The 72089-nt window shown below is 38.8% G+C and overlaps 2 protein-coding genes across 2 annotated transcripts; both read right to left on the reverse strand.

Moving 5' to 3' along the window:
- Positions 1-28900: 28900 nt before the first annotated feature.
- On the reverse strand, positions 28901-44395 carry LIPI (lipase I). The gene is made up of 10 exons (XM_062511546.1): positions 44338-44395; positions 40901-41277; positions 39237-39345; positions 38473-38574; positions 37353-37442; positions 36673-36840; positions 35184-35276; positions 33469-33580; positions 32938-33111; positions 28901-29417 (listed from the first exon to the last, which is right to left on the reverse strand). The coding sequence occupies exons 1-10, from the start codon at positions 44384-44386 to the stop codon at positions 29330-29332; spliced, it is 1362 nt and encodes a 453-aa protein (XP_062367530.1). The 5' UTR covers positions 44387-44395; the 3' UTR covers positions 28901-29329.
- Positions 44396-61212: 16817 nt separating this feature from the next.
- On the reverse strand, positions 61213-69815 carry HSPA13 (heat shock protein family A (Hsp70) member 13). Its single transcript, XM_062511558.1, has 5 exons — positions 69769-69815; positions 67972-68312; positions 66177-66390; positions 65428-65595; positions 61213-64535 (listed from the first exon to the last, which is right to left on the reverse strand). The coding sequence occupies exons 1-5, from the start codon at positions 69791-69793 to the stop codon at positions 63865-63867; spliced, it is 1419 nt and encodes a 472-aa protein (XP_062367542.1). The 5' UTR covers positions 69794-69815; the 3' UTR covers positions 61213-63864.
- Between the last annotated feature and the right edge of the window lie 2274 nt (positions 69816-72089).

A 72089-nucleotide genomic window follows, 5' to 3' on the forward strand; every position in this document is an offset into this window, starting at 1 on the left:
TTTTTTTTGTGTTTGGGATTTTGAAGATATTAATATTACTGATAGGTAGAAAAAAAAGAGCGGGAAATCAGCTCCTGTAGTTGAGATAGGAAGATCAATTAGAGCAACCATCTTTCTTCTCCATCTCTATGAATATTTGTCCCATTGAAATTAGTTAGCATTTTGGCAGTGATTTCAGCAGAATCAAGATTTTATTGAACAGTTTTAGTAGGTATGAGGTATGAATGTGTCAACAAAATGAGAGGAAGGTGGAGAATAGGTTGTAAATGTAGCACTCTAATTAAACATATAATGAAATATAAGCAAATCACTACCATCACTACCATGATTCACATTTTATTTTTAGAAGCACATCTACTCATTCCTTTCTTTCCCCCAGTCAGCCTCAACTTAAAAGTCATTCTTGCCCAAAGGTGTTGCCCCATTTGAAGGATTTCTGACGCAGAAAACAGATGTGACAAATAAGATCCATCCCATCACTGTGATATCAAACATGAGTACAAAATAAAGTATTGGATTATCATGGTGAACTAAGAGGTCATTTCACCTTTTTCCAATTTTATCTGAGTTGTGTCAAAAATAGCTATACTGCTGTAACAGTACTGCATAATTACAAGTATAATCATGCTTTCAAGTGAAAATTAGCCCGAATCCCTTGTAGTGTAGTAGGTTAAGCACTTTGATTACTTCCTACCTAGAATCTGACCCAGAATCTCAGTTTCATAGTGCCAGACCAATTTCTAATTGATTTTATATCACTATTGATTATTACAGCTACATAAGACTTCACCCAATTGAGTTATAGAGGAGGGGAGGGGGAAAAAAATCTATCACAAAGATAAAGAAGCATCCATCAAAGATGCATTTAGAGCAAATGGGCAATGCACTTTTTTTTTTTTTTTTGAAGTTGTAATTGTATTCAAGGGAATGACATTTAGCAACAATCCACTGCAGGTTATTGAAATATTCTGTGACCTTGGCTCCACTTCCAAATGGAACGCAAAACCACAGATAAAACTGCATGGAATACAGAAATCAAATTTTGGTCTCAATTACATTGTTTTGAAAATGTTCAATAGTATGCTAACGATCTTAATTAGTCTCAGAGATACCAATTTTGGAATCAGTGCCTAGCCAAAACCACATGTTGAATAAGCCCACAATCTGTAAATGGACAGAGTTCAAATATATAAGTGAATCTGTACATATTTACCAGAGTAGCCCAACTATTTTGGTGAGAGCAGGGTTTGGGTTTTTTTTGCTCAAACAGTGTACCAGTAGTCTTGTATAAGCGCAACACACACAGAGAGAGAGCACATTATAATTTTGCTCATTACTTTGTAATTACTTTGTAGTACTTTGTGATACACCTGCAGTCACACTGGATGGGCATTTTCCACCCTCCTATATCCTGGCAATCAAAGCAGGAAGCATGTGTTTAGCAATAATGCTCTTTTTATTAATGCCACTACTTCTTGGAATGAAAATCAGAGTAAAAATTTTTTTTTTAAATTTTATTTCAGAAGAGACAGAAAAGAGGAAAATGTAGAAGTTGAAGGCCATCCCCTCTAGTGCCAGTCTCTTTAAGAGTTATTTATTACAGCTTGAGTCTGTTCACTGAATATAGCTGTTAAGTAAAGGAGTAGGAAGAGAGGAGAGAGAGAACAGAAGCTCTTTTCCTGACAGCAGTTGTTAGAGCAGCACTCCTGATTATTTTAATGGGTTCACTTACCAAATGCCTTTCATACCAAAAGCAAGGCTGTTAAATGTGAAACTGAGACAGTGGATGTTCTCTTTCCCCCCGGTGAAAGAACACTCTGCGCATCAACCCCTCACCGATGAGCATTAAAAGCATTTTCAGGCTTGAGGGAGTCTTATTTCCAGGGAGACATCACAGCATCTACCTGTCTTTTGTGACTTCTGAACATTTTGTTCATTACAAAGAATGAGTACATAGGAGTCCTTTTAGACTTATTAATATAACTAAGGTTTAGTTTTATTTCTTTCGATCAGTAGCATTCATAAATAAGGTCTGTTTCTCACTTCCCACTCCGTGGAAACAATTAGAGTAACTGAACTGAATGCTTTTGCTCATCTTTTCAGCTCTTCAGCAGCAAAATTCATTTTAGAAAAAAAATCAAAGATCAGTGCTGGTTTTTTATCAGCCTGCCCCCAAAACTACACAGTTACTAAATGAATATTTTGATATTTTAAATTGACCAAACAACAAAAAACCCCATACTTCAAACCTTTCCTCTGCTGACTTAGAGGCAAAAAAAAACCAAAACAAAAAAAAAACAAAAAAAACCCCAAACAAACAAAAAAAAAACCAACAACAACAAAAGAACAAAACAAAACAAAAAAACCTTTGAGCAGTAAAGAAGAAAGCAAGGCTTAGTGCTGGAGCAAATAGAAATGCCAGTTGGAGGGAGAGAACTCCAGAGCCTCCTCCAGCCTGGGACGTCTGGTGCTGGGAAAACACATTGTAAGGAACATATGGATAGGTGGGGAAAGTCATAGCTGAAAAAACTGATGATTGCTCCTACTAAAAGTGCAGTTGAGGCAAATACTACACCCTTCCTGTCATGGAAGTGGAGTGATTTTAGACATCGCAGTAGAACTAAAAACATGAAGTTATATAAAGGAAAAGGAATGAGTTCATGCTCTTGCTGATGCTTTCCAGCAGGCAGCACTCAATGAAGGCAATTACTCCCTGAGGAATTGGAATTTTATTCCTAATTGGAATGGAATTAGGAAAAAATAAAACACCTCAGTTATGGGATTCTGACAAATAATTTTAATATAAAAACAAAATATCTGCTTTTTGACTCCTTATTTTATAAGGGGCATTTTGAAACCTCAGCAATGTTGCTAGGACCAAATTCACACACACAAGATTGTAAGGACAACCAGAAGACTCGGTATGGGGAGATAAAATAGACTTTCTTTTTTTTTAATTTTGTTTCCGAATATTATTATTACTATTATTATTACTTACACTTCCAGATAGCTCAAACCCTGTTTCCAGGAGAGGGAGTCTTCTTTGGCTTTTGTGCTAGGTTGGGAAGATGGACTTTCTTCCTTTGGTGCAAAGCAGGTCATGTACCTATATGCTGGCAAGTTTCTTTCAAACACAGAAAAGAAAAAGTTTCATGTACATCATAGAATTTTTTTTAAATATTACTTTTGTTTTCTGTGTCTGAAGGGAATTATTCCAATTCCATTTTAGAGCACATATGAGTATAGAGAGTATACAGATGAGTACCTCCACATTGCTTGAGCTTTATGGGAAAATAAAAATTGCAGTTATTGCTCTCAGCTTACCTAACTTATTAAAGTACCAATTTATGAGGCATTTCGGCTGTCTTTTAAACCTTCAAAACATCTGCAATTCACTTGAACTCTTACAGAGCTGCAGGTGTCTTTGCTGACACATTATGCACAGACTTTAAGCATGATAGTCCATTACAGATGCCTTAAGCCACCAGCCTGCTTGCAGAATTTAAAAGAAGTAGAAATAGGAATTTTAAAGGACAATTAAGAGGAGGAAGCGAACTCTGTGTGGAAATCACTCCCAAAATTGAAATGAGATTTTTCAATTATTTTTCTAAAGCACTTTTAGGCAAGGCAACAAAGAGAATGAGCTAGTATATTCAAAGAAACCTCAATTCCTTTTGCTACTGCTCTGAAATTGATGTACTCAAAAATCATTAATATATGTCTGAAAGATGAGGAATTGGAAATAAGAACCACAGTTATTGGTTGTCCTTTACTACAAAGTCAATGGATTGTTCTGGGTTTTCTTGCCATACATATTGAAAAAAAAGAAAAAAAAGTTGCAAAACGATTAATTCTGAAAAATAGCATACAAAAGTAGAATAAGAAATCAATAGCAACAGGAATCTAGGGAACAGATTTTAAAAGATCACAAGGGCTAGAATGGTTACTTATAAATGACAGATGAAAAGCATAAATCAATAGAAAACTCTGAAGAAGGTATCACAGGAATAAATGAATATATTCTCCAGAAAAATGAATGGTTTGTATATGGCAGACAAAACCAATGGAACCAGTCATCATGAAATGGAAAAATGCCATCACATCCCATAACACTTTGTAATGACCTTCATAGGAAGAAACTGGCTTCTGAGAAGTTACATCTCACCTGATTAGGCAGGGATTTATGCAGATTTGAAAGCCTTTACTTGGTCCCTGTCATGGTTTATCACCAGTTAGCAGCCAAGTACCACAGAAGTGCCAGCTACATTGACTACACCTTATTACCTACAAACTCTTTGGAAGTTAAAATCATATCTTCCCCTAAATCAAGGCAAGGCAGTGATAAATACTGTAATTCTCTTGTTTTTTAACTACCTTTTTACTGCTAGAAGTGCATCATTGAAAATAACACATTGAGATAAATGTGGGCAGAAAGCTACTGAGTCACACTCTCTTATTTGCAAATGATGGTTCAACATTGTTCCTATTCTGCAGCTTCCAAGGAAGTTTTATGAATATATCTTCTTTGAATTCTAAAGGGAATTTCTACTGCCAAGTGTGAATATACTAGTTAGGCAGCTTAACTGGCTTAAGGAGAAAGCCAGTTAATTTGCTCTGCTTAGATTTGACTAAGAAATGCACCTTTCCTTCTATAGCTCAGGAGAAAGATCCCTAAGAACAAGTGATCAATATTTTCTGAAGAGTTTTCTTATCATTCAGTTCCTATTTCAGATTACATTTCTGTTTTATTAGACATACAGCTAATACAGAAGAGAAGATATCCTGTGTTAGTAATAAAGTTTAAATAGATTTATCTAGTGGGATTTACTGCAATAGTTTTTGTTTAATTTCTTAAGTCCCTCTTTTATATATTCTTTTTAGTTCGTGTCAAAAGAAGACAAATATATGTATAGCAACACATTTTCTGAAAGTTTTCCTTTGCAGCACATTAAAGGACCTTAAAATGCATATAAAAAACACTTTAATGGCTTTGATTTTGGTGTTGTGGTGTCTTGACTCTTGCCTTGATGTTAAGAAACAAAGGCAGTGAGTTCTACTTGCCTTGAGCTGGCCCAGTGTCAGGACTGGATGACTGCACTGCCAGACAGGCCACCTTAAAAAGGATGACCTGAGCTATATTTTGTCCCATAGCACCTCTTCTTTGTCTCAGTATAAGGATATATAAACTAGACAAACAGAAATATAAACAATTAACCAGGGACTCCCCAGGTACTGATGATGCATTAAGAAGCTTTTAGTCTGGAACAAATTGCTCTCCAGCAGTCCTTACCTGGGAGAAGCCTTTCAGGGATTGTTAGAATGCACCACAATTTGAGAAATTTAAATTAGACTGGACAGGGAAGCCTCCAAAAGGACAAATGAGAACACAGGCACCTTGAAAAGCACCTCAGGATCACATACTTGGTGATATCTGTAATTCCCGAAATTTTAAATGGCTTTTTGAAAATGCCACTGTGGCTGATGCATGCTTTACATGCATGATCACTGTATTTTCCACTTCCTGAATTCCTGAATCCTCCCTTGCTTTGCTGACCTTCTTTCTCCTTATTCTTGCATCTGGCTGTTTTACCCTTGGAAACAGCAGAATTGGTAGTTCAGTTCTTTTTCCCCCCCCACCCCCGGGAAAAGGGGAGAAGTCAACATTTTGTGAAAAATTCAGAAAATGAAGCTGAAAATTTTTGTTTATCCTCTGCTCTTTCTTGGTGCTCAAATGCTAACCCTACCCTGCATCCACTTAAGTTTAAACCAGTTGGCACCTCACAATCCACTCTGCATATTTTTGAGAGATTTGAGCTTATTCCACTCTCCTGCCATTAAGAAATGGTTCTGGACAAGCAAGGAAAGGAGCCACAGGAACTTCAGACTTTACCCTTACTTCCTGTGAGCATATATTTAACAAAAGAGTGAAGTCAGATCAATCTTTATGGAAACCTTGTGAAAATAGCTGCAGATTTCCAGTCTGAAAAGCAAAAAAAATTTCCCCAGTTCTTTAATCCATTCTTTATGCTGCTCTCACAGCTTTTTTCATCTTTTAACATTGGTTCATGCCTATATAATCCATCTGAAGCTAATATTCAGCTATGTTGTATTGCCTTCCCTTGTTTCAAAAAGAATTCTGTACTACTGCCTCAGGCAATCTCTCTAACATTCCCTTTCACACCACAGTGCTTGAGAAAGCATTTTTCTCCCCTTTTCCCAACAACATCTTAGCTGTATCCTTGACATATTTTAATCAGGGTTTCTTTCTGACCAAAGGACGGACACCTCTCTCTTCCAATTAGTTAATGGTTTCCTACTTTCTGCTGCTGCTGTTGTTGTTTCCATCACACTCGCTGTCCTCCTTGACCTCACAGCAGCTGGAACTCTGAAATTAAATTAGATAGGTTCATGCAACTCTCTCAGCTCCACAGAGGCTGCTGAAGTAGTTTTGCTATTTGAGTCTAAAAATGTGACTGAATTAATATATTTTATATAAATTGCAGCAATTGCAGTTGTATTGATGGACATGACTACTTCAAAAGAATGTAGAAAAAAAGCAGAAGTAAGAGGCAGGTGCACTTTCTTTTTAGCACAAACACATATAAGACATAAAAGCTTTTCCAAAGACTGTATTCAAAGCACTGCTCATTCAACACTGTCCTAGACACAACCCTACAAAAGGAGAACTACTAATGATAATATATTCCAGTGATAAGGAATGGTTTACTATTAAAAATGCTGTACTGATATTATGACTGATAAGGAACTATCTTCTAAGTATGCTGTAGTTGTACTGCAAGGCTCATGGTAATACTAGAATCAAAGTGTAAGGGAAAAGGACCTTACATAGCCAGACAAACCTCTAGTTTTCAAATTCTTGCCTCTTGTGAAGCAACACTAACTCAAGTTGACTCAAGTATGCTCTCTAGTTCTCAGTGCTAATATTTTACAAAAATTTAAAGAGATATGGGCTTTAGGAACAAGTACTCACAAAGAGTAATCTTCTGCAGATCATTTGCCCAGATTTGAAAAAGTGAAGGCCATGCAAAGAAACATCACCTGAAAACTACAGACAGCAAGAGAAAGAAAACAAAACCATTGGTTGAAAATGCAACTGAATGTGGTGGAACAAATTAATTGCTGTTTATCAAGTACCTGTCACTAACTAGAGTGGGTGCTGCAGCGTCCATAGTGCACACCATAGAATTGTAGAATGCTTTGGGTTGGAAGCGACCTTAAAATGCATTGTTCCTAATCTCCTGCCATGAGAGAAAACTTCCACTAGAGCAGGTTGTTCAGAGTTCTGTTAAACCTGGCCCTGAACACTTCCAAGGATGGGACATCCACAGACTCTCTGGGCAAATTGTTCAAGTGCTTCACCATCCTCACATGCACATTAACCATTGATCTATTAATTTTAAAAAGGGGGACAAAAGTCATCAAGCCAGCAGAGGAAGAGGTAGCATCATTTCTATTATTGCATCTATTTTTCTTTTTTAATTCATGCTGGGAAGAGGGAACCTGATGCTATTATTTATAAAGGAAACATGATGGTGTGCTAAAGCTTCGGCTGCTTTTCTTAAAAAGAGGTGCAATATAAGTTTTACACTTCTAGCAATAGTTCCTTTTTCACCTTGATGCCTCTCTGCTGTTAAAGTAGGGTAGGATCAAAAAGAGATGTTTGTTAAACAACTTCCCTAGCACCTTCATACTCAGTTTCAGTTCCTCTGACTGTGACATTTCAGGTTCATATATACAAAGGGTTAAATACATTCTGCCCAAGCTCTTTTTAAGCATTCAGGAAACATCCCACCATCCACACTTCCTCTTATTTCTATTACATTTTGCTGAACAATGAGAAGCCCATGCCTTAAATCAAGCAACTGAACTCTGAAGGGTGCATATGGTTGAATATAGGAAAACTAGGTCTGATGTCTCAATTCAAAGATCCTGTGTGGTATGCTACTTAATCTTTCTGAATCCTAATGAATAATCAGAGACTTTATTTCCATAATGTCATTACTTTCATTATTACAATAATGTAAAATAATTTCCATTATTTTACCAATGCAACATGATGCTCTGTGAATGTTAAGGATCTCATCAGTAAAGCAGCCCTGACAGATATATGTTACTGTGCAAGAAAGTGAATTTCAAAGCTGTTGAGTTACAGTGAAAGTTAAGCGAAAAAACAAAACAGAAAACCCAAACCAGACAAATGGGGAAAAAAACCAACCCAAGCAATAATAGCAGAAGCTGTCATAGAACATAGGATTCTTGATAGCTAATCTGTCCTTCAAGAAAGAGAAATTGATCTGGATAAAAATGGAGTTAACAAAAGAAGGACTCTCTCCCATTGTCAGTCAGAGCATGAAAGACATGGAAGATATTCATCGAAAAGGCAAAATTCCAGAAGTTTGTATCTCCGTAAACAAAGAGGTACAGAATTGATCCTTCTAATTGTTTAATCACCCATTGCAATGAAGCTAAGAGAAATCTATCCACTCTGTGTGCTGCAGGACCAAACCAGTAGTGTCAAGTCAAGGTTATCATGCATATCAAATGTTACTTGATAGATTCCATAAACATCAATGTTATTTCATCACAAAAATTAATAATTAAATAAATAGACCTCAACTCTACACCAATATTCCACTTCATTAAAAATAACTGCAAGGACTCAACTTTGAGAATATGTGTAGACAACGTTCCCTTACTCAGAAGTATCTATGGTTAGTAAATATAACATCATTTGGATTTATATTGCTCTCCTAAGGTACATGATTATGGATGCAGCAGAAAATCAGTATTCCATTCACTAGAAATGTATTACTGCTTGTTTAGGACCCTCCCTCCACTGCCACCTTACTGGTAATATGATGTATTTCAAAGCATTTTGCTGAATTCAGTGCATTTCAATACTTCCCTTAAGTGTTTTGCACTTTCTTTTCAATTCTCTCTTTGCAGTGCATCAAACTTTGTTTATTATATTTCAAATGCTGGGGCAGATAAATAGTGTCTGGCAAGATACACTTTCAATTGAGGATTGAAAGTACGTGCTTAAAATTCCCTCTGAATAAATTGTTGCTTACAAAAAATAAAGCTTTTTGGCAAGCCATTAATTATCACACAATCATTTGCGCTAGACAGATAAGAAGGGAATGTAGCACACATATTTTGTAATTAAAGACCAAAAAAATACTGTCCATTTTTCCAAGGGAAGAATTCACTGCACAATCCTAAATAAATAACCTACATGTCCTATAAAACGGATTTAGGCACATTTTTCTGGATATACACAGTACTGTAAGTTTGGCCATTTCCTTTGAAACAAAGAACCTCTATCCTTGGAGGCAGGATAACCCATATTTTTTAACATTTTGCACCTATTTGAATGACCAGTTACCAGGAGAAATTGTGTGGGATCTGTTGCTCCATTTGGATCCCCACAAATTTATGAGGTATGATGGGATTCATCCAAGAATCTTCAAAGAGCTGGCTAAGCAAAACTTCTGTAGATAATTTTTGAGTGGTCTTGAAAGACCAGAGGTCCCAGCTGACTGAAAGCTGATGAACATTGTCCTGATTTTCAGAAAGGGGGACATTGGAAACTACAGGCTGTCAGTGTCACTTCAGTGCCTGGTAAAGTTATGGAGGAGATTATTCCGGGGGGTATTGGAAAACACCTGGAAGACAACACAGCCATCGGTCACAGCCAGCACAAACTCATGAGAGGAATGTCCTGCTTATCAAACCTTGTTTCCTTTTGTGGCAAGGTAACCCACTCAGTTAGACAGTTGATGTGATCTTTCTGGATTTCAGTAAAATTTTGATCCTGTCTCTCCCAGGATCCTTCTGGATAAAATCCCTCCCAGAGCTGGATAAACGCATCATGGGATGGGTGAGTGACTGGCTCACAGGTTGGGCACAAAGGGTTACAGTGACTGGGGGGACATCAGACTGGTGACCTGTCACTAGTGGGGTTCCACAGGGCTCCATCCTCAGCCCTGTGCTCTTCAACCTCTTCATAAATAATCTCTGCAGATAAATCCTAAAAATATTCAGGGAACTATTGAAACTCTGTCTGGAAGCATCGTCAAGATGCTTTTCAATAAGCCATCTTCAATATGTGACAATTAAAATTCTGTCTGACTCATACATTTGAGGTAGAAAACATCAGGAACTGGGTTTTGAACTTCTCTTATTCATATAGGACTCAATTAAGGATAAATATTGCTGAGTTTCTCCTACACAAGGGACATCAAAAACTCACCATAGTTAGCTACTTTTGCTTTAGGCCCTAATTGTGTTTTTTTTTCTGTACTTGGTTTGGCTGAGATGGAGATAGCTTTCTTCAGAGCAACCTGTATGCTGTTGTTGCAACCTGTATGTGGTGCTATGTTTTGGATTTGTGACTAGAAGAGTCACAGTGTGTTGATAAATGTGTTGATAACACATCTATATTTGGACTATTGCTGAGCAGTGCTTCCACGGAGTCAAGCCTTTCATTTTTTTGTTTGCTTCCCTGTTGGAAAAGAAGATGGGTAAGAAGAGTGAGGGGGACACAGCTGGGACAGATGACCCAAATTGGCTGAAGGGAGATTTTATGAACCATAATATTATGGCATACAGAAGGAAAGGGCTTGGTGGTTTGGAGGAATGGGGAGGACAGAGGGAATTAGCTTTCAAGATAGCTGGTGCTCAGAGATTTTGGGGCATCACTTTGCTGACAGCAGGCAGCTCATGACTACTTTTTCTCAGTTTTGATTTTATTGTTTCCCCTGCTTCTTTCCCTCACCTATCAAACTGTCTCCATGTTGACACATGAGCTTTCTCATCACAAGGAGAGGGAGTGAGCAGCAGTGTAGGTGCTCAAATTATTCCACGTATTTTGTCTTTTCCTGTATCCTTTCTTGCCTGCCCAACAACCTGTTGGCCTGTCTTGATCAAGGTCCTCGTTTAGGGACAGAACTGAAGGACACCATATGGAGAGCAATTCCCTCCTCATTTAAGCTGTCTCGTACTACACAATTCAAATAAGTGAAATGTGCTACACAGAACACCGATTTTTTAATGAAGCTGAACATTTTGCAGCTGGCAGTTTATGATGTAAACTGATTTTAGTGTCACCTTTGTAGTGAAGAGTTTTAAAACCAACAGCATTGTTTCCCTGAGAAAGGCAGTCACACACTTCTCGATTCACACAATTAATTCCTCTGACATAAACTGGTGCAGAAACACATTCCTGAATCCTTCCAGTGTCTGCCTGAAACAGTCCAAACAGTAATTGTACTGCAACTTCAATCTAGTTAATTTTGGTATTTGAAACAACCTAATAAGAGGAGGGGGGATTTAAGCTTCTATATTACCTCACCTGGAACCTCAGGGGAGGTGCTCAGCCAGGCAAACCTCTATCTGTGCTCAGCCAGACAAACCCACCACAAAGTGACTGGGCTAAGGCAAATTTTGCTTTTAAAATCTCAGTACAGCCATAACCTATATTAGATGTGATGACACTGTATATGGACTTTCATAATACAAAATTGTACAATTTATTCTACATTTTTGCTCTGTTTGCAAGAATACTTTTTCCAGATCACAAGACAAGAGAGACTATTTGCCCTATTTGTTTGCCTGGGAAGTTTCATTAAATTCCTGGAGGAATTCAGATATTTGGAGAGAATAGGATCATTGAAGATATTTCAGGAAAGACAGTCTGTAACCGCTTATTGGCACAACATGTTCTAAAAGGTCATTGATTATTACCAACTATGTCTATTAAGATCCAATTCTACGTGACATTTTAAGAAGTGTGTTGGGCAATAAATTGCTAGATTGAAAGTGTTTTTCCAAAGAAGAGAAGGTAGGTACAAGAGCAGATAAACATTGCAGACCAGTAATATTGCAATAAACTAAAGTACACTATCAATCTGCTGAATTAAAGCTCAGAGGCTGATCCACTGCATTTGCTGACATAGAGAGAGGTGTCACAGAAAAAGTACAATGTTATGAGGCTTGATAACTATTACCATGATGAATGCTAAAGGACAGGGCAGTTCTTGAGATGCCCATGACTAAGTTGATATCTAATTTATTTCAGATGAGCCTGAAAAATAATTTTACATTCATTGCCCTTTTTTCTTCCAGTGGGCTCTGGGATTTTATGGCCATTGCCATAAACGTAGGCCCAAAAATGAAGCTGTAGTTTCTCAGGATTCTTCCCCCACCACCCATCCTGCAACAGAGCCTCAAATCAGGTGCTGCTGGCAGCTGGGCAATCTACAGTTCCCACATATTAGAATATGGGGGAATTTTACAGGAATGGATTATTCAAACAGTCCTCCTGCAATATTAAGAGATCCAACACCTCCCTGGTATGCTTTTGTTTTCCTCCAGATACACAAGGGAAATAATATTAACTCAGAGAAGCTCCTATTTACAAATCTGCTGATTTTCAGGAGCAACAATAAAACAGATGTTGTATGATGTTGAACTCTCTGATGTGTAACAATTACATCTGAATTTTGGGAACAGTCTTCCTGTGTGTGAGGCACTCGCAACATCTTTCTCCCTCGTGGTTTATCTGGTACTTAGTAAGGACTTAATTCATCCCATAGCCTTTCTTTCCCTCATGGGGAGTTAATAGTGTCTGTCTGTTCTCAGCACCTGCCAGAAAATGCAAAAGCTACTGTCTCTAAGACCACAGTACTTGCATTAACAGAAGACTTGGATTTTTCAAAGGAATGGCTGGATGGAAAAGCAGCCTGATATCATAACCTATATCCTAGGAAATCCAGGTTTCCTACTACCTTCAGGAAAGAAACATTTTTGTTACATTATTGTTTATACCTGATTTGGGCAAGATTTATCTATTTGAAATTTAACTGTTAGAATGCTACTTCCACATTTTACTACTATAGACAGTGTAGGAACGAGAGAGTGAAAAAGCAAACAATTCCACAAATCACGTCTCGCTAATGGCAAACATAAATTTGCAGCTACCCAGTGGACCTCAATGAATCTACTTTACATTTATGCTGCTGTACTCAAGCATGAAATTCATCCCAGTGATTTATTCCCTAGATAGAAGAGATCTAGGCTGGACTCAGTTCTGCACTTTGAAAATGGTCTTTAGTTGAGAAAATCCTGGTAATTAGAGATAGAATTCATGTTTGAGGAGTATATCCAGGAGAAAAAAGAAATTCTAAATGTGTCAGGAATGGAACTACTACAAAGGGCCAGATGTGTGCAGCCACCTATGACTTTAAGTGTACATGTTTCAGATATGAAATAGTTCTTAGGTCTCACATTTAGGGAATAGATCTGTAAAGGTGATTACTCCTCACATTTTAACAAAAGCTTCAACTTCATGGTGCAGTATTCCTGTGTCTGTAATCAATTTCATACACCCAAACAAAGTTTATACCTAAGAAACAGAGTTGAAGAAGGAAGAGGAATAAATCCAAACCAAAAATCTGTTGGTCACGTTACTTTCTAATTTGGAGCTACAAACACTTAAAACAGTTTTATCTTAATTACATAGGCATTAGGGGCATAAAGAAGGTGGATCCAGATTCTTTTCAGGAGTATCCAGTGACACAAGAAGAAGCAATAAGCAGCACAAATTGCAATACAGAATATTCCAGTCAAACATAAAGGGAATTCTTAAGATTTTTGAATGTTTAAGATTTATGAACGTTTAAGATTTCTATTAAGTTGTTGCAAGTTACTCAGCTACTCTTGATATAAAGTAGTCTTTTAACTTCAACAGAAGACCTTAAATTTTTAGGTGCCTCACAGTTCAACAGCTTGGGGGTTGTTGTTAAAATAGATCTGTCTTCAGGACATGAAGTCTTGCTCTACAGCTCTTATTCTGCTTCTGCAGAAAAACTGGAGGAACACTCACTGTCTGCCATGGGTGGATCACGGGATCAAGGTCATCGATAATGAATCTGCCACTTCTCCTCCGAGAAATGTCTTTTAATTTATTGAATGTGGTTTATTATCTGAAAAAACTGCATTAGTAAGAGTGTTGGACATTGTCTACTCTGACAAAAATCAAAAGGAATTTTCTTGCCTCTTCCAAAACTGGTCTGATCTGAAACTTATTTAAAAATTGTAAAAAATATGTATTTCCACTGATTTCAACCACAGCATTTGAGAAAGATACCATGTCAGGATCCATAAAAGAACTAAAAAAAAATCAGGACTAGGTAAATTAGATGTTTTCTCCCTCAGCTGATGACACTGTCTACCCTTTTCAGTAGTTGCACAATAGATGCTCCTCTGAACAAAGTTCAGAAGGAATTTACATACCCATCTGGATAAAATATAAAATTCATTAACACCTTACATTATAGATGAAAATTGCAAAAATAAAACCTTTCTTCTTGTGACAAACTGAAGTCTTTTTTTGTCAGTAGTGTGAATTGATGTTTCCCATCTTTTACTTCAAGTGTTTGGTGGGAAATGTACAATTTGCACTTCAAAGACTCACTCGAGATTAGTCCCGTGCTTTGTTGGCTGTAGGAAAGTCTTGCAATTGTATCATTAGAGTCAAGACATTTCCATATATTTAAGGTGTCAGGCTTATATTTACTTAATTCCATATGAAATATTAGACTGCATATTGTTCTGAGAGGCATTTTCATGTATTTGGATCTCTGATCTATTTATTTAATCATATAAATTATATGCTGGGTGCCCATTGCAGTACAAAGCCTCATGTGCACGTGAAATAGTTTACCAAATAAGCCTAAAGCATGAGGCAAAATTAAAGCCAGCTCCATGGCCCAAAGCAATCCTCTCAAAAGTATTCCTCCTGCCTTAGGCCATTATTTGATTGAACAATTGGCTTTTAAATCCACGTGGTAGCAGACCAAACCCTGACAACTTTATTCATTAAGTATTCCTGACAGGACTTTTCCATCACAAAGATTCTGTGTGAGAGGTCATCAGGGCACCCATCATATCCTTCAAGCACCAGCAATTATTCCTACTATGCATGTTTAAAGAATCAGCGCCGTAATAGCGTGGAGGCTCTGAAATGTTCATTCTTCTGATTTGTATCCCTCATGGAAAATATTTCTTCATGAAACAATTTGGGAAATGTATGTTCCATAAAGTGCTATCCCAGCAAGTAGCCAAGATGGCCCACTCTTGGTGCTGCATCCCTCCAGAGCCAGCAGCCAGGTGATCCACAGCCTGTGGCATTCTGCTCCTGCCACTAGAGCCCCAGTGCTTCGTGTCGGGATACACACATCGCTCCTACCAGCTCTGGGAACACGGAGCTGCTCATCCCCTGCTCACTGCTATCTCCCCCTACATGGAAGTACATCACCACCACAGAGCTCAAGACACTGCTGCCTAGGAAGCAGGCTGAATACATCCTCTGGAAATTATCAAACCCTTGGGGGCACTATTTGCAATGAGTGCATGACATTACAATTCACGGGAACCGTATCAGATCCAATGGATAAAACTGTGCCAGGCACCCTGGACTCAGTGGCCATGGTGCCTCCCCAACCAGCCACCTCTCCAGCAAAGTCCAAGAGGCCAGGGGAGGTTGCTGGGGTCAGCCACAGCTCAGCCATCCCCAGGCATTGCCCCAGGGAGAGCCATCCTGGATGGGAGGGGGTTGGCTGCTGCTGGCAGACCCCAAGGCACTAAAGGTCTGGACACCAACATTTCCCCCAGGTGAAACTAGCTGGTATGTAGGGTTTTATTAAACTTTTAATGCTTTGATTCTGTGCTGCCTGTGACAGCTTAACACCATGGCCCTCCCCAAAACAGCACCCAAATAGCAGAGACAGGGATGAACTGCAGAGCTCTTCCATCAGCTCAGCAGGGCTGGTTTGAGTCCAGGCACTCTTCCAGGATAGGATTGGCCACAGGCTCGATCTTCCCATTACAGTGGTGATAAACTTCATCCTTGTAAAAACTCCAGCTACACCAGCAGCCAACAGAACTAGCCACAAGCTACTATTTCCATTAGTTCCGCAGTACAAAAAGAATTTAAATCAACACTCTAGTGATGGCCAAGCATTTTTGGGGTTAAGTTTGTTTCAAGCAATTTGTCTGTGTAGAATGTCCATTCACAATAAAAGGTTGATTTAAAAAAAAAATAAACAGAGGAACCGTGTAAAGTAAAGGTCTTAATTTGCCATCCACTCCAGCACAGCTCAGTCTAACCTGGAAATACAGCATTTGCAATTAAAAAAAACAAAAAACAAAAAACAAAACAACAACAACAAAAAAATTACAAAAAAAAACAAGCAAAAAAAAGCAGAAGACCTGTCTAAAATCTCTAGTATTAAAACACTGTCAGCTAAACCTGATTGTTAAACTGAAATAAATGCTATGGAGAATTCCTCAACAGCAAAATTTTTTTTTTTTTCCACCGGGCATTCCATCTTCCATATTTTTTTTTCATCGCTGAATAGCAAGTTCTTTGCAAGCCTAAGTGCATTTATAACATTTCTGGAAGGCACAGGAATACCATTATTTTTCTCTTTACAGATGGAGAGCTGAGACAGAGGCATAATTTTTTGGCTGCAAACAGGTAGACAAGGAAGGAAGAGATTCTATAGAGATTTCTTCTGCAGGATTTGCCACAGAACTATTCTGGCGAGCAGCAAGATGAAATGGCTAAAAACTATTAATTAATTGCAGTTTCTGTGGCCAAACTGTCTTAAGCCATCAGCATCAAGGAAAACTTGGCACCAATAGTAGGAAGAACCAGAATATGTCCACAGCTGCTTTTTTTTCCTGGACTTTCTTAAATAAGCCTGAATTCTTCCATTTTTCCACATATTACTTCACTCCTGGACACATGAGAATTTTTCCTCTACAGAAGAAAATAATGCTAAAAGATTACGCAGAAAAAATATTGATGGCTTTTTCACTGCCTTTTCCTGCAGCACTTTCTATGGAATCATATTCTCCACAGACTGGTACAGTCACATTTATAGTGTATCTGCATAGATAATGTTTCTCCGATGCTCCCAGATTCTGAACTTTTCCTTGGTTTTCTGTATTCTGTTATCTGCTCTCCTTCTCTGTGGGTTAAAATGTTTTACTTTTCAGAAGTCTGTTTTTCTACTAGATAAAGAAAAATTTATAGATTTAATGAATTAAACACATTATTTCTGATACGAACTTATGTAGTAAAACTGTTCATGCTCATAAAAATGCATTGGCTATGAATCCTTGATACAAGTGGATGCAATCAGAGCTAGTCATTGGGACACTGATAATTTTATCATTTCAACTTAAAAAAAAATCCTGATTATAATGATCAGTCTCTTGGGGTTTGTTTTATAGTTTCTCATCCTTTTGTTTCAACACTCTGTATGGCTCTAATAAGATTAAAGGAATGCCCACTTTAAATAGAAAACCATGTTTTCTTCTTTCTTCCCCTTTCAGAAACTGAAACTCCTCCAATGTATGACAGATAATTGAATAATGAAAATGATGTACTCATTTTTAACTGAAAAAAAAACCTGTCTTGCAGAGCAATTCAATCTGGAAAGTCTGAAATATAAGAGGAGCTTTTATGCAGTATTCAGATAAGGTCCTTCCCAGTGCTTTGCAATCAGACAAAAATCCTACTTGTTTTAATAGAAGTTTGGAGACTAAATGCATGGACATGAGAATGGAGGCTCCTTATTTAACAAGAAAAGCACCTTATAAGGAACCCAACTGGAAAGGATAAAATTTAGGGACAAGTAGATCTACTGTAACCCCTACAAGCTGTAGTGCCCTGAGTTTGGAAAATGAAATGAGACCATAATTTACATAGATTACTTTAGTAGATAACCCAACTGATCACTGACACCTGCACAATGAACAATATTGAACAGAAGAATTCCACTATCATATCTGAATAATGGTATTTCCTTATACATATTGTGACAGTTTACCTTCTAAAAAATGTTTATAGTAAACAAATATTTATCTACTTATATTGGCTTCAGTAAGAACTGCTATAGATTTGGGGTTTTTTAATTGGACTTCGCTGATGGTAATTTTCTAAATTTGATCCAGAAAATACTAAAATGTCATAGTACACTGGAAAAAAGTAATATTTTGTTTCCTTTCAGGTTTATGTTCTTTTTATGTTCTTTTCATATCATTACATGACATCTGAGCCACAATAACTCCTACTGACATGTCATAATAATTGAAATGTTCTGTTATTCATGCTCTCTTTCCAAAACAACACAAAGGGTTGAATCTTATCTTCAGATCTGAAGACAAGAAGACTTATTATATTATTCAGAAATATTCCTTCTGTGTCTGCTGTAATGAAAACCCTGCCACTGGCACATACTTAACTCCTTTTTATTGATTCACCAAAGTCCTGCTATTTGCCATCTTGCTTTAATGATTTCAAAGAAAGCCCAAAATTTAGACTAAAGGAGTGCTTTAAAACATGTTTCTATTTTGCAGTAAAAGCAGACCATTCTCATACTCACATTTTATTATATCTTTCCTGAGTTATTTCATACTATTGGCTGGAAGTCAGCACAGTGAGATGTATTTTTGTAAATTACTAGATTGCAAACATTTGAGAGGTGTCTTTTAGCTTATTTTACCACACAGATTTTGCCATTGCTGACTTCACCCTTTTCACAGTGTGCTGGCAGAAATTAGAAAGCAATGGATCATGAGGGTAGGGAAAAAAAAAAAAAAAAAAAGAAGTGGAGAAGGGATGTTTCAGAACAGCTTCTCAATTCAAGACAAGCAGCCAGACCAGAAAGCTTAAGTGCTGAAGAGACTGATGTGCAGAAAGCCTGACTCAACAGGTAAGATGGAAAACTGCTCCAACCACAGCAAGAATTTCCCAGATCCCAGAAGATTTACAGACTATTCAGCAGCTGTGGTAGACTCAGAACTAGCTGGCTTTGGGACAAGTAACTGGAGCTACAGCAGCCAGGGGCTCAATTGAGCTAGAAAGAGTTTGTATGAGAGGATTCTATGAACTCTATCTGGGAACTGGGCTCTGCCAAAACTCTTTCCTGCTTTTGTTGCTATTGTTTTCAAGCTTGTGTGTTCCCTGGTTCAATTCAGCCATGTAGTGAAACCATAGTTTGAGAATCCCTTAGACAGGAGTTTCAGCTTCTTTCATTTTAAATTACTCAAAAAAATTAGATGAGACAAAACCCAAATTAAGCAGATTGATGCGAGCTCAAGACCATTTATTGAGAAAAAAATATTTGTAACCCTACATGATTCTGAATAAGCACACATCCATAAATCTTCAAAACACTCAGGATGGAATACTTCATAACATAAGCATACAAAGTAGGTAATTACTGGCTTGCTCACTCTTCATTCTGCAATTTTCATTTCACTTTGCCAAAATGCCTGGCAGGAAAATATGGAATAAGAATGAGAAAGAAAACAAACTTGAAGTGCCACCCTCAACAAGTTAGTAAAACATTAAGGGTAGTTTTAATGATATTTTCTGGAATGACTGCAGTGTCAAAGCATATTGAAAGAAGTTTATGAAGAGCTGTGGAATAGGCACATAACAGACACACAAATCCCTAAACTTTGGAGTGTGCAAGCGTATAATTAGGAGAGTGCTGCATAATAAACACCAAGTAAGCCAGAATAATCACAAGGGAAATAACAAAATGAACACTAAAGCAGGGATCCCAAAAATATCTGCACACTGAAAATTACCATGAATTCAAAATAGTCTGTGCGTGACTGGATATCTGAAAATGTATGTATTACTGAACTGGGCAGAGAGGGAAAAAGGATGTCATGAAAACAACATCCTTGTTACAAACTTCTCCAGCTGGGATGAAATTAATATATAGGCACTACATGATAAATTGTTTCACAAAAGACACTAAAAATAAAAATAAAGTAGAAAAAAATTTAGCGAAGTATCACCTATAATCAATTGTTTAAAATAAGAAGTTTAGATCTGCTCAGCCAAGACTGAACCTAAAATACTTTAACATCAACCTGATGCAATAACCAGAAAAGGTTTATTTTGCCTATGGAGATTCACTGAAAGTCTTCTTCCCATGACTCACCTCATCACAGGCATCCAGACCATGGACAGCAACATCCTGCATCAATAATAGTTACAACAGCCTTTCTCTAACCAGTGTCAATCCACCTGCTTTACGCTACTCTCTACTAACAATTTAAGTTCTTAATTACTGTACCTAAAACTATTACAGCTATAAAGTGTCTTATTTTCCCAAACATGGAGTGCTCTCATTCCTTTTGCCTGGTAAATAAAGGCCTCTTTCTCATGAGGACTTAAAACTAATATCACAAGGAATTTTCTTGTATTTTACTTGTATTTTACTCACATTCAATTTTACTATTGAATCAATAGCAAAATTCACATCATCTGGGATCTGTCCTCTAGAAGTGCCCAGGTAGCTATATTTAGTGCTGCACTTGTCACAGGAAATGAAACTTTAACTGTGTGAGTGTTTAAAAGTTTAAACATGAGTTTACCTGATGGCTTCTCACAGGGGAGTTATAGAACAGAAATCCTTCCACTTCATCCAGCATCACTGTTGCAACCTGACATCCAACCTCTGGGTGCCTGTGAAGGCAGGGAGCCAATGAACTGGCAAGTTCCCCTCTCTACAAAGTGATGGCATCAGCAATACCACCAAGAAAGAAGAAAATAAGGTACAAAAAGAGGGAAAGATGAAAAGGCTATCATTTAATAAGGCTACAGTTTCATTAAATCTGGGAAAATTTCTCAGCAGTAAATTGTTCCACCCATGATTTCTCCAGTTTGGGAGGATGTTCATCACCTTGCAGATATGGTGGCAATCATTCAGTCCCTCCTTGGCTAAAAATAGAAGGAGAGCTGATCACTTTTATTTGTTACCCTGTGTCCTTGCAGAAAATAGGTATTTTAATGCCTTTCACCTTCTTCTTGACAGCCTATTTCCCACCTGACTTGTCAGATAACAAAACCTTGTGATTCTTCTTCTACCTTGGATACAGTTGGAGAAAACTCAAAGAAGAACAAACCAAAGAAACTTGACCAGCCCAGTCTCCTGATAAAATTCCCCCCCTTGTTCACTTTCAGAGTGCAGCAGTCCTCAGCATGAGTTTTCAAACACCCAAACAGCAAGGTAGGTCACTTTTGCCATGTCTCAGGTGAAAGGATAAGAGGAAACTGCCTCAAGTTTCACCAGGTGAGGTTCAGGTTAGATAATTTTTTTAAAAATTCACTGAAAAGAATTGTTTAGCATTGGAATAATTGGAATAAACACCAGGAAGATGGTGGAGTCACCATCTCTGGCACTGTCCAAGAGGCATCTGGATGTGACACTTGCAGATACTACTTAGGGGTTTATTGTAGTCCTGGATTGATGGTTGGACTAGATGATCTTGAAGGTCTCTGGATCCTCCTAAATATTTACCTGTCTCTTGTTTAAAGCTAGATGATAAATTAAATGTTGGAGTTCTGTATTTCTGACAATACCTTATTTCTATAAAATGGAAAGTCAGAACAGAAAATAAAATGTTATACGCAGTATTGATCAGTATAAATTATGCATGACTCATTTTGAATTACTTCTATAACCCAATATTCTCATCTTGCCAGTGGAAATAAATTAATTATAACATGAGGAGCCATTGTACAAAGGTTAAAAACAGGCATGCATGCATTCATCTGCAGAAAACGAAAAAGTTTTGGTTAATGAAATGTCTGAGGAAAGGAGTCTTATTAATTAGCAAGCTCACAGCATTCTTCACAGCTGTATTTTAGAGATGCCAAACTGTAATACATTAACACTGTAGGAAAAAGCTGCATCTCTATCTTGAAAATCATTTCAAGCTTCTTTTATTTAATGTTGGATCTTCCTTCTAGGGATTTGTACGTGTGAAAGCACTGTCTCTTCTCTGAAGTCTTGCATGAGACAGAAATCAAGTGCAATGTTTATGTCCCTCTAGATAATGGGGGTAGGTTGGGAGGAGGCTCATCCAAACTCATTTCCATCAGGAGGGTTTTTCCCACTGATTCTGCTGAATACTTCTTCTGCTGAAGACCTAGCAACCAAAAAAGAAATGCAGTACCTTGCAACTTAACAAATGTGGACCAGAGAATGCATGGAGTGAAGAGCATTGGCACAAGCTATGACCCTGCTTCAATACTTTAATTGCAACCCAAAAGACATTCAGGGCCAGATACTGTAGTGCTTCATTTATTTCTCTTTAGAGCCTTTGTGGGTTGAAGAGTGTCAGTAATGTTTATTTGGATTCTTTTTGTGTGATAGGTGTTACTATTTTTTAAACACCAAGGTTACTCTGTCACTGAGCTTCATCTTTAAGAACCAAGCAGTAAAGTAGGGTTTGTGGTCCTGTGAGGTTTTTTTGTTGGCAGGAAAAGTTGCTGCTGGAGGGAGGTGCAGGAACGGATGAGTTGCCATACTCACAGGCAGTTCCAGTGATAGGGACTTCTTGTTCTGTGCTTGAGTGGGCAAGGGAAGGAGGAGCTCACTGCTGAGCCAAGTTTGGATGGCATGGCTCCCAGAAAAAAGTGTACCAGTATGGAGAGCTGCACTTTTTCAGCTGACAGACAGCTCGGGATCCAGCTCTGACTTTAAAACCCACTCATCTGAACTAGAATGAACACCATATGGCTCAGACTGGGATGGAACTTTGTCTGTCAGCAAAGTCCCCCCAGTTTTTAGCAATTCAAAGCTCTTTTCCCAGGTAAAACTGCATCCAGAAATCTCTCTCTTTTACCCTGGACAGGTTCCAGACTTTCTTTTTGTCATTATTTTAACTGTCACTTTCTGAAAAGCTTCCTTAGTTTTCCTTTATTTCTCCCACTTTACACAGTTGATCTTCCAGCTCTGTTCTTTAGGACTTGTCATCCTTGTCCTCAAAGCTGCAAGCTTCCTATCTATCCCAATGAAGGTGACTGACACAATTTAGCTGAAGCAATTGAAACACGAGGTCTCTGACACCAACCAGAGTACGCTGAGGTAGATAGACCAGTAATAACATTTGCAGGAAAGGCAGATGAATTTACCTGGATATAAATCAGCATAACACCTACGCTTGATAGAGTGTACCTCACCATTATATATTATATTGTATATTTACCATATTTATTTTAAGAATTGTTCTAGTTTAAGATTTTCTTTAAGTAATCTTTCCACAATAAGGACACATTATTTCAAAGTGGGTGACTTTGTTGACCAGAATCGACTTTCTCCTCTCTTTGTCCAGAAAGAAAGGAGTGGAAAAATGAGAAAGTAACAAAAACACATACAGGGACAAGGATACAAGGCTGCTACCTCCAACCAGCCTCAGAAGGAGACAGCTTAACTAACAGACAGAGTCATACTGTTCCGGGAAAATTTCCTGTTTATATGTGTTTCTTCAGTAACGTGGACCTACCAGGAACCCATGTGTTTTGCTAGTCAAAACATTGGGAAATATCCAAAGTTCAGCTATCTTGAAGTACGGTAATATGCTGTGTGTTTGTTTCTTAACTGGAACAATGGCATAATATGCATATTATACACAAACTAAATATTTAATGATGTTTTTAAATACTAAAATAATCTTCAATCTCTGAGCAAAAAGCACTTAAGCACTTGAGACTGCAATTAGGTAGGCTTCTATTAAAGCACTTAATTTTTATCTTAACCAATCACTTAATTCAATGGAGTTTAACTTTGCTGAGTCAAGGTCTAAAACCTTCATTAACTGAGGCTGAGTCCTCACTCAGCCCAGTGTCTAGACCCAACTCCCAGTCTAGATATTCAGCCTGGCCTGGCTTTCCATTCAGACGTCCTGCTCCATAGTCCAGTGCTGCTTGGAGCCAATATACTCACAGAGACTCAGCCAAAAGTTTACTCCTTCCACTCGGAACAAGAAATTTTTAAAAAGCAACAAACAAGAAAACAAACAAATTAAAAAACCCTAAAAACCTAACAAACAAACAAACAAAACTTCACAAAAACACTTCATAATCTCTTTATCAGTTCTCAAACGATGGTTCCTTCAAATTCTGGCACTTTTTCCACTGCAGTCGTAAATTCACTGGAATTGTTACAGACTCCTGGTAGCTGGAGCCTACTGACACCTATGAGTTCTGTAGGAAAACCAGTGTAGTCTGCCAAATGTTTATGACAAAAATTTATTATTTGAAACAGTCTTTATGAACTACATATTGTATTTGAATAAATATTGAGGCAGATTGATATGATTAAGAATACATTAATAATGCATAATTCATATAATTTTCTAGTTCTTTGATCACTCTTAATCTAAAGATTGGCTTACTTCTCTGCAATATTTAAACAAGCATCTTTTGTCCTTAATACCCAAAGTATTCAAAGTTCATTACTATTTAACTAAAAATAAAAACAAAAAGAAGGATGATTTCATTTCCCTTTGTTGACTCATCTTACAATCATTTTTAACTCTATTGTCTAAACATCAGAGAAAAGAATATTTCTACAAAGCCAGGTCTATGTCCTTTGAAGACAGCACAAAAGGCAAACATTCTTCTTGTGATCAAGTTTTGTGCACGTTCCAGTTTCCTTAACAAGGTTAACCCCACAGTGGCATGCATAACTCTAGAGAAAGGAATAAATTCAGAGGTTTCCTCTATGCCGTTAGTTTATAGTTTATGGGAAAAGGCTGCCCTCTTCTGACAACTTTTGAATTTCTTCAAAAATCTTCACACATTTTTCTAATCTCCATTTATGGTTTCCCCTTTGTTTCTCCATAGATTTATCAGTAGGACCATTATCCCTACTCTTTATGCTCATACTCAGAATGATATAAAACAGAAATGAGAAGGTTAAATACACCACACAATTAATGTGTAAACTGCATGTATTTGACAATCGTGATAAAAACCACACCCTCTTCATTTCCAGTTAAGCAGGGAGCAAGTGGGTGTAAGGTATTTTGAGCTGTGGTATAAATATTAACTGCCACACTCCCACTTCTTAAACAGGTGTCATCTTCCCATTTTTCAGACACACCCATTGTATTGATCTCTTTATCCACAGCACCTTGGCAGTATCTGCATAAGCCTTTTAGTCTGAATCCTGACTTACCACATCCAACTTTGCCTTGCAGACTGGTCTCAGAACAGGCAGAGTGGGCTTCTTTCATATGAAATTAAATATAAAGATGCTTTCCAGGAGCACACACCTAATGCACTCTTGATCAGTGTTAGGGAGTCAGCTCTTACATTCCTACAGTACACAGAAGGATGCAAGGGCTGAAAATAGAACTGGATTTTGATGGCATAGTGCAGAGGTTCCTTGGCAGCTGAGGCAAATCCAGAGCTTTGTGGCAGCAGCCATACAGGCTGCTTCTTACCTTGAAAGAAAGGACAGAAAGTTCACTTGAAATTGACAACTGAACAGAGACTTTTAGGATTTACATATTGACCATTCAGTATTAAAATTATATTAACAGCCCCTGAAGTAAGGCCTGTCACCCAGGAGTCTCTCCCAACAAGAACTCCAGTTCCTGGGCTATCCTGTGCTTTCTCTGTCCCGATAAGCTCAAAAGAAACCTTGGAAACGTGAAAGGGGAAAAAGAAGTTGAGGCACCAGCTGAGTGCTGTCAGTGGCAGCTGTCAAATGCAGAAGGTAACCGTGGACTTAGCCTGTTTTAGTACCTGTTTAGGACCCTGTGTCTGAATCCTTCCTTTCTGACTCATCACCTGTGCTGTATTGACCCATCAGTTTCCATCCAGACATTAATGCCTCATGTGATTATTAATTTCCCTGAAATACGCCTTCAGAAGTAACTTATAACTCTATTTACAAAACTCACATGAGAAGAGTAGATGTTTTTAGAGTGCTTTCTTCTTCTTAAAAAGATACCCAACCTCCTTTCAGCATCTCTTTATTAAATTGCTTTCCACTTAGCTGCATATAAACCTAGCCCTTAATTCCACCATCATATATCTGCACTTCACCTTATACAAAAAAGTAATTGCAAGGTGTAATCAATCCTTATCTGAGGCAGAGATCATAAACCACAAGCCTTAGCTCTGTATAGCAACACTGAAATCAATAAAGCCATCCCAAATTAAACTAGAAAATGGTCTTGACCTACGTAACTTTGATCTAGACCATTTCAGCCTATTGTGAATTAAAATGGTAATGCAGCAAACATCTCCTGTCTTATACTCATTGCCTCTCATCCAAGTAAGATACTGCTTGCTCCAGTGACTCCTAGCACTTAATGAGAATCTTGACATATCCTTCCTGTCATGCCATTCCAAACAGTATAGTTAAAAGAAAAGATGGCTTGATCAAATACTAAACAGGTCCTATACACACACAGGGAAAACAAGTTTGTATGAGATTTTTTAAACCTGACACTGAACAATTTAATCTCCCGGTGACTAAACACTAAATAGAAATACTGCATTAGATTTCCTAAGCTTGTTGCATCTGATGAACCAACTTAGAGTTCCTTACTACAAGTACACACTTATGAGATCCCTTTGGTATCACTACGATACAGTGATTAATTACAAAGCCTACATTTACTCACGGGATATATCTTGTGCATAGAGATTCTCCCTTACTGTTTAACAAACTAGATACAAGCACACTTTTTTAAAAAAGTTAACAAATTTATCATCACCAATTGGTGTTTCCATCTTACAGGTGAGAAAATCAAAGCACAGTGGCATCACCGAGCAACCCAACAGGGTTTATTGCCAAATATCGAGCGAGGAGAAAACTGGAGCATTTAGGGCAGCTGTATAAGGCAAGCATTTAAATTTAAATCAAACTGGTCTGAAATCACCTAATTCACCACTTAAGATTTTCTCAAAGGAAGCTGATTTGGTGTTTTCAGCCCTTTCTGAATTTCCCCAATGACACCTTTCTGTATTACAATCAACAACATTAGCAGGTGTCTTGCACTCTGAAAACAAATGCACAAATGAACTGCAATGAGTCCAGTCTCTCTTTCAGCTCTAATGCAGAAGGTTTCTCCACTGAGCCACCACCTCCATTTGCTTCAGAAGAGGGAACTCCCTGGAAGATCTTCATTTTCTGCCTGACTATGGCATCCTCTGCTGAGTCTGAGAGCTGACACAATTAGTACAAAGTAGCATGTGGCAGGGAGCCACAGAATGCACTGCATTTCCAAACAATTACAGCCCGTTTTGTTGGTGCTGGGAGACACAAGTGCTCACTCAGCCACTTGAGAAGTGCAATTATGTGCTAGAAATGCACTGCCTTGGAACAGTCCCTCTTATAAAAAAAAACCCAGAATTTACCAGCTAAAATTGGAAATTGGGAATAGAAAGTTTCTTTGTCTCATGCTGCTTATTGGAAATCCAGTTATCAACCCCACTGCTTCTTTTTACCCAAAACTTATGAAAATCAAGGCAAAAAAACACTATTCCCATCCCACATATTTTATAGGAATGTTTAAATTGTGTGAAAATATCATGCCCTTTATAAAATATTATCATTCCCTTATCACAGCACTGAGCAACACTTAGTCATGTCTGTATGCCTTCCTGTGTCTATAGGGAAAACAGAAATAATTTAGGAAGGTATCTCAGTCTGATATATTTCTATGCCTGAATATCTATATCACACATTGAAAGATTCTATTTCCAGACATTGAAATCTAGTCTCAGGTCTCTGTGCTTGTTCAAAGGGATATAAGTAGCAGGTATTTGGAGGCAAGATGAGGAAAGAAAGCAGACTCAGAGACTTGTTAAGGTCAGACTAGGGTAGATGAGAGAAAAGGCTGGACAAAAACCTGCAGAATGAAATAACGAGAGTAACAGCAGTTTCAAAAAACAGAAAATAAGAGAAATTTTTAAAATCCACTCCTTCACACATAAGCATATAAGCAGAAAAATATGTCTTCTCCTGTATATCTCCTAATTACTTCCTCAAAGGAAAGGAACCAGGAATTATATAGTAAAATGCTCAAGCTGAGAATTTGACTATAGCTATGGTAATTGCCTGTGGTAATGTAATTACTATTTCTCTAGAAATAATTTTTTTGAAGGGTCAGTCCATAAGCATGTCAGTCCACAAGTCTGTATATTTTTTGGTTTGTCTGGACAAGTTAAAGCATGTGCAATGGCTGGTTCAGAGCTTTCCATGGATTGATCAGCCTGCTGGAGCAGTCTCCAGCTGTAAAAACATGCCTGCCTGCCTTAGGACACTATATTCCATCTTCCTTACAACCCAACTTTCAACTCACAAGAAAACATACAATGCATGGGTTTTGGACATCCCACTCCAGTGACAGTCAGATGAAATTGGTTAATAGGTTCAACCAAGCAGCATTGCTGTCAAGCATAGGGACAGAGGGGGCACAGGAAAGAAAGGAAATGGATAATGTGCATAGGATCTGTTTGCATGAGGAACCAGCATGAAACACATGAAACAGCCTTACAGAAGAAAAATAAACCCATCTGTCCTCCAATCAGTTCCATCAGGAAAGGCAGTCTGGGACAAGAAAACATTGTTTTCTGAATTGGAGGAGGTAATCTTTTTGTACCATTTATTCCTGTTCACATCCCAATAGGTGGAAAGCTGCCATCAGTCTCAACCCAAAGAGCAGCTCTAATTCCAAGAGGCCCAAACAGAAACAAAAACGAAAATACATTTATTTCCAAGTTATTCTCCTCAGAAGAGACATTAGATTACTTTGTATCTGAAACAACACTCCTGTCCATAGTGTTTATTAAAAAAAAAAAAAACTAAACAGAATGATTGCAACAGCATTCATCTATGATGAGCATAAAGACAAGATATTTACACTGGAAAATTTACAAATGTACTTACAAATATTATTGTTCCACTTCTCATACTGAGACATCATATAAAGAGAAAATGTGAATTCATTTATCCAATGAACAAAACTGTTGTGTATTAGATCCGTAGATCACGTGCACCGTCTATTAAATTCACTTAGTAGACACATCATTATGTTTCCATGTAAAAGCCATTACAAATAATAAATATTTAAATATACATATGACAAGCAATGTGCCAGGATTATGCAGATAATTCATATTTAATTCAGTAGTTGCTTCATTGCTAACAAATAGTAATGAACAGACCACTGCATGTTCTCCAGCATGATACATTTACTTTACTCAAATAATTTTCCAAGCACATATATGTCTGAACTTTTCAATTAATTTCAGCCTAAGGCACTCAGAGCAAGTACTGCACATTATCAGGTAGACTCTTGAAAAATAAATCTAGCTTATCTCATTTCCTTTCTCATTGCAGTCTTTATCCTGGGGAAGCATCAAAATGTCACTGCTCTGAGAGAAATTAGGTTAGTAGTAGCTCTCTTTTCATGTACCCCTCTCAGAGCAAGGGATAGGTTTGAAGGTCAGTTCAGTCTTCTCCATCAGTACAAAATCATATCTGCACAGCTCTAGCCTACAAAAGCACAAAAAGAAAAAAAAATCACAGTAGAAAAAGTTAACCTTAACAGAAAAATATTCCAGTATTTTAATTATTAAGCCTCCAATATTTACCAGCTCTCAGAGACAGTACTTGTCTAAGTTTATGTCCTATTTAATGCATTTCTAGAGTAGCTTTGATGGACTGAAAAACAACCAAACATCAGCTGGATGGTGCAAAGAAGTGTATCACACTGGTCTGAAGTAGAAAGATGAAGCATTTAATCCATTACAGCTATTAATCTGCATTCAAATTAACGCTTTAGCAGCATGACCTAAAATCCTCACAATTCCTGTTAACATAGGGTCTGAATAATTTATTTTGCATTCCCTTGGTAGGAAAATTTCTCTGCTTTTATTTTACATAGGGAAGTAAAGAACCACATCATAATATTTCCTCTTTCACTTGCAATGACAGCATGTGTAAAAATTTTTAATGCAAGAGACCAATTTGTCTCCTAAACACCTAGAAAACTCACAGCTAGCTAATACTGCAGGAACACATAAAGAGGCCACAAAGGGAGCTACATATACATGAAAAACATGCTTCTTGAGATCAATATAAGTGCTCTGCCTTTTAAGAGAGAGGCAGGTCACAGTTCTGCTCTTCATGCACTATTGTATGGGGAGAGCTGGTTTGAACAGGCAAATGATGGACACACCCTCTGGTGGCACCTCCATAGCATACAAGCCGTGAGACTTATTTTGTTTAAAATTATCTTCTCTATTGCTCTGAACTCATAAATGTGGCTCTACCACAAAATTCATTTCAGCCTGGGATGTAGAATAGAGTGAAACAGCAAAAGGAGAGAACAGCACACCAGGCATTTCTGTTGTTGCCCACTCATATGAGATTTCCAACCAGTTAAGACTCAGCCTGTCTGTATGTGAAAAGACTGTCAGATTTCTACTTAAGAATATGACACCTTTTAAGGTGTCTACAAAGTTATGACAGTAATTTTATGACTAAAAAGATCAAGGTGAATTCTAGTGTTTTGTACAATGCAAAGCATAGAATTTCATCCATTCCATCAACAATTTGTTTTGAATTCAAAGTTTCATTATTATGGTATTTTTGCACAGGGGACAAAATACCTAGCCAAACCCTAATGCTGAATTCTAGAAATAAAAGCAACATATTTTATCTCATTTGAAGTGCAATCCATCTCATTTTGTGATTACTGAGTAACAGAAATGCCTCGAAGGAAAGTAACTCTGAGCAGTGAGCAGGTTCACCAACAAGGAGCAAAACACAAAAAATGTTTCAGTTAGATGAGGGCTTCCATAAACCCTCAACCCAAATGGCTTCTCTGCTGTCTACTAAAAAGCATGGGCATGCTCCACTTGTTCAGAAGAGGTATTTGCAAGGTCTTCTTTATATTATCTCTGTTCCTGTTTTGGTCAAAAAACCCCAAAGGTGTCTGGGCTAAATACCTTTGAGACATTCACCTTGCCCTTTAACTGAGGCTGAATTCACTGACAGGTTCATAAGCTTTTTGGGATAACTGACACCTGGACATGCACAAAGTTAGCAAAGCCTTCTGGTTCACTGGGGGAGCAGAAACGATTTGTCTCAGGGATCAGAAGAAAAGCATGAAAATTACGTGTATCTTTCAGCACTCCCATATTCACACACCATCTGTGTGAGTAGTGGACCAGCCCAGCAGACAATTGTCTGTGATACTCTCCAAACTCCCACAGTTTGCCATTAACCCAGACCTGGGGAGACTGGGACTCCTGTTGTCTTTTATCCCTGCATCTGTCCCCTGGTTTTTATATAATACTTTGTTGTGAATAATTTTTAATGTAGTTTCTAGTTGATCATCCTGTATTCAAATAATTGTTGTAATTATATGTAAATAACGTAAATATAGGTTAGTATAATTACAATGAGCAATTAGGTAATTATACCAATCAATAATGCTGTAACATCTGCATTTAAATTACCTTCACATGCTGATTTGATACAGTATTTTTCACTGCTGTTTAAAAGTACCTAACATGCCTCTACAGCTGCAATCTAATGAGGCTCCACATGAAGGACTTTAGTGGATCCTACATTAAAGCATATGAAATGCATGTTACTTTTAAACTCACAAGTCAGACTAATAGGAATGAAAACTCAAACCCTGTAAGGGCTGTTCACTGAAAATCTTTCTTGTTTGCTTGCTAGATCATTATCTTAGAAAGTCCCAAGTGCTGACAGGCTTACATGAAATATATCTTCTGATTTATCATGACTGGGCTAAGAAAAAAATTGCAATATGATTTAGAACTTTTCACCCTCTCTCATCACCAAGGACTTTCAAATAAAATCATGATATTTTCACCTCAGAGCTTGAGACTTATGGCTTTCAATAAGTTAATAAAGTCAAATGTATGTACATTCGGGGGTACTATTTTGATTACTGAGTGTTTTGTTTCTTCCTAAGTCTCTCCCATCTATCTCCTCCTCTTTATCAGTAAATCTAAAATAGTAGATTAATGTAAGAAGGTTTCATAATTTTTGCAAAGTATCATACCGAATTTCTACAAGGCTATTATCATACACCATATAAGAAATCCTCAAATGTTACATCTCAAGTTAGCAAAATACGCTGGCTTAAGACTTATTAAGTGTTGAAATATTATTCACACTCATTACTCATTTGATATTACTTATTTGATAAGCATTTTTAGGTTTTTATTTTAAATTTTGACTTTCTTGAATCTGCCATTAATAAGAAACAAAGTAACAACTCTCAAATAAAACATTCTTGCTACTCCTGGATATTTCTTACTTATTTCATGTAATATGTTCTTTTTACAAAAGGCAAATGCAAAATGTAATTGTTAGTGTTACTGTACAAGTAAATTTGGAGATTTAAAAAATGAACATATAGTAATACTGGTGAAATATTGTAAACCAGAATTAATAAAATCTTAGTAATTACACTCAATTACAAAAAAAAAGAAACAAAAAAACAAAACAAAAAAACAAACCAAGCAAAATAACCCAAAACCAAAAGGCAGATTATTTAATTTTAACTGTAAGCAGACACAGACTGTGTTCTGATCTTAGAATAACTTTTTACCTTCATTAATAAGACCAAAAAAACTATTCCAGTTGCACATGTTGATGAAGTGCTCCATTTCACACCTGAGTGTGAAAAGCTCTGTATAGACACATGAGAAAATCAGAAAAGTGCTTGATAAAATTTATCTTATGGAGGAGAAGCTGACCATGCAGGTGTAAGTCAGGCTGGTCCTTGAAAGCACAGCTAAGACACACAGCATGTGTGACACTTCCATGTACAAGCTGCTGTGCACTAAATGTTAATGTACACAGCAGCTCTTCCACATGACCAATCTGATCATCAGGAGGATGAGAAGAATATTCTTACACTTAGTAATATGCAACTAAAAAAAAAAAAAAATTGCAGGGAAATACAGGTTACTGAGAAAATATCATGAGCAACTTAGTTGATACCCAGCTGTGATACATGACAAACACTCACCTTTTTGGATTACTGAGAGATTTCAGCTTCATCTGAAGAATCCTAAGCTTGTGTTTTGGGCCTATTAAAGTCTTCGTAGAATAGGTCAAGGAAATTTTTGCAATGTTTTCAACGTCTCGGTGAAATCCAGTCAGTATTTTGACTCTTTTATATTGCTGAAATGTTGAAGCTTCACTAAAGAAAAATATTTAGTCAGGCTTTTGTTAGCTGAGTAATATTTATTATTGCTTAGCATTATCATTAACCTGGGAAATCTTGTGAGATGTATCAACCTTGAGCATTCAGAAGGAGGACAGCTGGAACAGGATTCAAGGCAGTACCAAGCAAGGACCTGGGAAAGGACTGTTTCAGTGTGAGGGCATTGCCCCTGACACTGAGACACATCCAGGAAATAGTGCCATGGCCAAGTCTTAACAAACTCAAGATACCTTTTCAACTTACTAACTAACAAGTTAAAAGATTTAGAAAACTCAGAAAATTAGTCCTATAAAGTGATAAAAAAAAAAGATTTAAAGACAAAGAGCAACATACCTATTCATCTGTGACTCTACTGTGTTCCCAGCATAATCTGTTATTTTAACTTTAATGAAACCTCTCCTAGTGCTTTTATTCCAGGTAGTAATGTCCAGTAAGTAGTTATACACTGCAGGAAGAAATAGGAAATCATGAGAGTCAAAAAAATGACCTCAACAGGAAACAGTTGGTATTACCACCCTGCTACATGTATTCACTGGTAGATGATAGGAATAGTGACTCTTTACTTTTACACTACCAGTTCAAAGGAGAGTAAAAAGCTGACCTGCTGCTGACCTGCCTCACACACTCAGAAACCCTGACCTGGCCTTCTGTAGTCATGACCAGTACTGGAACCACACACCTTTACTGCTCCCAGTCAGGACACCAAGTAAAATTTTCTTTATTTTTTGGCATGTTGCTTATTATCATCCTCTCCTAAAAGACCAGACCTCATATGAGGCCTTGTCTTGCTCAAGTTTCCATTTTCCCTTCTTTTTAAGACATCTCATTCATTTCTGTTTCCTCAGGTTTCCAAATTACTAATAATTAGACTTTAATTCATTAATACTCTCTCTATATATATTATTTATTGTATACATACATATATTTACTATATATATTTATTTATTTATAAATAAATCTTTTTCAGACTCATTGGTTTTGTTTCCTGACTTTGCATAGGTTTTTATTCTTGATTTTGCATATTTTCCTTTAAATTTATACTGTCATTACAATGTTGCTTATTCTGCTCCATGTGCCTTCTCCTATCTTTGATAATATTTCTCTCCCTCTTTTCTCTCTTCTACCACCACCAGAGAGGGGCAGGGAAGAACAGTAGCACCAGGTTTGGGTTGAGCTGGAAGACACTGGAAAGAGGAGTTTTTTATGTAAAAAAAAAAAAATACAACATAAAATCCATCACTTCATTAATCTCTCCTCAATCCTTTGGAAGACACCTGATCACAAAACCTGCCAAGATGATGGACAAAATTAATGGGAAAACTTAATTTCACATTTATTCCCTGCAAGCCTATCCCCAAACCCTAAATGAAAGAACCTTAAACATAAATAATTAGAGGCATGTGTTGCACTCATTAAGGGTGCTAAAGTCTTTTAATACACACTGAAATTGGATGAGAATCTAGGATGGACCCACGTGGGTAGGTAGATATCTAAACTGTTGCAGGTGGAGCCCATGGCATGAGAGATCATTGCCACAGTAGTGAAGCTGCCAGCCAAGTTTTGCCTTCACTGTTTTACTCCTGGGGAGACATGGAGTAGCTTTAGTTGACTGTAGGGTGATCTCCTCCAGGGGTGGAACATAGAAGTGTCTCTTTTTTGTCCCCCACCCAGGGCAGTCTCACTTCCCTTTCCTGCTCTCTGAAAATGACAGCAGCGATCCCATCTAAGCAGGTTCCATCAGTCCAGCTCTTGCCCTCCCAATTGATTCACATTTTCTGGCTTCCTTCTTCCTTCTGGCAGTCCATCCCATTACTTTTAAAGTTACATTTCTTTCCCACTTGACACAGTATTACTTTTTCTTCTGCCACCATCATTCCCCTTCTTCCTCCAGTCTGTGAACTGACCCTTACCTCAAGGTTTTTTACATCATCTTACACGGTGGCTAACCCTAACTTGCTACTTTTAACACATTTTCACTCCAGATCAGCTAAAAAATAACAGTAATAAATTTTTATAAAAAGGTTTTATGTATGTATTTAGTCACTCACTGCAGAATGGGTCTTGGCCCGAGGTATCAAAGTAAGCTTTTGTTGGTGAGCTATATGGTATCAACAGGTTTTTCCATCTATCAGCATGATAACCTGAAATCCAAAGTTTAAATATTTCATTTCAGATATTCAGCAAAATCATGATACACATATGTTGACACAAAAGAATCTCACACAGTGACAAATTTGGCTTTAATTTTCTTAAATGTGAAAGAAAACTGACTAGAAAAAAGGAATCCTCTGAGCAAAATAGACTGTAATATGCAAGTATTTAATTCTTTTAATATATTAGTATCACAGAAATGACATAATGTAATAGTTACCTCTTTAGTCTAGACACTAAGTCAAAAAAGTAGTGCCTACAAAATCCTGCAGAAGTAATGAAAACAAACCCAAAACTGTAGCCTGAAAATTTGCAGGGAGCACTTACAGAATAGTTTTCCTTTCTTCCTTTTGAATCATTAAATATTTTTAAATTATTTAGCCTATTTGTAGATATTGTTTAATAAAATGTAGGATACTCTGCAAACCCCCTAAGCTGATGGATTTTTTGTAGAAAGAAATTGATACAATTCCATGATTCTTGTCTTTGGGGCTTTCTAAAAGTCCTTGTTTCTAGAATGGATGATCCTGTTCTCTCCCTGTTAACCTCTCTACCTGGACAAGGAGGGCTAATTCCAGGCTGCAGAGCTGCCACTGCAAAGCAGGAAACAGGAAAGATTGCAACAGAAGGATGCTGCTTCTCTATTCAGTTCCCAGACTCAGCAGCTGACTGGGGAAATATTTCTCCACCTCTACCTTGGGCATTCTGTCCAAGTGCATCAGGCATGGCTAATAACCATTCTAGGGGAGCCCTGGAGTCTTTCTTTCCTACTATAAAGGCTCATTATGGTTGGGGTTTTTTTTCAAAAAATAGCACACAGATCTATCTATGTTTTTTTTTTTTTCTAACCTAGTGCAACTAATGTCACATGGACATCTCGGCACAAGGGTTCAAAAAAAGACAAGATACAAATTGATTGTTAACTTCTAATTATGTGTTTTTTAAATTTCTTACATTTAAATTTTTTGCCAACTAGGAAATGCTCACACTATTGTAGCTCTTTTCAAACTGCACCCAGATCCTCTCTAAAAGCAACAACCCCCCAAAATAATTAAAATCCCCTCCAAATAAAAGCTTGATTCCAAAGGAAGAGCGAAAGAAACCTAAAGTTACTTTAAACATTAATACTCTCAAATAAAAAACACAGGTCCTCTAGGGTTCATAAGACACTTTTAAAGCCTCAAGTGATGAACTAAGCACTAGCAGTTCCTCTCTAGAAAGGGGAAACACTGAATCCATTCCAGACTGGAAAGCATAAAGACCAAAGAGCAGGAACATTCAGCACCTGTGCCTAATGGAGATAACTATAAAGAAGACAAACCCATGAACTCTAAACTACTTCCCAGGAAATCTTACCCAGCCCAGAACAGATATGGAAATACTTACCCAGTACTGGGCAGGACATTGGCTGGAAAGCACCACAATCAACACATTTTCCTCTCTTGTAATCCAAATAAGAGTCACAAGGATATGTTATTATGTCACACTTGTTTTTCAAAGATGCCATGAAGAGGAAGACAGATCTCTGATGGTCACATTTAAAAAACTTTAATCCTTCAGGGGAGAAAACAAAAGAAATATAAAATGAATACTTAATACTTTTTATTAATGAAAAAAGGTGTTGTATAAGTAGAATCATAGAAGGGTTTGGGTTGGAAAGGACCTTAAATATCATCTTGTTTCAACCCCTCTGCCTTGGGCAGGAACACCTTCCACTACGCCACTACACTACATCAGTTATTATCAGTTATGTTATTCTATTCTATTCTATTCTATTCTATTCTATTCTATTCTATTCTATTCTATTCTATTCTATTCTACTCTATTCTATTCTATTCTAATTCCATCATGCCAATATTAATGATATTATGGGATACGTATGTTATAGAAAGATTATTTTCAAATATCTTCATTATTTTTCTTTTTTTGCATAGCAATGGAAAAGAAAGAATACAGTCTCAGGTCCCATATTACTGACTAAGTGCAGTGTACATTAAATTCAATTTAACCTTTTTAAATTTAATCTCAAACTTTTCTTCTCATTAATTAAATATATTTTTATTTACCACTGAAAGGTGTTATTGGACAACCAGGCTGATCCATTCCTCCATTTGGATAGAAATCAATGGTTCCTAAAGGCTTCTTGAAACCTAGTGCTAAAGTAAAAACATAATGAATAAAAAAAAATATAAACAATTACAAAGGCAATTGTTTATCATCACATTCACTCCAAAAACCATGCAAGTTTTAAAGAAAATTTTGGCAATTATACCATTCCTTTTGTACTGTAAATCGAAGTCATACTCTGAGATAAAAGTCAAGGGGTTTATTTTGTCTTTACGAAAATTATATATATGTAAAATGCTGAACACAAATGTATTCAAAATTGTGTAAGATTCCTACTGCTGCAAAAGGGAAAGAACATAAACAGATGCAACTGAGATATTATTTATATAAATAAATTTATGAAATTCATGTTCTCTCCAGCAACCACAATTGTTTCCAAGTACAATTCTCATTACACTATTTTTTTCTAATTTTTGCAGGACATTGGATTCTGAAGCACACTAATATTAGCAGTAAATCAAAGTAGGAAAATTTGTACCTATCCTATAAGAGTAAGCAAAATTCCATGAGTAACAGTTAATTCAATCTGACCTACCTTTCATTTTTACCACACATTATCTTTATTCACATAGTGGGAACATTACAAAAGTTGGTATTTTACAGTCTCACATTTAAAATTGTATAGGAAACTGCTTAAAATGGAATATTATTAAGAAAACTGATATGAATTTACATAAATAATGGGACAATTGTGGTATTAAAGGTTTACTTATGATTTTGAGGAAAAAATAAAGCCAGAGATTAAAGCATAGATGAAGCAGACTTTACAATGTTCTTTTTAACCTTGCAGTAACATGTTTTAGTATTTTAAGCAGTGGCTCTGTGGTGTACTAAGTTGATACAGCAGAGCCTGTCTCAGAAGTTATTAATTCAGTGATAACCATGTGCTTACAACCTCTGTGTTCATACACACATGCACAGCAAAAGAACGTTCTCAAAACATTCACAAAATATTCTCTTGCAGCACTATTTTGATGTTACTGACACAGCTCATCACTTCTCTTTTGCTTTCCTGCCTTTCCTCAAGCTGAAATAGGCAAGTAAAGGCTATATTATTACCATCAATATCTGAATGGATTACATCCACAAACTGTGCATCAGTAGGATCCAGTCTGTACTCTGGTGGTTCTTGAGTGAACAAAGGGCCTGCTGGATCCAGACCTGAATAAAAACAACATTTGCATCATAAATAGGCTCCTTCTACAGATATATAAAAGACCAACCTGTGAGCATTATTCAGCAGTGATTCTTCATTTTCTTGGTACAAAAGTTAATAACTTTCTAATAAAAAGCATAATTTTTCTCTTCAGCCTGCTAAGAAAAGCAAACATTCCCACCACAAGACTGATCAACCCATATCTACAAATTTCTCTCTTTCTGTAACTAGATGTGCTCATCTCCCATTTATTCAGGTAAATACAAGCCAAGAGCTCTGGGGATCAGATCAGGAGAATTTGTTTTTCCTTTTTCCCAGAAAATACTGTTGCTATTATACAGTTCATAAAACCAAAGTGCACAGTATAACTGCTCTCATCTCCAGAACACAACTAGTCAGACACTCAGGTAGCATATCATTTAACTTAAGTGGCATTTAGATGTAGCACTCAATTTTCATTTGAGACACTAGAGGCAACCAGGTTGGAAAATTTAATCTGTAATTTATGTCCTGAAGGCAGACTTGCTCAATTTCCTGAACTGCTATCAGGGCTATATTTTTCCTCATGTATGTCATCAAATATTCAGTTCTCGTTTGTCGATGTCTCAGTGCTCTGACAACAATACAAGGCACAACAGAATATGTGTACTGGGATTAAGAGCCTTACCTGTAATTCTGCCAAGTTTGCCATTATATTTCTGGCCAACAAAACCAGCTACATGAGCACCAAGACTAACTCCAATCATGTACACAGAGTCAAGAGAAGCTCCCCCCACCTATCAGGGGAAAAAACCACCAAAGGCAGTCACACACAGAATTAATGGAACAAAAATCAGTAGGCTGATTTAGTTTTCACTTTTTTTTCAATACTTTAAATTATATTTCTGACTTTCTAGCTCTAAAAAAAACCCCTACAAAGTTACAAAGATTCAGCTTGTAATTCTATATCAGTTAAAATGTAGAAATTATGAAATTCTTTACATAGAAAAATGTAAAAAGGAAGCTTGAGTCACATTTCTTCTGAAATGTCATATTATGTTAGAAGGGGAGCAGGGAAGGGAAGAGGAAGACATTTATCAGATATAAGAAACCAAAGCTACAAATGAGGAGAAAAACCCTATTTCCCTGCTTTATCCTTCCAATAAAATAAATTTAAAAACATAATACCATTAACAAATACTTATGCCACACAACTGCTGAATAATGGTGCCAAATGCACACCTTAAAATGACTAAAAGCAGGTAGTATTCCAAAAAACCCAAATAAAAACCCAATGAAGAACTCTTAAAACAGTGTCAGCTGACCTAGTTCAAATCCCTGCAAAATGATGGGGTGACACACAGGATCTGAAATATTAGTATGTCTCAAAACAAACTAGAAAAGCATCACAACAACTGGGAAGTGTGAAACTGATAGCTGTGGGACATTACAGAACCCCCCGCCACCACCACTTTCAGGACTCACACACACTGTCACTGTTTGCCAGGCAGATCTGTAAACAGCAATTAACTTGGAGACTCATCTTATTGTCCTATTTAGTATTTTTTATTCTATAATAATAAATCTACTTGCACAATTGCAAATTCTTATCACCGTATCTAGTCCCAGAGGAGAGATCCTGATAAGCTTTCTCTCCTTTCACCTCGGCCTTTTTCAAAATGTTGGATGCTTTTCTCAGATTCCACACGAATATTTTTTTACTGCACAGCATTCAAAATTTCTGAATTTCTGAGAAATAAGTGATGAGAAAAGAAGAAAATTCAAGTGACAAACAAGACAATGGCATAAATAATATCATGGCATGTTTTGTTCATTTGATCCAGCAATAAATCTACAACCAAGTTAAGACCACTGGCTTCAACTATGATTTCAGCAACTGCCTCTAGAGACAAGAAGTTTATACCATTTTGGATTGAATATTTGTATCTTTGCCAGTGGTTTATTAATTGTTTAAAACCTTTATTTATAGTAGCTTAATGCTAAAAAGAGTAGTGTGATGCTTTTTTAAAATGTTTATTCTGCACACGATTTGAACATCTCTCCCCTCACTTCCCCACTGTTAAATTCACTCTTTCCAGAAGATCTAAAACTTCTAGCTGGTTCAAGAAATCAGATGCACATTCAGGTGCATTTCAGTGAAAGGGAAACAAAAACTCAGGTGAAGTTAAATATATGCAATAATCACTGCATGTAAAGTTAGTAATATCTCTCTAAAGAAATGTGATTTGATATTGTTCACTGGACTTCTCTATAGGTATATTTTAAATACTCATTCCCACTCAGACCATGTTCTTGACAATTATTCAGAGCAGATGCAATGCTCTGCCTTACCAGCATCTGGTCAACATAATTCTTCAGTATTTCTGCAACTTTTCTGCAGTTTTCCACCGCAGTCATGTAATTCACAGTGGTAGCACCACGATTCCAATCAACTATAATGAGATTAATATCCTCTACGGACAGTAAAAGCTCCTTCATGTCACCCAACCACGCTGGAGGAGATCCTGTTGGCCTGAAGCCATGAATAACAAAGACAATTTTCTTGGCTGTATTCAGGTACTCAGATGCAGTAACATTGTGTTCAATGAGTCTCTCGGAACAATCTTGATTTTCCCTCGTATATAGGAGTAGCTGAACATGGAGTTCTGTTCCAGACAAAGCATTGCCTATGTGAAGGTCTGTAAATTCGGGACATTTTTGTTCCTCATCTGAAAAAGATGAAAATGTTAAGACAGTCATTTGATGAGTTGGGCTTCCTGAAATACCACCTCTTCACTCTTCTTTCCTGCTGAAAGTGGAGCACTTCCATTTTCTTTATTCTTGACCTTTGGAAAGATGTGTCAATACATGTACCAAACAAGGAACCACAGTTCAATTAATGATTCTGCAGATACCACTATGCTCCTCCAAACCCTTCAAATGTGAAATTATCCTAATTTTTCATGAACAGTGTACTTTCTCCTTATAAGTAGTAATTAGTGGTCAGTGTTGATAAAATCCTTTACTTCACCATCAAAGGCAGGTTCTCAGAATTTTTCACAAGTGCTGTAGAAACAGGAGGGTTGTTGTGGTTGTTTCTTCCTCTTTGAGCCAGGGTGGCTGTGCTGCCAATCCTTAAACCTTATTTGTTTGATCTAGCAATAAAAAATAACTGCCTGACAAAATAGGAATGATCCAGAACCCTTTCTTAGCTTTGGATCACCATAAAAGCACCATTACCAAGAAACAAAGAATCTTGCTCTGAGCATGAAAAAATAAGAGTTAGGGTCAGTGTACATAATGGAAAAAGACAAAGAGTAGAATTTAGCATTTCTGTCTGTACTTGGACAGTTAGGATATACCAAGTTAAGCTGGTCAACAAGAGGATGGAGGTTTTCAAAAGAGTCTAAAAGGCTAAATTTCACCCCTGTCTGGTTATCAATATCCAAAATTCACACTTTAAAGTTATCCCCTGGCTGCTGAGGTCACATTGTGTGGATAAACCACTTCAGGACTCTGGGCAGAACACCAACACCTGTCAGTTCTTCTGCTATGGCCTCTTCACCTTTGCTACAGTGTTAGTTGGTTTTTGGCCAAGGTTTTTGGCCCATCTCTTGACTTCTTACTGTAGTCAAGGCTTTTGTCTCTCTGGTGCTTGATGGCACCTTTCTCAACTCTTCTGTCATTAACATCTTTGCAAAACAAGTCACTATCAAGAAAGCAAAAGTGAGAAAATAAAAAGTGTCTTCTTAGTTTCTTAAAAATAATGTTTAAAAAAACCCTGAATTTCTCAGATTTTTTGAGTCATAAGAGAAGCAATTCCAGCCCTTCTCCTTTTCTGGAGAGCAGCTCGCAGGCAAAATCAAATCCACTGTATCTGAGGTGGACAGCAAGCCTGCACCCCTTTTTAAAGCTGCAACAGGCAAGTGTGGGTGGCTTACAAGGTATCTGAAATATGTGTTCAGTACTACAGGTCAGGTCGAAGCACAGCTAATGTGAATTACAGCATTCAAGGTGCACTAAAGGTTCAAAAAAGGCACTAAAGACACTAATTCACTAATTTAGGGAACTAGAGCAATCACCTCTAATGCCAAACCATATATCTACAAGGACTAGACTGGTCACCTCTGAGCTGGACATCACAAAATAAATAATGGATATAGTCCAAACAAGAGCAGGCTTGAAGTTACACACTTTTAAAAATAACCTGAAACTTCCTGCTGCAAATCAACCAGACAAAACTTGCATGCTTATTACCATGTTATGACAGTAATTACAATTATGACTATAATTATTATGGAGAAAAAGACAGAATTATATTTCAAAATAAATACCATTGTTTTCCTAATTTAAACATATAATAATATAAGTAACTTTTTTTTACTGAGATTACTAGACCATTTATTAACTATCAACTGATACAGGAAGGCAACTCATTTCATAGCTTGGATTTATCCAAGAAGTTCTGAAATTAAAAAACATTCAGCTGATTGTAATAAAAATAATAATCAAGAACTTGGTCAAAGTCCTGCATGTGACATGATCCTGAGATGTTAACAATATGTGTCACATTTGGTTTCTGGTCTTCAAATATTTATATTGATGATAAAATTAGAATATAAATTACATTACATTAACTTCATCTGCAAAGTGAAAATAAAAACCAGTCACTTGATTATAGTTCCAAAGGTACAACATGAAACTCTTATTTTGCCTGGTGTGGTCTTCAAATCCAAGTTTAATCACTGATCCTTAAAATTCCCTCCTTCATATCTAAAATATAAAAGATTCATGATAAGATATTGCTCTGTATTGCTTTAAATATTTTGATTTTCTTTTTATCCTTTAATTGGTAAAAAATAAAAATTACTTCTTCTAAAACCAGTGGAATGACAGTGACATAAACCAGACACAATCTGTTCTGCAGGAGTGAGAAATCTATCACAAGGAAGTTACTTTAACTGCCAAACTTATTTACTAGCTGGCAAATGTCAAAAGGAAGCAACTAATTTACTCTTGGCTGTGAAATGACAGAAGTTATTCTTTTGAAAGGAAATAGAGAATAAAACCAAAATTATGATGTCTTTACTGTGGAATTAGATAAGTACTACAAATAAGTTTATAGATTCAATACCTTGAATTGTTTAGCGAGGAGTCATTGGGGGAAGTTTTACAAATTGCTGTTTCTCACTGAAAACTGAAAGCAATACCCAGGTGCCCTTTGTACATCCTTGTCGGAGTACTCACTCTTTTCTGCACAATCAAAACACACACGCAAGCATTGGGCTGTTACAAATGCACTTTAATCAAATTAATGTATAATTTTAACTTTCTTGTGCACATTGGTAAGCATTTCAATTATCTTGTGCGGTTGAAAAGGGGAAAACCTTAAGTCCACAGTCTTTTTTGTAACTAAATTTTACTATTTAAAATGTAACACATAACTTGAAAATCTAAGCACCTATTAAACAAGCAACAACCAATAAACTCACATGAATATACTAAGACTATTTGATGATTACGTCAAAGTGCACATACCTGAGCAGGTCTCTGGGCAAAGTACAAGCCAGAGATAAAGTATCAGGCTCGGTTCTATTTACTTTAAAATGAAAACTTATGTCTCAGTTTGAAAGTTATTGAATTCTTTTTACTAATCATCTGCTCCATTAGGCATAATTAATAAGATTTTATCTTAATCTTTTGGCTAATTTAAATTAAGGAATATTCATTTTTTTAAATATTTGATTAAAGCGAAGATTCTACATCACAAGTAAGCTAATGGTTCTTACCTGATTTCACCCAGTATATCAAACAGATGAAGAAACACAATTTCAACATGTGGAAGTGGAGAAAAAGTGATGTGTAGTATCCACAGACAAGTGGCAAATTCAGTGTTTCCTTATGCTAGATTTCTAACACAACTAAATGACACCAAAGAAGTGAGTGAGTAGGAAGCAGAAAGTAAAGCTGTAGTCAAGCTTTTGCAATTTATGACTCCTCCTATTGAGTGACTTCAGTAGATAGGGTGGTTTCGGGGCTTTGAGGGACCGATTTTTAATTTATTTCCCTCTCTGTCTGTCAGCAGATTTACACGTAAGCAAGTGGTGTCATATATTACTGATATATGACAGCTGATACTGATACTGACAACTCCTGCATGAGTAGAGTTTAGGAGGTGGGGTAACTAGTGGTGTATCCCATTAAAGATCCACAGTGTGGGGGGTTTTAAGTGTTTCACTGAACTGCAGTAAGGGGCACTGAGATGGGCAAAAAGCTTAGAACAAAAGGTCATTCTGCTGACAGAAGGTTCTTCCTGTAAGAACTTGGAGATAATTCTGTATCTCCGGAGATGATTTTTCCATAAAATTATCATCTGAGCTTTTTCAAGGATTCATTCTCCAATCTAAATTCTGAGAGGGTCTGAAAAGCCCCTCTGACTGAGAAATGGAGCTTAGAGTCCCACAGGCCTCACCCAAATATTGATATGCTATGTGTTTTTTAACCTTATTCCCTCTGTATCCCACCTGCAAAACAAATGAAGAAATACTTATTTTTATGAAGCTCATTTATTTAAAAATTGCGTAAATACAGGAGTGTAGACTACAGGTTTTTAAAGTTTGTGGTGAGGCAAAGAAGCAGATAATGCAGAGAACCCTGCACTATTCATGTGTTGTGAAGCGTGGATGCTCAGTTTGCTGTATCTGTGTGCCAATTATTTGCAGTGCAGGAGAAAGAAACCATAACCATAACCATCCAAACATGATGCAAATGCACCTTAGGAATGCTCTTTGCATAGTGTATCCTTCACAGTTCTTCTAAATATAGGTCTGGTGTGTGCATGTGTGTGTTTATGTCTGTGTGTGTGTCTGTGCGTATTTGTGTGTTTCATTACTTAATTTTGAGCGATCAGTGTCTTCAGCTTTATGGAACTGAGCAGCTAATCAAAGCTGTGCTGCACAAGGTTTTGCAGCAGACATCCTTCAGGAGGTGTCATCAAAGGCATCTTTTGCTCTTTGAATGCAGTCACAAGGAGAAAAATATGCAGTATGTCTGTGGGTATGAAAATCAACTCAGCTCAACAAATGACCTTTAATTAATTTTTTGCTTTCATTTCTCAAATATGTCACTTTGTTAGGAGTAAAGTTCAGTATGGTAGTTCTTGAGTTCCTTTGCACTTCCCTGTCATCTCAAATCTTTGACACTTTGCCCAACCACTACTATAAAAGCACAACTTTACTGATGTCACATATTGCTTAGAACAATTAATGGCAGAGTGTCAGTCTGGCTCTTCCCTCTCCCTACTTTTTAATCTAGATTATTGTTAAAACAAAAGACTAGAGCACCCAAGAATCGTCCAGTCAGGGAGCCTCAGCATGCACTCTGTGTACAGTACCCATTAATATACAAGCTAAAGCATGGAGAGATCAACACCACTAAAACCAAAGTGCTAACAGCCCCAGTAAAACATTTACTCGGCTTATCCAAGAACCAATCACCTGGTTTCAGAAGAAAATCTTACATATGTACTTTTACATGTACCTAATGCCATTAGCTGTGAATAAACTGCTAACATTTATTCTTTTACACAGAAATGGGGGGGAAAAAGAGAACATTTTAAGTTTCTCTTGAACCAAAAACTGAAATAAGCCCAGCTCACAATAATGTGGATATAACCCCCCACGAAATGTTTTCAAAGCCATCTGAAAACAGTGTTGGGAAAGGACTCCCATACCAAACCAATGCCCAGAAAGTTTTATGGTATTAATCAGGATGTTGAACTGGGGTGAACTCACATCTCTGTCATGTGACAAGGGAACTGTGCTCACCAACAGTGGCACTTGTGCTTCTGACAAAATCAGAAATCTCGACTCCTGTTATTGATTATAGTGTAGGCTCTACAGACAGCTCCCTGTCAGGTAAATCCTTCTGATGACTCTAAGTTTCAGGTACACTCTCACGAACTCCAGAGCTCAGCTGTTTCCCATCCTGCTTTGCTGCACTGTTGTTATGCCCACTCACTATGCCTCGTGCTTTTCCCACAAGGATGCATTCACTCTCACACTGAAATTCAGAGTTATTTGCTTTGAAAGTGCCTTATGCAAACCAGTGGAGGATGCTGGCACTGCCTCTTCAGGACTTTGACTGGCCCCCACAGTATTCAGGACTGTCAGAGTACCACCTGCTGAATAAACCCTGGTAATTTTAGGGTTAAAAATAAACCCCACAGACTGCCAGCTACTAAAAAATTCTCAAGACTGTGGCCAAGTATTCAAGCTGAAAAAAGATATAAAAATTTTCATTTTACTACAGTACAGGATTGCTATGGTTTATCAAGAGAGGAATGGCACTATTACAATCAAATTTATCCCCAGAAGTTTTTGATAAAATAGCATCTGAAAACATTACAGTGTGGTTTTTCAAGATGAAAATCAAGTCCTTACACAAGCCTTGATATGCTGATCTGCGGTCACATGTAAATGGTATTTCCCCTTCTAATCTCTCTGCCCCCAGGGATTCCGAAGTGTTGGGAAATCTCATTCTCAGAACAACCCTTACTTCTCTTCTCAAGCCACTTCTACAGAAAAAAATCTTCTCTAACCAATGAACTTAAGAGCACTGCTCCCTTCCAGGCAAGAGGAAATCCCACCGGGCTTTTGCAATGAAGTATGTTTAACTATGAAAATAAGATGTCTAAAGATTGCAAATAAAAAACTGATTTGCTGGAAGAAATTTAAGACTTACTGTCTTCTGCACTGATGTTTGCAGTTCCTGTAAATTGATAATCCCTTTCTAAATAGACTTGACAAGTTGGTAACTAATCCTCCATTAGAAAATATGGGTGCTAAGGCAACATATGCTATTTATGCTTTGGAAAATAAATTCTTTAATGATTACTTTTCACATTGCTGTCATCAGGACGACTTCTGAAAATGCACTCCTTTGTGAAGTAACAGTTTTAAAATATACTTGGAACGCTGAATATTTTACACGATTGAAACCTGTTTGTAGCAACCAGGCAGGTGTGGGTTATAAGCCAGGTGTAACTCCAGCTGTAAAGATAGCAATCGTACTCCACTATTTTTATTGAGAAGTGAACAACATCCAATACTGTATACGTGTATTTTGTCAGTAACTACCACAGTACTTTACCATGATGTGAAGGGGATTTGGGGAGTGCTGTTTCTTACCCAACTTGCACATAATTAGGTGGTTTCCCAGTAGTTATTCACTGTTCACTTGCAGTTTCACTCAGAGAAGGAAATAATACCCTGTGGCACACACAGCTCTTCCCAGAGCCTTGTTCCTGTGCCATGCACGCTTCCTCTGCTAGGCTTGCCAACATCAAGTTTTCCTCCAGTCAGCAGGGGAAACACATGAAAGAAAAACTGAATTAAGTGCCTTAAAATATTGAAGTGTCATGCAACCACCACGACATGGCCCCCAGCTGGGCCTGTGCCCACTGTGCCACTCTTTGCTCTGTCCCCCTCCCCATCTCCTCCAGCGCTGCCACAGTGTGCACCATCCACACATCACTCTTTTCTTTTTCCATTTCTTTTCTCTTTCTCTTTTTATCTTGCTTTCTTTTTCCAACTACACTAGATGTTGAAACAAAGTAGATCAGTTTTATTTTCAAACATTCTGTTATTTTATAATTTGTCAGTCTTTTAATGTTTTAAGCCATAATGCACACAAAATTAAACTCCTCACAACTTTCACACTGTTAACAACTCAAGTTTCTGTTTCTCTAGAAGTACCATTTTTTAGCATGACAGCACACAGTAAAGAGTCCATCAGGTCAGCAATTTCCTTACCAGCAGATGCCTTCAAATTTATAGTTCTGTCCTTACCAGAATCCAGGTGCAAATGTTAAAATTGCACAGAGCTCTCCTGAACTGGCTCTGTCACATTCAAGTGAATGTGAAGGGCACCAGGTGGAGGGAAGACCCTTTGAAAGAATGTGAAAATGGCAGAGTTGAGAGAATGACACATGGAGTACTGAAAATAATAAAAGGAGACAAAGAGTGTGGCCAGAAGGAGAAGAGAGGAAGTAAAGGAAAAGACATATTAATACTGGATAACTAAAATAATTTTTCTTCTTTTTTCTTTTTTTTTGGTTGGATGGTTGGTTGCAAGGATTTTTGCTGGGTGTTTTGTTGTTGTTTTGGGGATTTGTTGTTTTTTGTTTTGTTTTTTTTTTGGGGAGGGGTTTTGTTTGTTTTTGGTTTTTGTTTTTTTCCTATTCTTATATGAGATAAATGTTCATATCTTTGAACTTTATCAAAAAAGGAACATTCAAGAGTCATACTATTTTTAAAACACAATAAAAAATTCTTCACATTCTTCGATTATCCTGTCTAAATGAAGACATGGGATGAGGAACACCATAACTCAAAAAAAAAAAGAAAATTATTAATGTCCGTTGTCAATAAGTGTACTAACATTAAAAAGCCACAAAAAAACTAAAAAAACCCCAAGTTAATTTACATGTTAGGAGTGATTTTGAATAACACATGAAACTCTATGAATACACAAGTTAATACACTTTTCTAAGTTAGTGTGTGCTCTTGGCTAAATGCCAATCAACGGTTGCAACCTTTTAATTTATTGTCTCTTAAAATTTACCAAAAAAAGCGAACCTCGTTTTTCACACGTACAACAGCTAGAGAAGCACAGAATCACAGGATCCGCGGAGTTGGAAGGGACCCGCCATGGAGTCCAACTCCTTGTCCTGCACAGGACCATCCCTCAGAGTCACACCCTGTGCCTGGGAGCTCCTCCAAGTCAGCCAGCCTCAGTGCTGTGCCCGCAGCCCTGGGAGCCTGCTCCAGTGCTCCAACAGCCTCTGCCTGAAGAACCTTTTCCTGGTATCCAGTCCGAACCTCCCCGGTTCCCTCACCAGGATCCGGGGCTGGGAAAAGGGCGGGCCGGGCTGGAGCGGCCCGGGGCGCCTGAGGCGAGGCAGGGCCGCAGCACCGCCCTTCCCCTTTCCCCTTTCCCCTTTCCCCTTCCCCCTTCCCCTTTCCCCGTGCTGCCAGAGCCGCCCCCCATGGCCGTGACGAGCCGCTTGGCCCCAGCCATGAGGTGACGGGGCCGGGGAGGAGGAGGAGGAGCGCTCTCGGTGGCGATCCGGGCTGCTGCCGGACCCCGAGCGGTGCCCCCTTCTTCCCACGGCTGCCTGAAACCCGCTGGGATTCCGCGTTGGATGCCTGCTAGTCTTTCCGCTGAAAGCGCAGCTGATGTGGCCCGGGATATAACCTTTGCATGGATAAGGAGGGAATGATCTTCAGGCCGCAGACAGGAGCGAGGTGTGAGCAGGGAATGGGCACGACCATGGTCGCTGTTCCGCAGCCAGGAGCGCCGTGCTGTGAGGGCGCGGAGGTGCAGGAGCGGGTGTGTGTGCCAGGGAGGGGGGACGTACATCTCTGTCGTCTGTTTGCAGTCACTTGCAGCACTGTCTTGTAACCATTCCGCATTTTACTGAAAGAACGCCAGAAATTGTGGGAAAAAGGCAGAGGAGCGCCGGTTGTGTCGGTGGGTGTTTCACGGCACCTGCTGGAAAAGGCTGCAACTGCGTCCAAGGGCTGCGATTCTTATAAGGAGGTATAATATTGTAAGGAGGTAGTGACCAAGGGACAGAATTCACTCCTTGGGTGTGCTGCAGTCGCTCCTGAGCGTGGATACACACACATTGCTGGGCACACATGGACACACACAGATTGCTGGGCACATATGGATACATACGCATTGCTGGGGCACACGTGGATACACACACATTGTTTGGGCACACCTGGATATACACACATTGCTGGGGACACCTGGATACACACACATTCCTTGGGCACACCTGGATACACACACATTGCTGGGGGACACATGGATACACACACGTTGTTTGGGCACACCTGGATACACACACATTGCTGGGCACACATGGATACACACACGTTGTTTGGGCACACATGGATACACACACATTGCTGGGGCACACCTGGATACACACACATTGCTGGGGGACACGTGGATACACACACGTTGTTTGGGCACACATGGATACACACACATTGCTGGGCACACATGGATACACACACATTGTTTGGGCTCAGTAGATGCACGCATTGCTGTGCACTGTGGATACACACACATAAAAAAGGTATTTTATTGCAGGTCAGAATAGGAAGGATAATGGTACCACACATCTTTTTATGAAAGTTTGAAAGTACAGTATATTTTCTGTAAAGAACTATGGGATCAGAAATACAGATTCTGTGGTATTAAGGCACTTCAGAACTCCGTTCAAGTATGACCATTTCCATGGACTCTCCTTACTCCAGGTGAATATCAATGCACTGAAGGTAACTGTGAGTATGTTCCACAACTTAGTCTGTAGCTTTTATAGGATTGCATCTGTTACCACCTTGGTCACAGAGTTTATTTATATGCACTACATTATATCATTAGCTTTTTGAATTAGAAGTCCTGCCTTTCTTGCCTTGTTGTGTTTCAGGCTGTCCAAATGAATTCCTTTCAGAATGGTATCTCTAGGCTATAAGAAGCCATTGGAAAGGGATGACCTGTTAGAACTCAAAGATGATTCAACGTACAGCATTTGAAAAGCAGTGGAGAAAAGAAGTCCACAAGTCTGCCCCAGGTTTAATGGTAGCTGTAACTGTGACAATAGGCAATATCCTTTTCTCAAGTTGAGTCTAGAAGCTGGAGAAGATTTAAAAAATCTGCTTCTTTATTGAATAGCCTACATTTTGTAGGCTATTTGTAACACAGAAGCCCCTCAGTGTTGGGATCAGTGAACTCTAGTATGGCTGTAGGATTTTTACAATTGTTTCTAATTTTTCTAATTTAAATTCAAATTTACCTGGTTACATTTCAGCATTTCAAGTGATAAGATGCCTATTGTGCCTGGTACAGAATCTACAGTGAGTTTTATTTGGTCATGAATTACCATGTTGCCAAAAACTGTTCAACTCTGTCTTGGAACTTGTCTGCTTCCCTGTGTCTTTTCTTTGCATCTGTATTTCAGGTAGGTAGAGAAGTTGATTATCAGTTTGCTGTCCATCATCACTATGATTATTAAGAAAGTCTCTATTTTTTTATTTGAGCCCTTTCAAGAATCATTGCAATTGTTTGACCAGAATTCAAACTGAAAAAAATGTTGCTTGGCAACTGAAAATATTCTGAAATAGTAGAAGGGTTATTCAGCCTTAAATATAAAGTTGCTGCAAGCCTGCTATAACTGAGATTGCATTTATATTGAAGCTTATCTCTATTTATTTTGATAAATTTTGTTTTGACCTCTGATAATAATTTGAGGATTAAAGTATATTGTAATTATATTCATGGATGATAGGGGCAACCCTAGGAATTGCATTTATCCTTTCCTGAATAACTGTTAGCTAGGCTAGATAAAACCAGGCTTAATTTCTTACTCCAGAGCTTTTCTTTTATCTGTAGGAAATGTTCTTTTCCAGATGATAGTACACTGATGGCTGTAGATGGGCACTCTAATATTACATATTTTATACTGTAAATGTGGGTGAAGTTCACTTTTTTTCTTCTCTTAATACTCTCTATATTTTTGTAATCTTGCAGGCTTCTTGCATCCAAAGAGTGCTACTGAAGTTTTCAAAAGCCATCTTTGATTTTGCCATTATGGCAAACATATAAATATTTATTGATTAAAGTGGCATTTCTGAAAGTTACAGCTGACATTCTGGCTTTTCTGAGTCCACAAGGAATGAGGTAAGTTTTTAATGTGTTCCATTTTTTGCTCAAAGAGCAATATTAATAATAAAGCTAAAGGGTTACCAGTTTCTAAACCTCCCTCCCCATGATTATTTGAAAATGATCTAATGAAGGAAAGCTCAAAGAGATCAGGAATTTCATAGCTAAAGGACTGAGACAAAATAGTAAAAGTTCCACAGTTTTGTAAGTATTTAATATACAAATATAAAATCAAATGCTAAGAAAAATGGACTAAAAAGATACTTACCTTCCATTGTGTCAGTTTTTTTCCATCTCTACTTCTAATAAACTCACATAAATATATAATATCTAATGGCATTTAATGTGAAAATGCAGTGACTGTTACTGTGTTGCTGGTACCATGACATTGATAGAGATGGTTTTCAGAAATTGTGCTTACCACAGATGTTTTAAGAGATGATCTTATCTTTTGTAAGTACTTGAGTGCTTATAAAGAAAATAGTTAATGAACAGAATTATTGGTTACCTCCAAAATATGCTCTTAGTCAATGTAACCCTGATCAAAATGGTTAACTATAAAATCTGTCTGAAGACGTTATCATTTACTAGCACAAAAAGTCAAAATTGTCCTATAGATTTTTTTTTTCTGCTCTTGCTCTCAATGTTAATTACAACATTTCTAAGTACAAATACCTAATTAAAAAAATATAAAATTCTTTTCTTTTATTCTTCATTCATCCTCCATTGCCAGAGAAGTCATCAATAGCACATTCATATCAAGATTTGTATTTGAGAATTGCTTCTGAGCCAAGAGATTGGAAAACACAGATAAAACCTGTAATTTTTAACATCATAATTCGTTGTGATCTTTAACCATATCTAGATCCAAAACAGATTCAGTTAAACAAGTTGCCAGTGTCTTAGTTTATGAAATGTTTGTTGTCGACTGTTGATTTAATGGATGGAATTTAAAATTAATTTCCTTCTTTTTTTTTTTCAGTGCAATGACTGTGGCCAGTGAAACCCAGCCTAGTTCATATGGAGTGGCTATGGCTATGCTCTTGCTCTGTTTTTTGTCTTTTTCTCACAAACCATTCTCCATTAATTATACCATTGGAACAACATTCTTACAGCAGTCAAAATCAAGACTGCAGTTGTTGGCCTGATCTACAAAAAGGTATCCTTCTACTTTTTCAAAACAAAACCTAAAATACACACAGTGTTAAAAGACAACATACTTACTTAGCCTGATCAAAACCTGTTACGCTCTGGTGACAGGCTGACAAACTGACATTGTATTTTGATGATTGTTTATTTATAATAATTTTGAATTTCAGCAGAATTTCTCTTGTAACACTGTAATCCTGAAATTACGTATTTTTTGTCAGCCGCCTGTACAGACATGATATTGGAAGTACATGTAAAAACTAAACTCTCTCTATTTTGGTTATGGCTTAATTCCCCAAATTTACTGAATAACATGGGGTTGGATATCTGGGAAAAACTAAGGGTATACAGGATCACTGTTTTTTGTAGTAGTGAGTAAGAGAGGTTGAATTTTGCCACACTGTCTCCTTCAGAGGTTACAGTTTTCCATGATTTTAGTGAAATTGCTTTTCAGTTCTTTACCTGGTAGTTGCATTGTTTTTCAGATGTTTGAAAGATGACTAACCACTGTGGAAGTCTGATTTACCTCACCTTTAATAAGATATGCTGAGGCAGCAGCATTATTAACTACAGGAAATGCAAGGGCTAATAATGTAGAAGTAAAAGTAGCTGTCTGACCTATAAAAATGCTTGCTATTATCTTAATATGTAGCATCTGAGGTGATAAAGAGTTGAAAGTCTGTTTCACCAGGTTCAGCTGTGCCCTAATTGTTGGCCTTTTAGCCAGGTTGCCTTTTAGTTAGCCTTTTAGTCCAGGTTGCTGATTCAGGCAACTTAGGAGGACTACAAGGATGTCATGAGGGAGGGAGAAAATCAAAAGGGCCAAGATCCAACCAAATAAGGCTACTGCCATAAAAGGCAATAAAAATATTTTTGTAAATGCATCAGCAACAAAAGTGGGTTAAAGATAATCTCCATCTTTTATTGAATGGGAAGGAACAGTGACAAAGGCTGAGGCTTCAGTGGGAATCCTCTCCATTTCCTCTCCCTTTGTCCAGCACTCTTCAGCTCAAACCAATGGCTTAAAATAGGTCTCACCTGTGTTCCTTGATCCCATGCCTGATGTTGACCAGCCCTAACCTGGCAGCCTATTTCTCTGCACAAACATTTAGCAAAGTGGACAAGAGGTTTAACTTAAATTTTATATCTTCTTCATTAGAACTGCCAAATTCATGAAGCATTACTTCAGTATCTTACAGGGATAAGAATTTCCACAGATTTCATTAAAATACTTTTCTCATTTTTCTTTTCTTTACTCTCTTCTCCACTTAACATTTTCCCTGTTCAACATCATCTTGCTGCATTTAGTATTGGAGTTTCCTTATCTGAAATATTTTTGAAGTAGAAAGTTGGGAAACAGAATTTTAAAACCCTGATTTATTTTTTATTGCATACAGTACCTTCTCTTTACTCTGAGTCTGAAAGGAAACACCATTCAGGGCTAAACCAAGGTCCTTCCTGTAATGACCCTTGTAGTTAAAAAGTTCTCTAATTCCTTTATCAGGCCAGCCCACTGGTGGTCTTTTAGACAATATTCCCACTGAACCATGTGTGAGCTGTACAGCTTCTGAGAGAGCTGGACTGGGAGCTGTGAAACTGAATTCACTCTATCCTATAATTCCCTATATCTATATAATTTTTCATTTAGAATGCATAGCATGGAAAGTTGCAGTCTCATAAAACTTTCTGCTTCAGGTTGGAATTCTTGGAAGAACAGAAGCTGGTAAATCAATGTTCACAAATTGCTTATTTAGAGTTCTGGAGGGATGTGAAGGCAAAGTAATTATTGATGGAATTGATACATCACCTATTGGACTCCATGACCTGAGATTTCCATGAGTGGAAATCTTAACAATACTCCACAGGTGAGATGTGTTTGAGAGATAACTACTTATTCATATTTGAGTAACACAAGACATCCAATTTTTGAGAGGAATTATAACCTCTGAGTCCACAGGCAGCCAACAGACAGAGGTACCAGTGGAATTTTGGCAATTGTATGGAAGAAGCTTCAAAACATGGAGACCACAAGTATGACATTAGATTTTATATGCTGTGTTCAGTTTAACAGTCTTAGCTAGAACAGCTACATATGGTGTTTTCAAGTTCCACCTGAGGGCAAAAAATATTTTAAAATAGGTCCAGCTATGTTTGAAGCCTGTAGGGAATAAAGTGATGTATACACAAATTATGTATTATGTATTTAAATCAATCTGCTGTGGTCTGTCATGTAGAGCTTACTTCTTACTTCAGAAGAGGGCAGGAAACTCAAGATTAGGTTGTGTATCATTAGGATTGTCTTCATGCTGGTAAACTGATTTATGTTGAAATGCTCTAGTATAAAGTAAAACCTAGGACACAAATTGAATCGCCATTGAAGTCTTTCTGTACATTCCCTGAATGCCATTAATAAAAACATTTTTGTGAATGAATGATGTTAACATCACTTGCAATTGATTTATCTGATGATTTTCAAAGGCAGGCTTTGTTTTTTTCCTCCTTTTAGGAGCTTTAACCTTGGTAACCTTTCCTGTGTGTATCTACCCACAGACCATGCATAGAGATGATGCTAATATTTAAAACAAAATAGATTGGGTCTTTCCAAGAAAGAGATGACTAAAAGAACATACCTCAAGATTCCTGCAAATCTTTGGCTGCTTTTCCTTTGGGAACTGTATTACGTTGGAGGAATGGCAAATTCACCATTTTTTATCATAATTTCTAATTTTGCTACAGCTTTTTGATATAACTGTATTCTCAAAAATGAGAATATAAGACCAAAATGGATTATGCCACAGGTCTTCAGAACACAATATTTGGTTGTAACGTTTGTCTTGTTTTAAGCAGCTAGTGCTCTACAAATCTGCACAGCATCTGACAGTCGTGAATTCCACAGTATTTTCTCATCTGCAGTTGTGAGTTTGATTTATTGTGGATAGAGTATATTGGATCCACATCCAGACAACCAAACTGAGAGGAACCCAATAATGCAGTGAACTTACAGGCTAGGTTCAGAATAGAACTGAAAGGTGGAAAAGAGGGAGACTGAAGCTTGTGAAGAGTAGGTGGAGTCTGGAGTGTTAAACTGCATAGGTCAGGAGAGTGGAGGAATGTAAAAATCTGGGACAGAAACAAGGGCGTGGCAAATACCAAAGCTGACAGTGTACATGCAACTTCCTCAGATCAGCCAAATACACCTCATACAAACAGCTTTTAAGAATCACATTAAAGTACAGATTTTCAAATTACTTTAATGTTGTTCTAGTGCAAGTAACATGAAGTTTAAATGAAGAACAGGCACAAGCTCTGCTACCACTTCAACTGTCCTGTTTGGTCACCAAGTTCCCTCAAAATTGTCACCATTCTGTTGGCATGTAACTTGATAGTAGTGACTGTTGGCCTCTTATGCCTGTGGGGTTACATCCACTGTGACTGCACTTGGTCATAGTGTCTGTTCACCATCTCTAGGAGCATTAGTTCAGTCTATAAATCGCTGCAGGTATTCATGTTGCTGAATATATCACCCTTCCTATCGGAAATTAAGGGTATTTAACTTAGAGTCATGGCTTTATAATTTTTCTTAACAGTGCTCATGAATGTAGTCTCCAGTGCTCTACAAACCTAAGTATAGTAATAATTCATGTGTTGTGGCAGTTGCCAGGTGCTGGGCAGGTCATTAGTCAGCCACAAAATCAGAGCACAGAGAATGCACAAGAAATCTCTTGCCCTTTATATTTCACCTTAATGAAGAGCTGAGCTCACAGAGATTGCACGCAATTTTTGTCCTCCCATTCACCAGCTTCAAACTGTTACAATTTCCCTTACAAAGATCCATCCCCAAGATTATTTGTCTCAGTTCCTTCTGTTAATGTAAGGATTTATGACAGCCTGTTTTAGGATCATGTTGGAATTATGCATTCATGTTCTGCTGCTATTTGGGACCCCCTGTTGTTTCCTGGGACACTGTTGTTGTTCCCCTCTTGTTTTCTGGGACACTGCAGTCAAATCTGGATCCTCTTGGCAAACACTCTGATCTTGAACTGTGGGAGGTGCTGGAACTATATGACTTAAAGGATTTTGTCCTGTCACTGCCAAAGAAGCTCCTCCATGAGATGTTGGAAAGTGGTGAAAATCTCAGGTATATAATCAAGAAAGTGCTAATGCTGTTATTTTCCAGTACTGTAAAACTGTGTGATCTTCCAGAGAATTTACTTCAGAAGGTATCAGGATAGCAATGACACATCTCCTGTCATTTTTAGTAGAACTATTCTGGTAGTGCAAGTTTCTTTGAGATGAACAACTGGTCACAGTGGTATAAATTCTGATGGCCTGTGCTGTATGGGAAGCCAAGGGAGTGGACTATTTTCAGCTGAAGTGTATAAGGAAGTGTAAAGAAGGGGGAGTGTGGTGTTGCAATTCATGCAGCACCTCATTATATTTAGGTAGAAAAGAGCTCATTTATTTAAATTTAAAAAAACAAACCAAAAACCCAACAACAACGACAACAAAAAACCCAAACAAAATAACCCCCAACAAATTAGAAACCCACCAAAGTGGAGAGAGCTTATTCTTTTGTTCTGTTTGCTTAGGCAAAATAACTGAGTTTGAACTTTAAATCATTAAGCCATAGTTGTGTAAGGAAGGTGACACTCAGAATAAAAGAACTCTAAAATGAGGAGACAAGTATTGAAGATTTCAGCAGCAAAGGGACAGGTCTTAAATAGCGTACTGACTATCAACCTGAATTTTTCTGACTGATCATTTTCAGGAGGACATTTCTAGAAGGCACACACTACAGCTAACATATAGAAGTATCCAAACTTTTACACTGAACATTATTAAAAAGTGGTTCAGCATTCAATCTGACTCATTCCGAGTGCCCACTATAATGTGAATATAGAAACCGAAGACTGGGTTTAAGATTCAAAGTTCAGACAGAGTTCAGGGTGTTGAAGAGTCCTACCTTAACTACTATTGATTTGCTGAGAAAGATGAAAGAAGATTCCAAAGAGGATGAACATACTTCAGTAATCTTCTCAGAAGCATAAGGCGTTGTTAGGAAAGGTGTACAGACATACTCCAAGATAATCTCATCTTTATCTTGTGCTCCCTTTCCTCCATGTGCCTGACTTGCCCTTCTCAAATGTATTTTTAACAGTGTTGAGCAGAGACAGCTGGTCTGTCTGGCCTGTGCTTTGCTATGAAAGATAAAAATCCTGGTCCTAGATGAGGTGACAACTTCTGTTGAAATGGAAACAGATAACTTTGTGCAGTCTACCATCAAAAGAGAGTTTCACAACTGCACGGTGTTAACTACAGCCCACAGGTTACACAGTCATGGATTCAGAGAGGTATATTTTGATAAGCCATTTGCAAAATAAACTACTTCCTTGACATGTGTTCCCATAATCCAGAGATATCTGTACTAATATTTCTGAAGAGTTGATTTTTCTTCTGTAATCCTTCTGCTCTTTTATTGTAGAGTACCTGTTCTGGATGCAGGAAGGATTCTAGAATATGATACACCACAGAATTTGTTACAACAAAAGGTGCCTTTTCTGAAGTGGATGCAGGGGCTGGGATAAGAAGAAAAAGAAAACTGAGTGAATTCTGAAGGAACACTCAAGGGATCTCTGGCATTCCATATATATAGGTGCAATATTTTATATTCCATACAGAACAACTGACTTACTCGAGAGCTCCTCGCAGCATTGCTGTTTACTACAGCTACAATTGATCAGGTTTCTTAAAATTCTGATTTTATACAAATCACTTTTTATTATACAGGCACTGGGACAACAGAATGAAGCAGGGATTTTCATGGCATATGTTTAAACTGTTGCAGTAGTAAAGACTGATTGAAAAATAAATCTTGCTGTTGACATGCTGGTTTTAATTAACTTGAAATAAGTTGCTCTGACATTTTGCTCATTTAATTAATAATTCTTATTATGATTACACATTCAGGCAAAAACAAAACTGCTTGTGTGGACACAGAGACAGATACCACTTGGAGCTGATTTTTAGGGTATGCACATCCCCACATATACTTAGGTAGTTCTTGAGGTAATAAATGTGCCCTATTAAGTCGGTTTTCCTTTTGTGATTTCTGAAAAACTGAAAACAACATCTTACATATCTAATTGAGTGATACAAAATTCCATTGTGAAAGAATTCCAAAAAATGCAGTCAGGTGGATCTGCCTCTTTGCTATTAAATATTAATTTAAGCCTCCATACTAATTACAGAAGCAGGACAGGTTATGTACACTTTCTTGAAGTGTCAGCTAAATCTATCTGCTTCTGAAGGCCACATAAATAGTGATTTCTGTCTTTATTGCATTCCCTGAAGCTCTTGAAATTTAATACCAACGCAACCAATGCAGTCAATATTCTCTTAAGATAAGATCCCCATCAACTGCTTAAAAAAAATCCCCAACAAACTAAATAAAGTTCCTGTGTATAGCCCTGTTCTATTAGTTAATATTGACACCTGGTGTATCAACTACAACCTTAATTTCTTGCCCAAGAGAAAGTTTTGGGCATACAGGCTAGGGAAGGTATCCTTCAGTACCACAGGAACCAATCCATTTTGAAAGGTCCAGAGCAAAGAGTCTGAGTAGAGGCATCGGTGCATGGCAATTTTTACTTTATTTACTTTTATTTGTGGGGAGGGCTTTCTGTGCTTAGTGCCAGGCTGACGTAACCTTTCAATTCCAGCTACCTTCAGACTGCAGCTGGGAGAGCTGCAGACTGAACAATGGCAAAACCTGAGAGAAAAGAAAATGCTGGACTAGCATAGCAAAGCCATTCCTTCTCTTCCAGCAAGCTGTACACCTCACATTTGACCACAACTTAAGAAAAAGGGGTGCAGTGGAAGCAGAGGCAGGAGGAAATGATCCTGCTGTGCCTCCATGCAGCAATAGCTTCCCAAAGCAAAGCCCCTAACAGGCTTAGGGTGGGCAGAGAAAGGCACTTTTGCCTTAAGCACATCAGCCAGGGTCTGCAGCCTCCTCTCCCTCTCCCATGTTGGAGACTCCCTCTAGGAAACCAAGAAGGGCCATCTGGCTGAGTTCAGAACTGACTCAACCCACCATGGCACCAGCCAGCACAAACAAAGCCATGTGGTAGATCTGCAGCTTGGCACACACCTTACCCCCCTTTACCTTCCTCCTCCCAGCAGAAATTCCCTGAGCTTCCTTGGTATTTGTGTTCGAGTTTTGTCCTGTGGGACCACTCATATGAAGAGTGGGACAGGCAGGGGACCAGAGCAGACCTGCAGAATGAGGCTCATACGGGGCCAGGACTCCGTCATTCCTTTTCACAGGAAGGAGCACGGAGCAGAACCTGCTTATGCTCTGCTCCCACTTCATTCCCCACAGCGCTCAAAAATCCCACATGCACCACCCTCTCAGGAGCTGCTTCCCTCAGCCCTGTTCCTCCTCCTTGCTTTACACTTTCCTGGCAGTATCACAGGAAAAACTGGAAAGAACTTGAGCAGGAACTCCCCCTTTCCCTCACAGGAAGAGACAGTTTCTGCTTTTTGCCAACTTTGCAACATTTATGAAAAACTGCAATTGTTCAGGCTCTGCAGACTGTACAGATCTCCAAGACAAGGCAGATGTAGAAACTCTCACAGCTGACACAAGCTCATCTTCTGTGCTTCAAAGGAATTTGGGGAAGACAGAGAATTTCCTTGAGAAAGTGAAAGAAGACAAATCCAAGGGGTAGAAATTGTTTTTATTAAAAAAATCTAAAATGGTATTTATAAAATGCATTTCATCATCTGCACTGGGAAATAATTAGGGAACATATAACTGTTAAAGTCTCTTGATGCTTTCAGAATTTCAACTTCCCAAACAAACCTTAGCAAGAGAAATTTGTTACACACCTACCACCACAGGCAGTCGTAAGGATTACAGAAAGATTTCAGCCTTCAAATATCAACTGTTTTACAGAAAGACTTTTGGTAAGCAGCACATGTGCATACCTGGAAATATCCACTTGGTGCACTGGACTAGTCTTTAAAATTCAATTTTTTGTGCCAAAATACAGTATTAAAAGATACAAAATAAATAATTCAGAAAATTTAATAAATAAGGATGCATTGTGATATCCAGTGTACACTAACTACTCTACTAAAAAATCCAACCTGTATAGAAATCTGAATAAATACCTTTCTGTGAATTTAATTTTCACAAGTTAACAACCTGCCCTTCCCTTCCAGTTCCCAGATTAACACTGAAGTAGATTTAACTCCCTAGGGTAAAGGAGAATGTGGAAAAAAAATAAAAGTACTTCATTTATTTGCTTTGAGAGTTTTAACAGCTCCTACCTAACTTATCCCAAAACCGCAAAAGCTTTTATCATTTAACTTCCCTGTGATGTGGTTCTTTTTCTATATAGGTCTGCTTGTTTTACACAGTGCATTAAAGACACAAAGACCAAAGTTGTACTGTAACTCCAGTGGATTTTGAGATGAACTTACAGCAGGGCAGAAGGAAAGGCCACAATGACTCTAAAGACATCAGTACAGATGTTGAACACACACATTTATATCTGCAAAGCAAAGGCTCCCAACAGCAACTGAGGACTGTGCTGCATATTGGCATTCATCCATGGTGTCACTGAAGAGGCACTTCTTTCACTGCATGAGTTTTACTTCATGGAAGTTCCATACAGATTTAGTTGGGGTCACTTTCAAAGAGGCACAAAGGAAGAAAAGAATTCTCAAATAAAAAAATCACTTTGGTTTTCAACTCAGGAAAATTAAACATACGTCAGCAGTACATTGGGAATCCTCTGTGAAGTTAAACAATGCTGATGGAATGGCTGTTTGCAACTATGATTCAATTTAAGAGGTTTTTAATTGGATTACTTCAAAGATGCATTTAGACAACAGCTATGCAAACAGCTGAATCAGCACAACTGATTTATGGCAGTGCCATACTGCCAGGAGAGTAATAAGCCTATTTTAATATAGTCACAGGTTAAAACAATAAATCTAAGCCCCATACTTACCTTAGCAAGGTTAATACAAAATTATTTTGAAGAAGACAAGAAAATCATTAAAACCACCTCTTTACTACAGCTTACCTGATGAAGACTGGGCTGATGGATGTTGAAACCAGTCTTAGTGAATGACACATTTTTTTGGTAGGAAGTTCCAAGCAGATAATAGAATTGAGCTGGTGTTTGATTATTGCTTAATCCCTCCAAAAACAGAACTGTCACCAATTTGGGATTTTTTTAGATCAGTAACGTCTGAAATTCTGAAGTTCTCCTCACACATTTTCAAGGTATCTGGATAGCCACCTATTTGCCTAAAAGAGAGTCCTAAGAAGTGCCACCTCAAACCTCAAGTTACACATAACACTGCTTCTTTCCCAACAGGACTGCTATAACCTCTGTTCAGTTTAGAGTGGGAATATGAAAAAACCTAAACCACATAAGAGCTAAAAAGCACAAAGTAGTTGGGTCAGTTCTCATTTGCTAGGGCTACAGGAACTACATTTCATCCAGGCCATCCCTTCTGTCCCACACTTTCTCCCCAAGGACAGTATGGCTTGGGATACTTCAGGGAGAAGATGTCACACACTTGTAAATGCAGAACGATGAAATTCGTGTCGGTCAAATTCAAGGGAAAACAGGCAGGTGTGGCTTCGAGATACATAAAATCACCATAGTTTTAAAATAAGGCAGGAGCAGTTATGAATATTTGGCAACATACCCTTGTTCTCTGTGGAGAATATCAGTGGTAAAACAGCAACACCTGTGTTTAACCATCACAACCAGGTCAGGAATGAAGCCCTTGGAGACCAAGAAAATGCACTGGCAAGAGCTATGTTTTCAATGAGGTTTCCTAATCATGGGACAATTTGCCACGGAGCCTCAGCAATACCATTATGCTGTTATGAACAGCAGAAGAATTAAGAGAATACCTCAGTCTCATTTAAACTGCAAGATGACTTTAGGAAAGGTGCTTAAATGTTTGAATGGCTCAATCTAATAAATAAGTGTAAGCTGAACGCTGCCAGCGCTCTGTGCGTTGACGCCGCTTCACAGTCCTTCCAAGCAAGTACACTGGACCCAGAAATACCTCAGCACCACATCGTCTCAAACCTTTGGTCACACTCCCTTTACATTTTAAATACACACCGCTTCAGGATTTGCTAATAAAATTTAGCAAGAAAATGTGGGTGTGTCATCACTGGCATTTTCATCCAATATCCCATCTCCAAGTAAACACGGCACACTTCAGAACTCATTTGTACCTTTAAAGTAACATCAAGCTTTAGCAAAGGCAGGTGTCCAGTAACACCGAATGGGAACAGGTGAAAATTGAATAGAATGTGGCTAAGATTAGGTCCCATTGCCAGTCAGATAAGTATCCTTTTGGAGAGCTGGAATGACACTGAGAAGAGTTTTTCTTCAGTTAAAATTAGTCTTCCGTAAATGCTTGTTAGGGATTTCTATAGCACTGACTTGGAGAGGCCAGGACCCAGCAAGAATTCCTGCTTGGATGGCTACGCCCGTCACCACTGCCAGGTCGGGATCTACAGAGGTGTTGGGTTCCTTTCCAAAGAAGTCCCGAATAACTTCCCTAATTTTGGGAATCCGCGTGGACCCTCCAACTAACACAATTTCATCCACTTCTGCTTTGTGCAGGTGCCCTTCCTGCAACACTTGCTCAATGGGCACAAGAATCTTCTCAAAAAGGTCTTCGTTTAACATTTCAAACAGCTTCCGAGAGATCTCTGTTTCAAACACAACTTCAACAAAGTTGTCCTCTACTTTGGAAGTGTCTCCAAGATTTTTCAGGCCTTCTGCATTCTGTGAGGCCTCACCTTTTAGTGCACTATTTATTTTTACCTGGCTTTCTGCAAGTTCTCTTGTAAGCTTGCTTACTGGCAGAGTCAACAGCACTCTCAGTGTAGCTGCCTCATGGACAGTCAGGTTTAATTTAACAGCTTCCACAGCCTGTCTGAGGCGGTGAATCTCCTCTTTTTGTGTTGGCAGAGAACCGTACATTTGACGGAGCTGATCATACAAATACACCATCAACCTCTGGTTGAAATCCTGTCCTCCAAGTTTGTTGTTACCTGAAAGATCAGAATAGAAGGCATCAGACAGAGCAGTTCCAAAGCCCCAGAAAGAAGCACACTGCTTATCTTTCACTGGGAGATGGTGCTCAAGGGCCAGAACAATCACAGAAGGACCACAAGCCCACGAGCTCACAGAGCTGTGACAAGAGACAAAACTGTTGTCCACTGCACACATGATGGATAATAATTTCCACTGTTTTGTTTTGACTGAAAAAAGTAACTCACTTGGTGGACCTCTGTATGACTAAATCAGAGTGAAGTTACTGAACCTTTCTTGCTGTTCCACTCTAACTGGACTGAGCAGCAGCAGCAGTTCACATCAGAAGTTGCTTCCTAAAGGCAGCTGGCACTGGACTACAGTCTGACCAAACAGTGCTGCCAGAGCTCAGTGCCCAGGGATGAATCATTCATACACCAATCACAAAACTTTTGGGTTAACAGCCCGTGCATTCCCAAACCCTGCTCAACTGAACCAGCACCAAATACAAGGCAAGGATGCACCAAAGCACTGATCAGTGATCTGCGAATAGTCCCAGTCTGGGCAACGGTGACAGGAAGATTTTAAACAACTCCAGCCCCCCAAAAGTCCAGCCAAAGTAACTATAACATATACCAGCACTTTATTAATGTGTGCACAAAAGTTAACAGACATGGATAAAATGAAACCACAACTTAACCTTACCCCTCTGGGTCAGCCAAAACCTATGACTTTGTGGTCTTAATTGCTGAAATCAGCCACAAACTTAATTTTAGATGAAAATCAGCTGAGAATGCATTGGGAAAACACTCTGTGACACAGTTGGTATGTTATAAAAAGTCCCTGCAACAGCGACTTCAGGTGCACCTTGCCTCCCTCCCGCTCGTTGAGAAACAAAAGTATTTTTCTCACCTGCCATGGCTCGTGTGATGAACATCCCTCCCATCTTGTTCAACAGAGATACATCCAAAGTTCCTCCACCCAAATCCACCACCAGAACATTAAACACATCAGCTTTGTGGAGACCATAAGCCATAGCAGCAGCTGTGGGCTCATTGATCACTCGCAAAACGCTGAGCCCTATGAAGTGCAGAGACAACAAGCAACACTCAGGTACGCCTCAGAAAATTGCAGTTCTTACATCAGAATGACATCTGCCACTACTTGTTGGGTGTTTTTTTAACCACACTCACCTCAAGTTAAGTGTCAGATCTAAAGGAATTAGTTTCCTAAGCAGTAATATCCAATGAAATCTTTTCCTTACTTAATCCTAAAATAGTACTGCTTCAGCATTAGGGCAAAATCATTAATCATAATGCATCCAAAAACACTGCTTCCAGAGAAACCTTGCTAAGGAGATTTATTTCAGGTACTCTATTTCTGTTTAAATGATTGTCCAAGGGTGCTCAATATAGTCTGCCTATTTGGAGATTATAAAAAAGACTATTTTCCCAGAAGCAAAACTTACTTCCAGCCACGTGTGTCTGCATTAGTGAGCTACACCTTTTGGTACTCAGAAGTTCTCAGCTGTTCCTCACAATAAATCCTTTCTAAACTTCTCTGTCACTGATTCACTGTTTCTATATCCTCCACAAAACCTTACTGTTAGTGAAACAGACCTCAAGGTCTCCAAGAAAAACTCTGGAATAGAGAGACATCACCTGCAATGTTAGCTGCCTTAATGGTAGAATTCCGTTGCCTTTCATCAAACTCTGCTGGCACAGAGATGACTGCCTTGGAAATGGGCATGCCAAGGTTGGCCTCTGCCATTTTCTTCAGTTTCAGCAGCAGCTTAGAGCCAATGCGCTCTGGAGTGATGTGAAAGGTTTCATTAGTTGTCACAGAAAATTCAGCTAATCCATTGTTGTTGACAATCTAGAAGAATAAAGCAACACAACCTCCGAGTGAGAAATCTTCCTATGTTGCCCCACCCCATTCCCACCAAATGTTTTATTTGCATGTAGTCTCTTTATTCTGGAATAATTTAAATGGGCTTTTGCCATTTCTGGATCACTTCTATTCCTTGATTAGGAGGATTATGCAAAACATGCCACTTAAAGGGTCTAAGTATAACCAAACAAATGATATCCACTGTGCCCCCAGTAAAACACATTAAAAAAAGTTAAGATCTAGAAACTGTGCAATCAACTTTCAACACCACATTCAAAGACAGAAGGGATGCTTTTTTAATCATAAGGCTACCTTTCAGGTTTCTGAAAAGAAACAAACAGCTTGGTACTGAAAAAGCTTCTCTTAACAATAATTAAGAAATTAAAAAGACTTCAAAGACCACTTGCAGTACACAATTTTTTTTCCCAAGCAATTCCGCACCATGCTCATTGCTGATCAAGTAAGTTGTAAAGTGCTGAAGGAAAAATACACTGGGACAGAGAATATGTGGCTTTAAAACTTTTTTGGGTTTTGATTTTTTTGGGGGGGAGGTTTGTTGATTTTTGTTTGCTTGTTTGTGTTTTTATTTTACAATTTCACTGATAAGTAAAGTTTCAGCAAAGCACAGTTAGCCTTTCAAATAAGGGACTGGAAGGTTACCCAGAAACACATTTCTGAGTAGGAAAACACAGGGTCCTCTGGAAAGTCATTATCAGCTCTCATGCAGATGTATACAACTTCCACAACCTTTTCCCTCCTCTCTCTGGATACCTCTTATGGTTTTCAGGCACATCAGATTGAGCCAAATGACTCAAAGTCTGAGAAGATGACTAACTACATTTCAGGTGTCATAGAATCAGGCTGGAGGGACCTTATAGCTCCTCTCTTTCCAACCCCCTGCCATGGACAGGGACACCTTCCACTAGACCAGGTTGCTCAGAGCCCCATCCAACCTGGCCTTGAACACTTCTGGGGATGGGGCAGACACAGCTTCTCTGGGCAACCTGTGCAAGAGCCTCACCATCCTCAGAGTAAAGAATGTTTTTCCTAATCTCTAATCTAAAACTAATCTCTATCAGTCTGAAGCCATTCCCCTTTGTCCTGTCACTCCAGACCCTTGTAAATAATCTATCTTTCTTGCAAGCTCCCTTCAGGTGTTGGAAGACCACAATTAGTTCATCCCAAAGACTTTTCCAAGCCAATCCCAATTCTCCCATCCTTTCCCCACAGCAGAGCTGCTCCATCCCTCTGATCCCCTCGGTGCCTCCTCTGTGCTGGCTCCAGCAGGTCCCTGTCCTTGCTGTGCTGGGAGCCCAGAGCTGGATGCAGCCCTGCAGGTGGGGTCTCAGCAGAGCGGGGCAGAGGGGCAGAATCCCCTCCCTGCCCTGCTGCCCACGGGGCTCTGGATGCAGCCCAGCACACGGGGGGTTCTGGGCTCCCAGAGCACATGGCCGGGCCATGGCCACCTCTCACCCACCAGCACCCCCAAGTCCTTCTCCCAGGGCTGCTCTGGATTGCATCCTGCACCTTACTGATTGGAGGGAATTGAAGGTGGTGGCTGCTTACCTTAAAGGGATACCTGCTGCTTTCGCTTTGCAGTTCTTCTGAAGTGAAGACTTTCCCAATGAATCTCTTGGCATCATATATGGTGTTCTGAGGATTAGCATCAGCCAGTTCTAGGCCTTCATAGCCCACGTGCACCCCTGTGTCTGTGAAGGAGACGACGCTGGGGATGCTGTTGTGCCCTCTCTCATCCACGATGACCTTCACGTCCCCACTCCCAGGCAGGAAGACGCCGACAGAGCAGTAGGTGGTGCCGAGGTCGATCCCGATCACTCTGGGGGTGGGCATGGGCAGATACTGCTGTGCCAGGTAGCTGGCTAAGAGCAGGGCCAGCACAGCAGAGCCTGAAACACAGAGTTGGGAACAGCAGGGTTAGAGGATCAAGTCTACAAACCTGCAAGTCAATGCAAATGACACGATGTGACGTACTGCACCTCCTGCAGCATTATTTCACATTCTGGAGCTTGTATAGCTACCTAATTAGTTTTTAATTTCTTTCTCAACAGAGAGTGGCTAGAAGTCAAGAATTTTAGGCATTAAATATTACACTGATTAAGGAAAAAAAGCCCAAGAGATGGCCAAGCCAAAAATATCACCACACTGTAATAATTCTATTTCTATCTGCATGTTTCTGCAGTAACACAGGTTAATTAGTACTTCTGGAGAAGTTGCCTATGGAAGGACCCGAAAAGGACATTGAGTTAATGGGGCTGCCCAAAATCACAGTGAAACAACAAACTCCCAATTCTAACACCTCCAGCTTCACCAGAAGTCTAAAAATAAGGGGAGAGAAACCCATACTAACTCATTCTGTTTCAGCCATAGCTCCCAGAGAAGCATCTTCCCACACCTCTGCATCTTTTCTGTACCTTGAAACCCAAGGGAAGACCAGTTTATGTGCAGCAGTTTGTTGTTTGGTTGATTTTCTCTCAATTTTACTTATAATCAAAAGACACAGGAAAGCCAAAAGTCTAGCATCAAGTGATGCCTTAGATGATTACCAACAAAAAAGCACCAACAAACAAAATCTCACCAAGAAATGTAAATAAGTTAAATTTCAAAGACTGGGTGACCTCTTTTTTTTCTAGCAGGGAAGGGTGATCACAGCAGTGCTTCAAACTGACTGGTCAGAAAGCCCTGGCTTGCTTTGGGCTGCAAATCTTCCCAGGCATTTCCACTGAGCACTTTGGCTTTCACAGAATCCCGCAATGGGTAAGGCTGGAAGGGACCACCGTGGGTCATCTGGTCCCATCCCCCTGCTCAGTCAGGATCGAACTAGAGCACACGGCACAGGATTGTATCCAGATGGTTCTGGAATATCTCCAGTGAGGGAGACTCCACACCCTCTCTGGGTGATCTGTTCCAGTGCCTGGTCACTGCACAGTGAAGAAGTTCTTCCTCATGTTCAGGTGGAACTTTCTGTGTATCAATTCCTGACTTGTCCCATTGCTGGGCACCGCAGAGCAGAGCCTGGTCCATGCTCTGATCCCTCCCTGAAAGCACTGACAGACACTGATGAGGTTGCCTCTCAGTCATCTCTTCTTGAAGCTGAACAGCCCCAGCCCCCTCAGCCTTTGCTTCTAAAAGGTCCAATCCCCTCATCATCTTTGTTGCCCTCCGCTGGACCCGCTCTAGGAGCTCCATCTCACTCCTGTACAGAGGTGCCCAGCAGTGAAGACAGCGGAACACACCGAGCACGGGAAGTTCGTGATACCCTGGAGAGCCGGGGCAACACCGGCGGCAGAAAGACGCGAGAGTGGAAGCAAAAGCCCCGCAAAACCTCCCAGCCCACCGCCTCACCCAGCACAGCCATCTGCCCCGCCATGTCTGCCCGTGGCTCCAGCTGCTGACGGGTCCTTCCGGGCCGCGCGAGGCACTCCGGGAATGGTAGTACGCGTATCCCTCCCGCTCCCCATACGTCAGCTGCTGCTGGAGGCGAGAAAACCACAACTCCCAGTGCACATCGCGGCACAGACGGTTCCGGCGGGTACCAGCCAATGGGCCGGGAGGAGCGCTACCCGTTAGCAAGGGAGGCGGTGTGTACCTTCTCAGGGGCGCATGCGCGGGCCCGGGCGGGATGGTCGCGATGGCTGCTGGGAGCGGTAGTCTCGGGCCCCGGCGCCATGGTGCTGTGCGGCTTCCTGCCGGCATGGGGCGTCAGAGACCGCGGCTGTGGCAGTGCCGGAGCGGAACATCTTCGTTTGTCCCCCTCGGTTTTCAGCTACTAGAAAGTAGCGAGTTCCCTCTGCGAGGGTTTCGAGAGAGCCTGGCCGCGGTGTCTTTCACACAGACAAGAGCCAGGTTCGAAAAGCAGACATTGTTTATTCTGCGCAGGGTGCAAGGTAGAAGCTTTCCACAAATCAAGCGCACCGATTCTCAAAACTTCACAATAAAAACGCATTTCAGCAAACAAATCACAGCTCGCTGGCTGCAAGTTACGTAGCTCTCTTCTTAATGGTGAGGAGGGATTTCCTCCTGGCCCGGCTGGCATTCAGACAAATGAGGAGCATGCAGGTGAAACCTGCCCCTCAGAGCTGCCCTGGAGGGGCAGGATTGGTAGCGCTCTCAGAAATGCAGAATTAAGTACTGTGTGCCTTTGCTTCTCATCACTTGTGCCGCTCCTCTGCTCTTCTCCATTCTCATAAGGAGTAATGGATTTTCAGGTTTTTGCAGAGGGTCTTTCTGTTTCAGGCGGAAGTTTAGGTTAGAAGCTTTTTAAACAGAAAATATTCATAAATGAGTAGCTGGTAGCAAATAGCATAGTGGAAGAAAAGTCCTATTGCAGTTACCATCTCCAGCATCTCTGTTTCTCCTGAGTGATGGAAAGACACATAACCCAAAAGTAATTCCCAGGAGCTCGCTTCTTAAAAGCTTCTTCTATATGCAAAGAAAGTGGCACTGCTTTAACTTAATAGTAAAAAATGTGTTCATCCTCCACTTACGGTTAACATATAGTGATGTGCTTCATTCTCAGCAGGAGAAGGTGGAAACTTCTTTGGAAAGGGAAGAGAAGGTTAAACCATTCAGCCTCCTTAATGATTCACGATCTGACTGTTTTCTAACCAGTTTCTTAGGTAACTTAATTTATTTTCTTAATTTATTTTGGATACTTTAATCATGTTTCTTGAAGTGGGACCATTGTAATTGTGCCAGTTTTAAGTGGGAGGAAACTCCTAATCGTTTACAGTATTTCTTCATCCATATAACTCATGAGCAGGCACTTTGTGTTTTATGCCACTGTCAGTGGATGGTGAGCAGGCAGAAAGGTTTAGCACAAATAGGGTGTAGAATCAAACTGGAGTTTGCTCATGATTTTGATATTTAATAGCAGCCATTTTTTAATACCTAGGGACCATCTGAAATATGACGCTGCAGAGTGCAGATATGTAGGGATATGTTTTTAAAAAATACTGATACAACGATACAAGCCCCTCATTTCAGAGATTTCTTCCTTTTCTGGAGCAGAGGCTAGGCTTTGGTTTTGTCCTTGAGATTAAACCTCTAAAAGACTTTGGGATCACTTGTTACCATACCTGCCCAAGGACAGAACTCAAATGCCCTTTCCTGTGTAGTTCCCATTCTATTTCTCCTCAGCAAAGCAGCTTAATGAATTCAGTGTGTCAGTCAAGGCCTCCCCACCTGACTGACTCCCTGGAGGCCTGGCTGTTCCCTGCAGGATTACACAACACAGGCCACCTGCCTGGGAGTCAAGTCAAGGGGAGCACCTCAGCATCTCAGCAGGCTTTCTGCCCTGCAACAAAGTTCTGCCATGCCAGAAGCTTCCACAGAAGCCACTAACTTCCCTGTAGCTGGTCTGGGCTCCTGCACAGTTTGAAGGCTCAGTCCACCACACATATTCTGTAGGCAACACATGGTCTTCAGCAGATGTACTTAGAAGAAGTCCTGAAGTCCCTAATTCTTTCCCTCGACATCTTCTCCATGACCTATTAGGACCTGCTCACGGATACTCCTGGGCTCTGAACAACGATGGCGGACTTGTCTTGCATCTGCAAAATAGGCAGAACTAATCCAAGTAATCTCGTCTTGTGTTTTTGGGCATTGTCACTGTGTCTTCTGTATCACCTCCATTTGTGAGAGGGAGGCCTGTTTCCATTTTCCTC

The sequence above is a fragment of the Cinclus cinclus genome, chromosome 2 (genome assembly GCF_963662255.1).
Source record: "Cinclus cinclus chromosome 2, bCinCin1.1, whole genome shotgun sequence".
Lineage (NCBI taxonomy): Eukaryota > Metazoa > Chordata > Aves > Passeriformes > Cinclidae > Cinclus > Cinclus cinclus.

Excerpts from the sequence above, each read along its gene's own strand:
- LIPI (XM_062511546.1), bottom strand. The coding sequence starts at position 44,386 with ATGTTGAAATTGTGTTTCTTCATCTGTTTGATATACTGGGTGAAATCA. Across the intron at positions 41,278-44,337 it reads GATATACTGGGTGAAATCAG|ATGAGGAACAAAAATGTCCC; the intron begins GTAAGAACCATT and ends CATCTTTTTCAG. Across the intron at positions 33,581-35,183 it reads GGGCCAAGACCCATTCTGCA|TGTATAACTACTTACTGGAC; the intron begins GTGAGTGACTAA and ends TTCTTCCTGCAG.
- HSPA13 (XM_062511558.1), bottom strand. The coding sequence starts at position 69,793 with ATGGCGGGGCAGATGGCTGTGCTGG. Across the intron at positions 66,391-67,971 it reads GCAGCAGGTATCCCTTTAAG|ATTGTCAACAACAATGGATT; the intron begins GTAAGCAGCCAC and ends TTATTCTTCTAG. Across the intron at positions 65,596-66,176 it reads TAAGGCAGCTAACATTGCAG|GGCTCAGCGTTTTGCGAGTG; the intron begins GTGATGTCTCTC and ends TGCACTTCATAG.